The 72,089-nt window shown below is 40.5% G+C and overlaps 2 protein-coding genes across 6 annotated transcripts in view; one reads left to right on the top strand and one right to left on the bottom strand.

Moving 5' to 3' along the window:
- gdpd5a (glycerophosphodiester phosphodiesterase domain containing 5a) overlaps window positions 1–3,746 on the top strand; it is a 101,767-nt gene extending 98,021 nt beyond the window's left edge. For all 4 annotated transcript variants that reach the window (XM_061898169.1, XM_061898171.1, XM_061898168.1 and 1 more), the window contains one exon: window positions 1,599–3,746. In XM_061898169.1, coding sequence (XP_061754153.1) covers window positions 1,599–1,690 — 92 coding nt within the window. In that variant the 3' untranslated portion in view covers window positions 1,691–3,746. The remainder of the gene's footprint in view (window positions 1–1,598) is intronic.
- An 8,898-nt stretch (window positions 3,747–12,644) lies between these two features.
- Window positions 12,645–68,784, bottom strand: samsn1b (SAM domain, SH3 domain and nuclear localisation signals 1b). Of its 2 annotated transcripts, XM_061898166.1 has the most exons (16): window positions 68,642–68,784; window positions 63,903–64,034; window positions 60,215–60,258; window positions 60,089–60,129; window positions 59,893–59,967; window positions 59,677–59,762; window positions 45,180–45,315; window positions 38,965–39,323; window positions 35,400–35,477; window positions 35,233–35,325; window positions 26,997–27,120; window positions 18,979–19,130; window positions 16,864–17,052; window positions 16,642–16,792; window positions 15,217–15,273; window positions 12,645–13,083 (listed from the first exon to the last, which is right to left on the bottom strand). In XM_061898166.1, the coding sequence occupies exons 1-16, from the start codon at window positions 68,663–68,665 to the stop codon at window positions 12,908–12,910; spliced, it is 1,917 nt and encodes a 638-aa protein (XP_061754150.1). In that variant the 5' UTR covers window positions 68,666–68,784; the 3' UTR covers window positions 12,645–12,907. The 2 variants fall into 2 exon arrangements, with proteins under 2 accessions (XP_061754150.1, XP_061754151.1); XM_061898167.1 differs by lacking the exon at window positions 15,217–15,273 and having other exon boundaries at window positions 12,646–13,083.
- Window positions 68,785–72,089: the final 3,305 nt, after the last annotated feature.

The following is a 72,089-nucleotide window of genomic DNA, read 5'->3' as shown; positions in this document are numbered from 1 at the left end:
TGGTTTTGGCTACCGTGTGAATACACACGCTTACATACACCCACATTTTGATTTGGTTCTGTTTGTTAGTTGGCTCTGATTTTTGTTTTGATATCGTTAGTGCGCACCTCACATAACAATGGGGACTGGTGTTGTTGGAGCCATCTGAAGAGAAACTACAAACGTTGCATTTTTGTTGGTTTCAATGCAGGCCCTAGCCTTGATAATCAATCTGACAAAGGAGCACTGGCTGCACACAAGAAACGCCAGCAGAAATTGTTTTCAACCACTCGGTTCCGCTCAGTATTGATATTAGTTTTGAAATAAAAAGAGTACAGAGCGTTTAAGTGATGCTGTTTTTGTTTTGTTTTGTTGTATTGATTTGGGTTCGAGCGAACAGTTTGATGCATGCAACGGCCTTGAGTTTGTTTGTTTACTTTGACATAGCATACACTCGCAACACAGCTATTTCATTAGTTGCTCATTCACACACACACACACAACAACCTGGCGATCTTCAAGTAACACGACAACAAGTACGTGATACTGCAGCGCGTTGAGAATTCCGCCCCTTTAGGCTTATATTTGTTTAAAAGCCGAGACAAATAGTATCGATACCAAAGTGGGTATAGGTATCAGATTGATACTAGCGTGACGTGATCAATATTTTTGTAGCATTTCTTTTTCTTCTTTCTGTATTTAAGTCAAGTCATTTTAGGCCACTGGATTTCTAGCAGCAACACAACAGCGAATTACACAATATCACACAAGCGAGACATAGTAACAAAGGTGTCCGCATTATTCACTGTGCCATGAGCTTGACCCAATTAACAATTTTCGGCGAAAAAGTAATTACAACTGCACTAACATTTAAAGACAGCATAAGCCCATCCATTCATCCATCGATCCATCTATCCATTTTCTACTGCTTGTCCCTTTTGGGGTTGCTGGAGCCTATCTCAGCTGCATTCTGGCGGAAGGCGGCGTACACCCTGGACAAGCCGCCACCTCATTGCAGGGTCAACACAGATAGACAGACAAGAGTCACATTCACACACTAGGGCCAATTTAGTGTTGCCAATCAACCTATCCCCAGGTGCATGTCTTTGGAAGTGGGAGGAAGCCGGAGTACCCGGAGGGAACCCACGCAGTCACGGGAAGAACATGCAAACTTTACACACAAAGATCCAGATCCCGGGATTGAACCCAAGACTACTCAGGACCTTCATATTGTGTGGCACATGCACTAACCCCTTTACCACCGTGCTGCAGTATAAGCCCGTCCCAGATCATTGATAAGTTGGTTAGTGTTTTTCATACTCTACCATTGTTCTCTGTTTGAAAAATTTCCCTTGATCAAACTTTTTCTAACATTCCACTCTACAAAATAATAGAAGTACGTGTTATTCCTGCTGATATTGTATCGGATTAATATCAGTTTGGCAAATACTCAAGGCTCCGATGTCGGTATCGGAAGTGAAAAAGTTGTATCGGAACATCCTTAGCTGTCTGTATTTTTTCAAGTGTTCATTCGTTACACGTCATGTGACCATGTGTTCTCATAAGTGGTCACAGCCGTGATTGCGAGCGTCGTTGTAAAACATGTCCTTTTCTTCCAGAATTCAACAATGGGCTGAGCAGTACAGAGGAGCTGTCTCTTTATCCCGATGACCCTTTTGCAACGTACTCTCACGACGGCCTCAATCGCTGAATCCTTTTACTGAACGAGAGGCAAAAACATAGTGTGTAAAGGTCCAGGACTGTTGATGGCCTTCTTTAAACGATCATGCAGCACGTCTACAAAGAGATCGTGCGGCGAGAGTTGTAGCAAGGCAACTGGTGGCTGCTTCACCATGACATCGTGTCTGTCGACATTCTGGCAGGGCCGGCCCGTCAACCACTCAATGGAAGTTTTTTTTTAGGGCCACTACCAGTAGGGTGGGCACGTGTAAATAATTAAAGATTTTATCCATCCATCCATCCATCTTCTTCCGCTTATCCGAGGTCGGGTCGCGGGGGCAGCAGCCTAAGCAGGGAAGCCCAGACTTCCCTCTCCCCAGCCACTTCGTCTAGCTCTTCCCGGGGGATCCCGAGGCGTTCCCAGGCCAGCCGGGAGACATAGTCTTCCCAACGTGTCCTGGGTCTTCCCCGTGGCCTCCTACCGGTTGGACGTGCCCTAAACACCTCCCTCGGGAGGCGTTCGGGTGGCATCCTGACCAGATGCCCGAACCACCTCATCTGGCTCCTCTCGATGTGAAGGAGCAGCGGCTTTACTTTGAGTTCCTCCCGGATGGCAGAGCTTCTCACCCTATCTCTAAGGGAGAGACCCGCCACACGGCGGAGGAAACTCATTTCCGCCGCTTGTACCCGTGATCTTATCCTTTCGGTCATGACCCAAAGCGCATGACCATAGGTGAGGATGGGAACGTAGATCGACCGGTAAATTGAGAGCTTTGCCCTCCGGCTCAGCTCCTTCTTCACCACACCGGATCGGTACAACGTCCGCATTACTGAAGACGCCGCACCGATCCGCCTGTCGATCTCACGATCCACTCTTCCCCCACTCGTGAACAAGACTCCTAGGTACTTGAACTCCTCCACTTGGGGCAGGGTCTCCTCCCCAACCCGGAGATGGCACCCCACCCTTTTCCGGGCGAGAACCATGGACTCGGATTTGGAGGTGCTGATTCTCATTCCGGCCGCTTCACACTCGGCTGCGAACCGATTCCAGTGAGAGCTGAAGATCCCGGCCAGATGAAGCCAACAGGACCACATCGTCTGCAAAAAGCAGAGACCTAATCCCGCGGCCACCAAACCGGAACCCCTCAATGCCTTGACTGCGCCTAGAAATTCTGTCCATAAAAGTTATGAACAGAATCGGTGACAAAGGGCAACCTTGGCGGAGTCCAACCCTCACTGGAAACGTGTCCGACTTACTTCCAGCAATGCGGACCAAGCTCTGACACTGATCGTACAGGGATCGGAGTGCCATAATAAGACAGTCCGATACCCCATACTCTCTGAGCACTCCCCACAGGACTTCCCGAGGGACACGGTCGAATGCCTTCTCCAAGTCCACAAAGCACATGTAGACTGGTTGGGCAAACTCCCATGCACCCTCAAGAACCCTGCCGAGAGTATAGAGCTGGTCCACAGTTCCACGACCAGGACGAAAACCACACTGTTCCTCCTGAATCCGAGGTTCGACTATCCGGCGTAGTCTCCTCTCCAGTACACCTGAATAAACCTTACCGGGAAGGCTGAGGAGTGTGATCCCACGATAGTTGGAACACACCCTCCGGTCCCCCTTCTTAAAGATTTTATTCCTTCAATAAATCTGTCAGTTATAAAAGACCACGTCAGATGAAATATTTTTTGCTATCCAAGTTCAATAATAGAATCTAATTACGAATGTGTAACACTAACTACACCCCCTTGCAAAAATGCGAAACAAATATTTCACTCTTCAAGTGGTGACTTGAAAGTGACCCCAAAAGGAATATGTGGTAGGAAATGTATGGATGAAAGTGAATAATGACTGGTTGTATGATTATTAAAACTCAAATTCTTGGTACCTTATGTAACATTTTTTGCAACTACTTTCTTCTGAATTTGGAAATGTAGTCCTGGAACTTTTCTGGCAGACTTTGTTCCCCTCGTGAGCTGGTAGAAAGCAAATATATGCTCCAAGGCCTAAAAATGTATATGTCGCATACACAACATTGATGCACCAATAAAATTATATATAAGCTACTCTTTTTATGTAATTGGTTTTATGTTCTGTTTCTCTTTTTGTCTGACTTACGTGTTAGTGTATTGATGAGTATTAAATTCTTATAAAAACATGTGATTTTGCATATTTTTCCTTTTCCTGGAGGTAGAGAGATAGATAGTACTCCTTCAGGAGAGTTCCTACAGGAAAATGAAAAGGTATTCTTGATGAAGATATACAAAACCAAAAACCAGTAAAGTTGGCACGTTGTGTAAATCGTGAATAAAAACAAAATACAATGATTTGTAAATCCTTTTCAACCTATATTCAATTGAATAGATTGCAAAGACGAGATATTTAAAGTTTGAACCGGTAATTTTTGTTACTTTTTGCAAACATTAGCTCATTTGAAATTTGATGCCTGCAACATGTTTCAAAAAAGCTTGCACAAGTGGCAAAAAAGACTGAGAAAGTCGAGGAATGCTCATCGAACACTTATATGGAACATCCCACAGGTGAACAGGCTAATTGGAAACAGTTGGGTGCCATAATTGGGTATAAAAGCAGCTTCCATGAAATGCTCAGTCATTGACAAACAAGGATGGAGTGGGGGTCACCACTTTGTGAAAAAATGCGTGAGAAAATTGTCAAACAGTTTAAGAACAACATTTGATTCAATGATCTATTGCAAGGAATTTAGGGATTTCACCATCTACGGTCCATAATATCCGTAAAAGGTTCAGAGAATCTGAAAAAAATCACTGCACGTAAGCAGCAAGGCTGTGACCTTTGATCGCTCAGGCAGTACTGGATCAAAAACCGATATCAGTGTGTAAGCGATATCACCACATGGGCTCAGGAACACTTAAGAAACCACTGTCAGTAACTACAGTTGGTCGCTACATCTGTTAGTGCAAGTTAAAACTCTACTATGCAAAGCGAAAACCACTTAACAACACCCGGAAACATTGCCAGCTTCGCTGGGCCCGAGCTTGTCTACAAACCCCGTTTCTATATGAGTTGGGAAATTGTGTTAGATGTAAATATAAACGGAATACAATGATTTGCAAATCCTCTTCAACCCATATTCAATTGAATGCACTAAAAAGACAAGATATTTGATGTTCAAACTCATAAACTTTACTTTTTTTTTGCAAATAATAATTAACTTAGAATTTCATGGCTGCAACACGTGCCAAAGTAGTTGGGAAAGGACATGTTCACCACTGTGTTAAATCACGTTTTCTTTTAACAAAACTCAATAAACTTTCGGGAACTGAGGAAACTAATTGTTGAAACGTTAAAAGTGGAATTCTTTCCCATTCTTTTTTTATGTAGAGCTTCAGTCGTTCAACAGCCCGGGGTCTCCGCTGTCGTATTTTACGCTTCATAATGCGCCACACATGTTCCATGGGAGACAGGTCTGGACTGCAGGCGGGCCAGGAAAGTACCCGCACTCTTTTTTACAAAGCCACGCTGTTGTAACACTTGTCTTGCTGAAATAAGCAGGGGTGTCCATGATTGCTTGGATGACAACATATGTTGTTCCAAAGCCTGTATGGACCTTTCAGCATGTATGGTGCCTTCACAGATGTGTAAGTTACCCATGCTTTGGGCACTACTAATACACCCCCATACCATCACAGATGCTGGATTTTGAACTTCACGCGTATAACAATCCGAATGTTTATGTTCTTCTTTGTTCTGGAGGACACCACGTTCTTTGTTTCCAAAAATAATCTGAAATGTGGACTCGTCAGACCACAGAACTCCGTTCCACTTTGCATCAGTCCATCTTAGGTGATTTTGGGCCCAGCCAAGCCGGCGGCGTTTCAGGATATTGTGGATAAATGGGTTTGGCTTTGCATAGTAGAGTTTTAACTTGCACTTACAGATGTTAATGAAAGTGGTTTTCTGAAGTGTTCCTGAGCCCATGTGGTGATATCCTTTACACACTGATGTCGGTTTTTGATGCAGTACCGCCTGAGGAATAAAAAGTCTGTAATATCATCGCATACGTTCAGTGATTTCTCCAGATTCTCTAAACTTGTTGATGATTTTACGGACCATAGATGGTAAAATCCCTAAATTCCTTGCAATAGCTCGTTGAGAAATGTTGTTCTAAAACTGTTCGACAATTTGCTTACAAATTGGTGACCCTCACCCCATCCTTGTTTGTGAATTACTTAATTAATTAGCATTTCAAGGAAGCTGCTTTTATACCCTGTTCCCAATTAGCCTGCACACCAGTGGGAAGTTCCATGTAAGTGTTTGATGAGCATTCCTCAACTTTATCAGTATTTATTGCCACCTTTCCCAACTTCTTTGTCACGTGTTGCTGGCATAGAATTCTAAAGTTAGTGATTATTTACAAAAAAAAAATGTTTATCAGTTTGAACATCAAATATGTTGTCTTTGTAGCATATTCAATTGAATATGGGTTGAAAATGATTTGCAAATCATTGTATTCTGTTTATATTTACATCTAACACAATTTCCTAACTCATATGGAAACAGGGTTTGTGAGATGGACTGACGCAAAGTAGAAAAGTGTTCTGTGGTTTGAAGAGTCGACATTTCAAATTGTTTTTGGAAACTGTGGACGTTGTGTCCTCCGGCCAAAGAGGAAAAGGACCATCCGGACTGTTCAAAGTTCAAAAGCCAGTCTCTGTGATGGTACCATGGTACCCAAGGCATGTCTGTCAAGGCACCATTAATGCTGAGGTACATACAGGTTTTGGAACAACATATGTTGCCGTCCAAGCAACATCTTTTTCATGAACGCCCCTGCTTATTTCAGCAAAACAATGCCAAGCCACATTGTGCACGTGTTACAACAGCGTGGCTTTGTAGTAAAAGAGTGCGGGTACTTTCCTGGCCCGCCTGCAGTCCAGACCTGTCTCCAATTGAACATATGTGGCGCATTATGAAGCATAAAAAACAACAACGAAGACCTGGGATTGTTGAACAACTTAGGCTGTACATCAAGCAAGAATGGGAAAGAATTCCACCTGAAAAGCTTCAAAAATTGGTCTCCTCAGTTCCCAAACGTTTAGGAAAGGCTATGTAACACAGTGGTAAAAATGCCCCTGTGCCAACTTTTTTGCAATGGGTTTCTGCCATTAAACTCTAAGTTATTGATTATTTGCCAAAAAAAAAAAGTTTATCAGTTCGAGCATTAAGTAGCTTGTCTTTGCAGTCTGTTCAATTAAATATACGTTGAAAAGGATTTTTAAATCATTGTATTCTGTTTTTATTTACGATTTACACAATGTGCCAACTTCACTGGTTTGGGGTTTTGGAGAAAAACTGAGGATAAGTTAATCAAATGATGTGGTCAGCTAATATTGCAGAATCTATTCTGCCATTTTGTGATGTCCGGGTGTTGTTTTCGTATTGCAACATATTTCACGTGTTTGCCTTTTTGTTTTATCATTTAGAACAATGTTTTTTAGGCACTGGAAATACAAATAAATTATAAAGAAAACTTGATGGTTGGTCTTTTGCGCACAAATGTGATCGAAAGTTAAAAACCAAAATGTAATTATGTCCATAAAAATATTTCTAATTGACTTCCCCGAGGAGCTTCTTAACTACCTCGGCAACCTCGGCCCCAGAAATAGGAGAGCCCACTACAGAGTCCCCAGGCCCTGCTTCTTCACAGGAAGACGTGTAGGTGGGAATTAGGAGGTCTTCGAAGTGTTCCTTTCACCAATCCACAACATCCACAGTCGACGTCAACAGCACACCTGTGACGATCTGTCACATTCACGTCTGGTTGTGTTTCCTCAGTTGGTGTTTATTTCCTGTCAGTGCTCTTATTTTGGTTCAATTTCCTGCTTGTCTCCCTGAGCGCTGTTTCCCTACACCTGGTGTTAATCAGCTGGCTGCTAGTTATGCCTGCCTCGCCTGTTCCTCAGGGCTCGAGGATTGATTATGTTGAGAACCTTTTACATGCAAGATCGCTTTCTTCTCTGGTTAAATATTTTAAAATCTTCTTACCTGCGCATCCATCTCCTATTTCCTGCATCTTGGGGTCACAAATACTGCAGCTATGCGGGTTCACGACAACACCATCCCTGCCGTACACAGTCTTGATAATGCACTGCTTCCCCCTCCTGAAGCGGCGGTGGTGGTCCAGAATCAAATCCACAAGCTTCTGGTAAGTTTCTGTTTGAATTTTTGACCACTCCTCCTGACAAAATTGGTGCAGTTCAGCTAAATTTGTAGGTTTTCTGACATGGACTTGTTTCTTCAGCATTGTCCACACGTTTAAGTCAGGATTTTGGGAAGGCCATTCTAAAACCTTAATTCTAGCCGGTTTTAGCTGTTCCTTTACCACTTTTGACGTGTTTTTGGGGTCACTGTCCTCTTGAAACACCCAAGTGCACCCAAGATCCAACCTCCAGGCTGATGATTTAAGGTTGTCCTGAAGAATTTGGAGGTAATTCTCCTTTTTCATTGTCCAATTTACTCTCTGTAAAGCACCAGTTCCTTTGGCAGCAAAACAGGCCCAGAGCACAATACTACCACCACCATGCTTGACTATAGGTATTGTGTTCCTGAGATTAAAGGCCTCACCTTTTCTCCTCCAAACATCTTGCTGGGTATTGCGCCCAAACAGCTCAATTTGTGTTTCATCTGACCACATAGCTCTCCTCCAGAAGGCCTTATCATTGTCCGTGTGATGTCTGATGGGATGGGAATCAGCACCTCCAAGTAAGAGTCCATGGTTCTCGCCCGGAAAAGGGTGGAGTGCCATCTCCGGGTTAGGGAGGAGATCTTGCCCCAGGTGGAGGAGTTCAAGGAGTGGGTAGAGTGGATCGTGAGATCGACAGGCGGATTGGTGCGACGTCTTCAGTAATGCGGACACTGTATCGAACCGTTGTGGTGAAGAAGGAGCTGAGCCGGAAGGCGAAGCTCTCAATTTACCGGTCGATCTACGTTCCTATCCTCACCTATGGTCATGAGCTTTGGGTTATGACCGAGAGGAGCCAGATGAAATGGTTCTGACCAGTAGGAGGCAACGGGGGAAGACCCAGGACACGTTGGGAAGACTGTCTCTCCCGGCTGGCCTGGGAACGTCGCAGGTTCCCCGGGAGGCGCTGGACAAAGTGGCTGGGGAGAGGGAAGTTTGGGCTTTCCTGCTTAGGCTGCTGCCCCCGTGACCCGACCTCGGATAAGCGGAAGAAGATGGATTGATGGATACATATATATATATATATATATATATATATATATATATGATATCTATTAAAATATTTAATTGGGATTAATCGCATTGTTCATAGTTCCCTCAAGATTAATCACAGATAGATATCATTTGTCATCAATAATAAGTGTTAGATCAGTGGTCCCCAACCTTTTTGTGGCTGCGGACCGGTCAACGCTTGATAATTTGTCCCGCGGCCCGGGGGGAGAATTCTTTTTTTTTATGTATTTATTTTTTTATTTGTCATGAAAAAGGTAGGTTTTTTGGGTTGGTGCACTAATTGTAAGTGTATCTTGTGTAATTTATGTTGAGTTAATAAAAGAAAAAAATGAAAAGAAAAAATTACATTTAAAAAAATAAATAAAAAAAGTATTCTTCTGCGGCCCGTTACCAACCAGGCTGCGGGCCGGTGGTTGGGGACCACTGCTATAGATGGATAATTTTGATGTTTTAAAACCATGAATGAACAATTAATCTGCTTTAATGAAATGCATTTGAAAAAGGATGGTTTATTAAACAGCTCAACACACAAAGGACAACCACGCTTTTAATGTAAAAAATGCTTGCAGAGCATTGGTGTTTTGGCTTATTTCTTATTTTGTAGAAAAACGGAATGTGTATTTCTACTTTTGGATTACTTGCATTCAGAAGAGAAGCCACACTTCCATGTTTATAGAGCAGTTTCATAGATTAATTACACAAAATGTGGATTGTTACGATCATCATGCTTTGTTTGTCAAAGATGTTTGGTAATGTAAAATGTGATATTTATACCTGAAAAATTGCTTCTTATATTTTGTACATTACATGTTGCCCATATATATATATATATATATATATATATATATATATATATATCCCAAAAAGATTCGTAACCAAAACAGTTTTTGCAGCTAAAACATTGTCAAAAAAAAGTTTGAGCTCGCAAAAACATTTTTTTTTTTTTTTTTTTGGTCAGTTTTTAGTGTTTTCCCTCCAAATGTCATGATCCGGGGTCCGGATCATGTTTTGGTTAGTTATGTTCTGTTAGTTTTGGACTCCTTTAATTCCGTTGTGTGCACTACTGGGTTTGTTTTGGTTATGAAGGGGATTAATTGGGTTCACCTGCCTCTGGTTAGTGGTCCCACGCTCAGCTGCTGTCAACCACTAATCAGAGAGCTATTTTATTCCCTTTTTCCAAACTCGGTCTGGCTACATTGTTTGCAAATGCAACAGTTATGCTGGGTATTCCTTGTTTTCTTGACTAATGATTCCTGTGCGAAGTTTTGGTTATTTAGCTTCTCGTGCAAAGGGCACGCGTTCCTTTTGTCTGGTTCCTGTGTTTTTGTAATGTGTAGGATTTATGGATTAAATCATGTTCCTACCTCACGCTTTGTCCGGAGTTGTCCGTTCTGCATCTGGGAGGATCGCCCCCGCAGTGAGCTGCGACCCCACACGTGAAACCAAATATCACGCCCATATCATATATCAACCGCAATCAACTAATAAAAAGGTTTAAAAACAATTTGTTCAGAAGAGGCTCAGCCCACAAGAATGAAGTTGAGTTGTAGACCAAAAAATATGTATTTTTTACCTAAATAAATGTTTTGCAACTAATTTGTGTTGGGTTTTTTTCATTTAATAACATTTTTGGATTTGAAAATAATATTTGGGGGTTACAAATCATTGTTTTGGTTACATTCATTTTTTTATTTGTTACATATAAAGACACATAATTCTCTCATAAAACAGGGTTCCCAGCTGACCGTAAAGAACATCGGGTGCAGTGGAGGATGTAATCCTGTTTAGGTTTGCTGATAATATCATGTATTGAAGGTGTTAACTTGTCTAAAATTAGTTTGAATATATATATATATATATATATATTGATCACACAGCAGATGAAATGACTGTTCAGTTATTGTTCCTCTAGCACAGACCTGGGCAAATTAAGGCCTGGGGGCCACATGCGGCCCATTGAGTTTTTCAATCTGGCCCGCCGGACATTCCCAAACAAATGATTTAGATGTTTAAGATGGAATGTGTAGCTGCCATTATGATGTGCAGTGATGTTTTCTAATGACCTAATGAACTATACTAAGTCCTTTCAATGGTTGGAATCTGCGTCATATACTAGTTAACTATGGTCATCTAATTAGTTACTATGGTCAATATGAGGTATCTCAGATTGTAAGTGGGGTTTTTTTTTCACTGTGTTTGTTGCATTTTGGTTGCGTTTCGGTTCATTGTAAAATATGTTGTCAATATTCAGTGTTTTATCATTCATAGCTAATATTGTAAATCCCACATTCTTTTATTTTCTCATGTCTTGTGATCACGTTTTGTTTAGTTATGTTCTGTTTTGCTTAAGACTCCATTGTTTCCTGTTTTTGCACTTCCTTGTTTGCTTTGTTTCCATGCCAACCCCTTAGTTTTCACCTGTCCCCATGTCACGCACCTGTTTTCACTAATCACCACAGCAATTTTTAAACCTGTAGTTTCCAGGTATTCAGCGTGGCGACATCACCTCCTACACACCATCTATCACCCACGACAAACCCATGATATCCATCCATCCCATCCATTTTCTACCACTTATTCCCTTTCGGGCTCACGGGGGCGCTGGCGCCTATCTCAGCTACAATCGGGCAGAAGGCAGGGTATACCCTGGACAAGTCGCCACCTCATCGCAGGGCCAACACAGATAGACAGACAACATTCACACTCAAATTCACACACTAGGGCCAATTTTTTAGTGTTGCCAATCAACCTATCCCCAGGTGCATACTCCGGCTTCCTCCCATGATATCCATACTGCTTTTTTTCATACCCTTTTCTTGGTCACAGTAAGTGTTTTTGTTTTAGTTGTTCATAGTTCTGCCTTTGTGCAAGTTTTAGTTTAAGTCCATAGTTTTGCCTTATGTTTTTACAGGCAAGTTTTTGTACCTCCTTGTGAGCGCCTTTTGTTTGTTCCTGTGTTGACTTAAGATTAAATAATGTTCGTACCTTCGACCGTTGTCCGATCCAGTCGCTTTGCACCTCGGGAAAACAATCCAAGTCCTAGTCATGACAATTTTCATGTACATTCTGGGTGTCTCATTCAGTAAAAAAAAGTTAAAATTCCATTCCGTTTTTTAAGGCGGTCTGTCAGAACGTTTTTAGCTTCCAATCATTATTGTCCATCCATCCATTTTCTACCGCTTATTCCCTTTTGGGGTCGCGGGGGGCGCTGGCGCCTATCTCAGCTACAATCGGGCGGAAGGCGGGGTACACCCTGGACAAGTCGCCACCTAATCGCAGGGCCAACACAGATAGACAGACAACATTCACACTCACATTCACACACTAGGGCCCATTTAGTGTTGCCAATCAATCTATCCCCAGGTGCATGTCTTTGGAAGTGGGAGGAAGCCGGAGTACCCGGAGGCAACCCACGCATTCACGGGTAGAACATGCAAACTCCACACAGAAAGATCCCGAGCCTGGGATTGAACCCAGGACTGCAGGACCTTCGTATTGTGAGGCAGACGCACTAACCCTCTTCCACCGTGAAGCCCAATCATTATTGTGAGGTTTATTATTAGTATTCCTAAAAATAGATATACTGGCCCCCAGACACACTTTTTTTTAATCTAAATCTGGCCCCCCGAGTAAAATAGTTGCCCAGGACTGGTCTAGCAGCACTGGCTGCATTGTTTATTCACACTGGTCACCTCTCCCCCAGGAACTCCTAATATGGGCATTAAGAGAGAAAACACTCAAGAGAAAATCATGACACACATTTAGCTAATTTTTATATTTTTTTTCAACATGATATATTGCAAGTTAGACTCATTATTCGTTCAGAACATCAAAAACACATTTGTAAATATTATAATCATTAGATTTTTCAAACTACTGCTTAGAAATCCCTTATTTACATTTTACCAACACCGAATGTTGAGTTCCACGGAGATGCTGATATGTTAGAAGCTCAATAACGTCGTGTCTTTCCAAAAGTCACGTAACCTGACGATGACGTCTTGTCATGACGCTGTCATCTCATCAGCTCCAAGGTCGTCATGAAAATTATGTTCCGTGACCTCGCCGTCAGACGACATGTGGCAGCCGGAGTCTCTCGGGCAGGTCTTCATGTCTCCCTTCATGTGCTCGCTGGGGGTCTCGGCCTCTTTGCTGGACTCCTTCTCCATGTGACAATCATCTGAAAAGAGAAAAAGGTTGTGTTGCATTCCGTGTGACTTTTTTTTTTTTTTTAGCTTTCTTTACTGCTCATTAAAAATAAATCCGTCTTCTTGTCTATTCTCACACAGTCGTAACAATCAGCCTCTTTGGGGATGAGGTGGAGTACACTCATGCACGTCAGCTGTCTAATCAATTATGCTTGTTTCTTGTGTAGACGAAGCAGGAACAGCAACAATTAACAATATATCACCGCACAATTGTCTTCAGACCTACTTCCTGTTCCTATCTAGAGCGCTAAAACCTTTCTCGGAAATTTTGTATATGAACATTTACCTCCTAGTTGACATGTACTATTTATATAACATTAATCTATTCAGGGTAAGACAATTAAGAACATATTTTAATTTGCAATGCTGACCGGGTAAAGAGGCATTTACATGTTAGAGATATTAAAGTGTAATGATAATCTTGAATCATCTCTCACTTATCAACAAAAAAAACAGTGCTGTACTGTAAACCACTCTCAATGGTAAACAAATGCCCTTAACGTGCGGGGGTAAATGTGTTGGAATATTAATAAATGTTTAAGATTCAACAAAGATATTTAAAGTGTAAAACATACACAGAGAATGTCTGCAATTTGGGGAAGATAGAACAGACAATAAGGAAGTTTTTGGTGGTGTTTGTTTTTGCAATTATAATTACATTTTACTATTATTACCATATTTTTCGGACTATAAGTCATAGTTTACGTCTTATTTAGCTCATTCACGTAAGAGACTAGACGTATAAGATTTCATGGGATTTAGCAATTAGGAGTGACAGATTGTTTGGTAAACGTATAGCGTGTTCTATATGTTATAGTTATTTCAATGACTCTTACCATAATATTTTACGTTAACATACCAGGCACCTTCTCAGTTGGTTATTTATGCGTCATATAACGTACACTTATTCAGCCTGTTGTTCACTATTCTTTTTTTCTTTTCATAAATTGCCTTTCAAATGTCTATTCTTCGTATTGGGTTTTATCAAATAAATTTCCCCAAAATGTGCGACTATTCAGGGCAACTGTATATATGTTTTTCCCCTTCTTTATTATGGATTTTCGACAGGTGCGACTTATACTCCGGAGCGACTTATACTCCGAAAAATACAGTAATAAAGCATATTTTTTGGACAATGTGTTTTTAAAATGTGTGGTATAAAACGATTAAAACATCAATACGGTATTTGTTTTTCAATGGTTGTTGAAATCCTGTGTTTTTGGGGTTAAGGCTACATGGAACACCTAAAACATTGTTAACAAGTCCTTAGCATCATTAGTTGATTATGTTGTTGGAATAAAAAAATATACATATTTTCTTGCTTTCTTAAAAAGTTACCACCACAACAGTCATTTTAGGCCACCACAATTACAAAAAATCCTGGAGCGACTGATTCATGTCCATCTATCCATCCATCCATTCTCTACCGCTTGTCCCTTTGGGGGCCATGGGCCCATCAAAAAAATGTAAGCATGAACACTGGGATGGAACATCCATCCAAATTTGTAATGACATAAGTAATTATTACATTTGAATTGAAATGTAGCTAGAACCATGATGCAAAAGAAAATAACTAGATTCGAACAGAAAACTAACAGTTAGACCAATAATACAACTGGAAATGATGCAATGTTATCGCATGTGTCAGCAGTCAAACTACAAGCATTTGTAACCCATCCATCCATCTATCCATTTTCTACGGCTTATTCCCCTCGGGGTCACGGGAGGCGCTGGCGCCTATCTCAGCTACAATTGGGCGGACAAGTCGCCACCTCATCGCATTTGTAACCCATTTTGAAATATTTACATTATCATTTATATACCACACAATATAGTGAGGTATTGTGACGCTTGGCTGGCATTATGGTGCGGGTTTGTTCTCTCGAGGGAGCAGTCGGATATGGACACAGCGTAAAGGTAAGGAATGATGATTTATTTAACACTACAAAAGCAGACTACGAACAGAAAACACTTGCACAAGGCACTTAAGACAAAACAAACAGAACTAGCATGGGAGCTAGACAGAACTGAAAGCGCTAGCATATAAGCTAGGGAAACAAACAGAGGAATAGCGTGAAAGCTAATGAATACAAAAAGTATTTTACCACAATCAGGGATAGCAACGTCACCTGTTGCATCGCACAGCAAACTAGACTGCGAGACTGAATGAACAAAAAGGGCAGGCTTAAATAAAGGAGATAATCACAGAGCAGGTGCGCGTGAAAAACAAGATGCAGGTAACACTAGTGTGTGGCTATGGCAACAAAAACAAACAGGAAGTGCCACCAGGAACAAAGGAAGACAAAAAACAAACAGGATGTGATACACAAACAGAACAAAACCAGAATATGACATGATCCGAGCCGCGGATCATGACAGGTATAAGGTTTTTCACAAAGGGTTGCAATATATATGGATTTTAGCCCTATATAGGCCATCTCTAACCAAATTCTGACTCAAATGTAACCAGATGCTAACTAGAAAGAAACCACATGCTAAGCAGATGCTAACTATAACATAACTACATGCTAACAACATGATATCATTACTTGCTAGCATAATACCAACCCCAACATAACTATATGGATAGTTTTTTGGACAGTACACATAGGATTAAGAGTAGATATACAAAGGAGCGAGAAGCTTGTTAAGTTTCATTATTGTGTGCTTTCATGTCATTCTCACAATGACCTGTCTGTAAATGTATCTGTAAATAAAGGAAAAGAGTGTGTTCCTGTTAAGACAACAGATGCCTCAGAGGGTTTATAATTAAACCAACGGGCTGACTCCACCAAGAACTCTCCTGTCCATAGGCAAAACCTAGTAACTCACTTTTAGCTGATTTTGAGAAAACAAAGGAAAACCAATCTATCTTGATGCTGTCTAACAAAGATCTACAAAGTCATCAAACGTGTAGATGTTTTCTTGAGCTTTCATTATCTTACCGATTGAGCCATGGATTGAATCTGCTCTCATGAACGTGTGCCCTTTCTCCAGATATTTTATCACAATCTCGGGTGGGCCCCATTCTGCGTTTGCACATTGGGCAAGAGCCGTGTACAGCATCCAGTTTTTATTTTGACCTCCACAGTTATCTGCCCAAAAGAGTATGCAAGGGGAAGAATCAAGAACAATACATTTAATGAAGGTGCTTGCAACGTCCTGGGCCAATCTTCCAAGTATCCCCTCGTGCCATGATATCACATAATCAGGTTGCAAATGTCTCACTAAAGACAATAAGGCGACTGACAAAGAAGCTCCGATTGGTCCCTTAAGATATTAGGTTTTTCTGTTGTATCTACGCGGTTATGTGGTAGTTGCTAGGTCCTGCCATGCGCGTAACAGCTTACTTACGGAACAAATTACAATATCGCATACACTAATGTAAAGCATATCACCTAGGAACTCCAAAATTATTATCAGCTCAGTTTTGACCAAAATTGAGTTACTGGGTTTTGCCTTTGGACGGGAGAACTGCTGTAAATACATCTCTGCTAGCAAAGCTCCACACAGAAAGAAGCAACACTCACAGCACAGTTGTTTTAAAGACTCCACAGCAGCGAGCAGACTACGTCCGTGTTCCGGATCGGACACTTTCAGTTTAGGCAGGTGATGCTCCCTCAGCCTCATCAAGTCATCAACGGTCTGGTAACCGTTCTGCTGAAGAGACGTGGAATATTCCTAGGACACAGGTGCAGAATTTCATGCTTGGTAACAGTTTAGGATGTTACGTTCAAAACAATATACTGCACCTCCAAGCTGAAGTGCTTCAGCACTTCATTGATTGTGGATCGACATTGCGGTCTTGAAATGCGATTTTCAGAGGGACCCGTCTCTGTTAGGTCCACGTAGATGAACTTGAAGTTTCCAATGTTATTGTTCAACATCCCGGTCCATATTCCCATGGCGGGCTTGTGGATAATGTCAATCACGTCTCCAACCTGAATAGCAACGTATCTTATAGGAATATACTTTCTATACTGTCATGTCTTTGTGATCATGTTTTGTTTAGTTGTGTTATGTTACTTCAAGACTCCATTAGTTCCTGTTTTTTCACTCCATTGTTTTGTGACCATGACAACTCATTAGTTTCACCTGTTATGTGTTCACGACTCACGCACCTGATTTGTTTGGACTCACGCACCTGTCAATCACTGCACCACTATTTAAAGGCCTACTGAAACCCACTACTACCGACCACGCAGTCTGATAGTTTATATATCAATGATGAAATATTAACATTGCAACACATGCCAATACGGCCTTTTTAGTTGACTAAATTGCAATTTTAAATTTCCCGCTAAGTGTCGTGTTGAAAACGTCGCAGTACGACGACGTGTATGATGACGAGTGTTTGACGTCTCGGGTTGTAGTAAACATTATTTTCCGGCCCCATCCAAGCTATAAGTAGTCTGCTTTAATTGCATGATTACACTGTATTCTGGACATCTGTGTTGCTAAATCTTTTGCAATTTGTTCAATTAATAATGGAGAAGTCAAAGAATTAAGATGGAGGTGGGAAGCTTTCAGCCTTTAGCCACACAAACACAGCCGGTTTTTCCATGTTTAAAATTCCCGAAGATGAAGCTTTACTATGGATCAGAGCGGTCAAGCGAACATGGATCCCGACTCCATGTCAACCGGCAGTTTTCCGTGAGAAAATTGTGGTAATAAGTCGTCTCCTACTGGAGACATCAGCGGAGCTTCCGTCCTGCTGCAGCTGCCGTGACTTCCCTCAGAAACTCTGGCGTCAACACACCCGTGGCCACACCCTTCTGACTTTCAGGTATTATTTAATCACTAAAACACTAGCAACACAATAGGCAGATAAGGGATTTTCCAGAATTATCCTAGTAAATGTGTCTAATAACATTAATAACATCTAAATCGCTCCCACTACAATCGCCTTTTTTTTTTTTTTTTTTACTTTTTTTTACTTTTTTGTAGTCCTTCACTCTAAATTTCCTCATTCACGAATGTTTCATCCTTGCTCAAATTAATGGGAAAATCGTCGCTTTCTCGATCTGAATAGCTCTAGCTACTGCTGGCCATGATTGTAAACAACGTGAGGATGTGAGGAGCCAAACAACCCGTGACGTCACGCGCACATCGTCTGCTACTTCCGGTAAAGGCAAGGCTTTTTTATTAGCGACCAAAAGTTGCAAACTTTATCGTCGATGTTCTCTACTAAATCCTTTCAGCAAAAATATGGCTATATCGCAAAATTATCAAGTATGAAACATAAAATGGACCTGCTATCCCCGTTTAAATAAGAAACTCTCATTTCAGTAGGCCTTTAAGCCTGTAGTTGCCAGGCAGTCAACCTGACGACATCACCCTCTACACACCCTTGGTACCCGATTGATTACGCGGTCCATGCTATAGTGCTCATGCCATTGCTCTGTTGTTTTTGACTTCTTCACGCCACAGTAAGTGTTTCGTTTTTATGTCCACAGTTTAGTGAGTTTTTTTTTAGTTCATGTTTCATGTCCTAAGTTGTTTTTGTCACAGTCTTGTGCGTGCCTTTTGTTTGGTACTTTTTGAATGATTAATTAAAAGATGTCAGTACCTTCACGCCATGTCCGGTCCAGTCGATTTGCACCATGGGAAAACAAACCACACCACAGTCCAAGTCTTGACGTACACATTAGAATTGCTAGAAAGCTAGCATGTTAATGTTGGCAGCAGCTACTATTGACAAACACTGTCAAATAGCATTTTGACTTTGGAACAGGTTGACTCGAAGAAATGTGGAAATAGTAACACCATTTTTTAGAGAACAAGTGTTATGGAAAAGGGGGACATCCGGGAAAACCTAGGATAGCTGTTTTTATTCATCAAAGATCTTGCTGCCAATGCTTGTTTACCTGAAGTTTGAGGGATTCCGTGTCGTACGGACTTGGCACAAACTCTGTGTGGACCCTCGCTCGACCACAGAACTGTCTTGTGGACAAAACGTCGTCCTCCAGCCTCAGGCTGTCTCTGTTACTGGAACAGTCCGACCAGCTGGTAACTCCACCTGCAAAAGTAGGCATAACATTGAAATATTAAAAAAACCCGACCATCTCTATTTGTCAATGAATGAATGATCGGGCACTTCATATAACATTTATTGCAAACGTTTTTCTAGTCTCTTCCTGCTGCGTCACTTAAATATAACTGTACAGTATACCGGTATTAGTATAGTACCGCATTGCTAATAAATCATATTCGGTACTATACCACCTTTAAAAAGTATGGGTCCCCCATCCCCCGCCATCCCCTCTGTTGTCGTCAAGTCGTGACATTGCTGGTTTACGAGCAGACAGGCATGTGTTGTGGGACATGCGCATTCTGCGTCTCTCTCCGCTGCGAGTCCAACCAGAGGACCCGCCGACAGCGCACTCCAGACACGCCCCCGCATTCATCAAGCGGACCGCGCCCACTCTCCGCCGCAGCCGGCTGCAGGACACACCTGTGACTGACGATGAGCAGCATAAAAGACCAGTGGACACAGGGATCCGGGCGGGAACTTAGTTCCAAATGCGTACCGTAAGCAATCACCCTGCGTTATGCAAACCTGCTCTCCCTGTGCCCTGTACCTCTACGTGTTCTCAGTGTCTTTTCCCGTGTCCCCACAGAATTCTCCGTCGCCCGCAAGGTGAGCTGTGCGTCTCACTCTTTTCCCTGGATCTCCCTCTGGATTCTGACTGCCTCCTTTGTACCTCGACTCCTCGCTCGTTTGACCTGAACCCTCTGCCTGCCCCACGGACTTCCGCGTTCTCTTTTGTCAACACTTGGGTAAAACACACTTCAGTTAATTTACACACTTAGAGTAACACCATACACTCTATAGTTTTTGCCACGCTCCATTTACTTAGTATGTTTTCTGTTGATTTATTATTACATATATATTAATAAATATTTGGACATACTGCCACCTGGTGTCCGTTTGCCGTCACGTCCTCCTTAGTAAACCATAACAGTAAGTTCCCGCCAGGAAAATTAAATAGTAGGACCTGACGGCACAGTATTTTTGTTGTTGTTGTTGTTTTCATAGCCCCCAGTGACTTTAGCTCTGTCCCAGTGACTTTTTGTTTGTTTTTTTTGGTTTTCTCAACTTTCCTCCTTCCTTTTTGCCCCTGTCACGATGTCTTTTTCCTCCACCATGGACAATTTTTATAGCCCTCAACACTCCGTCAAGGGACTGTTTAATTTCAATACGGGGAGGGATGAATTTGCCCGGCGCCTGGCCACCCACCTCCCACCCTTAGTGACAATTCCTCAGTCAGCTGGAGGCGTTTGGCATCCGCGTTCGGAAGGGGGGGATAGTGCTGGTGACTGTGCTGATGTGGTGGCGCATCTACACCCAGCCAGGCAAACCCCTGCCATACCTATACCATCTGTTTTTCATTTTTGTACTGGTGGCTGTGCTAATGTGGTAGCACAGCTGCAACCAGACAGACTTCCCCCTGCCCGAGATATCCCACCTATCTTCCGTTTTTCCCAGCCGCAGCCACCAGTCCCCTGGCTAGCCTCCGAGCTAGTACCTGTCCCGAAGCTAGCGCCTGAGCTAGCACCAGCCCCTCGACTAGCCCCCGAGCTAGCACAAGACCCACAGCTAGTCTCCGAGCTAGCGGCAGTCCCCGAGCTAGCCTCCGAGCTAGCGCCAGTCCCCGAGCTAGCCCCCGAGCTAGCGCCAGTCCCCGAGCTAGCCCCCGAGCTAGCGCCAGTCCCCGAGCTAGCCCCCGAGCTAGCCCCCGAGCTAGCCCCCGAGCTAGCGTCAGTCCCCGAGGCAGCCCCCGAGCTAGCCCCCGAGCTAGCGTCAGTCCCCGAGCCAGCCCCCGAGCTAGCGTCAGTCCCCGAGCCAGCCCCCGAGCTAGCGTCAGTTCCCGAGCCAGCCCCCGAGCTAGCCCCAGTCCCCGAGCTAGCCCCCGAGCCAGCGGCAGTCCCCGAGCTAGCCCCCGAGCTAGCACTAGCCCCTTGGCAAGCCCCTGAGCTAGCACCTGTCCCCAGGCTAGCCTGTGAGCTAGCACCCATACCTAGGCTGGCCCTGACCCCCGCCCCTCAGCCAGTAGCACTGGCTTCAGCTCCTCAGCCATCTCCTCGTGTCCGGCGGGCTGCAGCACGGCGCCGCCCACCTCCTTGTGTCCGGCGGTCCTCACTACAGTGCCGTCCACCTCCTCGTGTCCGGCGCCCCGCACCAGGGAACCATTCGCGCCCGCCTTACCGACGGCCAAGACGTCGACCGTTCTTTGGTCGTCCACTTCGCCGGCCGCAGCGGCGGTCCACCCGACGCCGCCACCAGACTTGTCCCCGATGGCTTCTGAGACACTTGGGCTGGCGACCCACCACCAGTTCACCCCTCCACCCTCCCTTGATTTTTGTTCCTGCTTTTGGGGGTGTTCAGATTCTAGGACATCTGGAATCTGTCCATAGGGGGGGGATACTGTTGTGGGACATGCGCATTCTGCGTCTCTCTCCGCTGCGAGTCCAACCAGAGGACCCGCCGACAGCGCACTCCAGACACGCCCCCGCATTCATCAAGCGGACCGCGCCCACTCTCCGCCGCAGCCGGCTGCAGGACACACCTGTGACTGACGATGAGCAGCATAAAAGACCAGTGGACACAGGGATCCGGGCGGGAACTTAGTTCCAAATGCGTACCGTAAGCAATCACCCTGCGTTATGCAAACCTGCTCTCCCTGTGCCCTGTACCTCTACGTGTTCTCAGTGTCTTTTCCCGTGTCCCCACAGAATTCTCCGTCGCCCGCAAGGTGAGCTGTGCGTCTCACTCTTTTCCCTGGATCTCCCTCTGGATTCTGACTGCCTCCTTTGTACCTCGACTCCTCGCTCGTTTGACCTGAACCCTCTGCCTGCCCCACGGACTTCCGCGTTCTCTTTTGTCAACACTTGGGTAAAACACACTTCAGTTAATTTACACACTTAGAGTAACACCATACACTCTATAGTTTTTGCCACGCTCCATTTACTTAGTATGTTTTCTGTTGATTTATTATTACATATATATTAATAAATATTTGGACATACTGCCACCTGGTGTCCGTTTGCCGTCACGTCCTCCTTAGTAAACCATAACAGCATGTTTGGCAATGCACAATCACTGAGACAGAAAAGGGAGAACGGACGCATTTTGGCTTAAAAACTGCGATAAAGGTGGCATTACAACACTGAGGTGCTTTAAGACATGGCTAGATAGCTAGCGCCTAAAGTCCATCCGCAGTTTGCAGTATTGTAGATACTTCTAAATCACTAATCCTTGTCTCCATGGCGACAAATAAAGTAAGTTTCTTACAAATATCATCCCTGCAGGACAAGGAATAGCTAAACTTGCTTCACTACACACTGTAGCTCACCTGAATATAAACAAACGCCATTGCTGGATCTACACCTAACATCCACTGTAATGATACCAAGTACAAGTGCATATCTAGTCGATACTACTATGATTACATCAATATTTTTTAGCGTCACAATTTTTTTTTCCTTTTTTTTCAAGTTCGTTTTATGTTTATAAACTCTGGAAATACGTTCCTGGACACATGTGTACTTTGAATATGACCAATGTATGATACTATAACTACTTGGTAGTGGATTGATACCCAAATTTGTGGTATCATTCAAAATTAATGTAAACTATAAAACAATAGAAGAATAAGTGTTTATTACATTTTAACAGAAGTGTAAATAAAACATGTTAAAAGAGAAAGCAAGCAGATATTAACAGTAAATGAACAAGTAGATTAATAATACATTTTCTACCACTTGTCCTTAATATTTTTGACAAAATAATAGAATGATAAATGACACAATATGTGACTGCATATATCAGCAGACTAATTAGGAGTCTTTGTTTGTGTTTGTTTACTCACTAGTAAAAGACAAGCTGTCTTGTAGGTTCACAATTTAATTTAAAGTCAAAATTGCAAAAGTACACACATGTTTAATGTACTCTAATATTTTTTGTTGAAAATAAAGCCAATAATGCAATTTTCTGTGGTCACCTTTATTTACATTATGGTACCGGTACCAACATTTTGTATCAGTACTGGTACCAAAATATTGGTATCGAGACAACACACCCATATATATATATATATATATATATATATATATATATATATTTATATATATATATATATATATATATATATATATATATATATATATATATATATATATATATATATATATATATATATATATATATATATATTGGCCATAGTGTGTGAATGTGAGTGTGAATGTTGTCTGTCTATCTGTACTGGCTGGCCCTGTGATGAGGTGGCGACTTGTCCAGGGTGTACAACGCCTTTCACCCGAATGCAGCTGATATAGACTTCAGCAACTCCCGCGACCCCAAAAGGGACAAGTGGTAGAAAATAGATGGATGAATGGTGATATATATATATATATATATATACAAACCCTATTTCCAAGTGAGTTGGGAAATTGTGTTAGATGTAACTATAAACGGAATACAATGATTTGCAAATCCTTTTTAACCCATATTCAATTGAATGCACTACAAAGACAAGATATTTGATGTTCAAACTCATAAACCTTTTTTTTTTTTTGCAAATAATAATTAACTTAGAATTTCATGGCTGCAACACGTGCCAAAGTAGTTGGGAAAGGACATGTTCACCACTGTGTTACATCACCTTTTCTTTTAACAACACTCAATAAACATTTGGGAACTGAGGAAACTAATTGTTGAAGCTTTGAAAGTGGAATTCTTTCCCATTCTTGTTTTATGTAGCGCCTGAGTGTTTCAACAGTCCGGAGTCTCCGTTGTCGTATTTTACGCTTCATAATGCGCCACACATTTTCGATGGGAGACAGGTCTGGACTGCAGGCGGGACACGAAAGTACCCCCACTCTTTTTTTATGAAGCCACGCTGTTGTAACAAGTGCTGAATGTGGCTTGGAATTGTCTTGCTGAAATAAGCAGGGGCGTCCATGAAAAAGACGGCGCAATAATGGCAGAATATGTTGTTCCAAAACCTGTATGTACCTTTCAGCATTAATGGTGCCTTCACAGATGTGTAAGTTACCCATGCCTTGGGCACTAATGCACCCCCATACCATCACAGATGCTGGATTTTCTACTTTGCATCGATAAAAGTCTGGATGGTTCGGTTCCCCTTTGGTCTGGATGACACAATGTCGAATATTTCCAAAACAAATTTGAAATGTGGACTCGTCAGACCACGGATTGCTTTCCCACTTTGCATCAGTCCATCTTAGATGATCTTGGGCCCAGAGAAGCCGACGGCGTTTCTGGATGATGAATGGCTTTCGCTTTGCATGGTAGAGCTTTAACTTGCGACAAACCGTATTTAGTGACAGTGGTTTTCTGAAGTGTTCCTGAGCCCATGTGGTGATATCCTTTTGAGTTTTCTGTCGGTTTTTGATACAGTGCTGTCTGAGGGATCGAAGGTCACGGTCATTCAATGTTGGTTTGCGGCCATGCCGCTTACGTGGAGTGATTTCTCCAGATTCTTTGAACCTTTTAATGATATTATGGACCGTAGATGTTGAAATCCCTAAATTTCTTGCAATTGCACTTTGAGAAACTTTTTTTTTAAACTGTTTGACTATTTGCTCACGCAGTTGTGGACAAAGGGGTGTACCTCGCCCCATCCTTTCTTGTGACGGACTGAGCATTTTTTGGGAAGCCGTTTTTCTACCCAATCATGGCACCCACCTGTTCCCAATTAGCCTGCCCACCTGTGAGATGTTCCAAATAAGTGTTTGATGAGCTTTCATCAACTTTATCAGAATTTATTGCCACCTTTCCCAACTTCTTTGTCACGTGTTGCTGGCATCAAATTCTAAAGTTAATGATTATTTGCAAAAAAAACATTTTTATCAGTTTGAACATCAAATATGTTGTCTTTGTAGCATATTCAACTGAATATGGGTTGAAAATGATTTGCAAATCATTGTATTCCGTTTATATTTACATCTAACACAATTTCCCAACCCATATGGAAACGGGGTTTGTATAGAAATAAATGTAACCTAGAAAGTAAATGTCTACATACAACATTAAAGGCCTACTGAAATGAGATCTATTTATTCAAACGGGGATAGCAGGTCCATTCTATGTGTCATACTTAATCCTTTTGCAATTTTGCGATATAGCCATATTTTTGCTGAAAGGATTTAGGAGAGAACATCGACGATAAAGTTTGCAACTTTTTGTCGCTAATAAAAAAGCCTTGCCTTTAACGGAAGTAACAGACGATGTGCGCGTGACGTCACGGGTTGTAGGGCTCCTCACATCCGCACATTGTTTACAATCATGGCCACCAGCAGCGAAAGTTATTCGGACCGAGAAAGCGACGATTTCCCCATTAATTTGAGCGAGGATGAAAGATTTGTTGATGAGGAAAGTGAGGGCGAAGGACTACAAAAAAACAAAAAACTAGACGGCAGAGCGATTCAGATGTTATTAGACAAATTTACTAGGATAATTCTGGAAAATTCCTTATCTGCTTATTGTGTTACTAGTGTTTTAGCGAGATTATATGGTCGTACCTGTACAACCTGAAAGTCGGAGGGGTGTGGCCACGGGTGTGGTGACCGCCAGTGTCTCCGAAGGAAGCCACGCGGGCGGTTTAGCTCGGTTGGTAGAGTGGCCGTGCCAGCAACTTGAGGGTTGCAGGTTCGCATCCTAGTCACTGCCGTTGTGTCCTTGGGCAGGACACTTTACCCACCTGCTCCCAGTGCCACCCACACTGGTTTAAATGTAACTTAGATAATGGGTTTCTCTATGTAAAGCGCTTTGAGTCACTTGAGAAAAAGCGCTATATAAATATAATTCACTTCACTTCACGTTTCTCGAAGAGGCGGAGGCAGCCGATGCTTCCTCCATGGTGGAAGCATCCATTGGTCGGGGGTGGCCGGTGGGAGGAGGCAAGAGAGTCCACAACTGCCTCCTTGACAGATGCAGGAGGAACGACACAAGCTCTCCGCTCATGTCAACGGTAAGAGCTGACTTATTACCACCATTTTCTCACCGAAACCTGCCGGTTGACATGTGGTAGGGATCCATGTTCGCTTGACCGCTTTGTTCCATAGTAAAGCTTCACTGTCTTCTTTCGGGAATGTAAACAAGGAAACAAGGAAACACCGGCTGTGTTTGTGTTGCTAAAGGCGGCCGCAACACACCGCTTTCCACCTACATCTTTCTTTTTTGAAAAAAATTGCAAAATATTCAGCAACACAGAAGTCCAGAATACTGTGGAATTATGCGATGAAAAGAAAATGTCCTCTACAATGCGTGACGTCATCATACCGCAACGTTTTAGCATGATACTTACGCGAAATTTAAAATTGCAATTTAGTAAACTAAACCGGCCGTATTGCAATGTTAATATTTCATCATTGATATATAAACTATCAGACTGCGTGGTGGGTAGTAGTGGCTTTCAGTAGGCCTTTAACCAGAAGGTGTAGCACAGTAGACAGGAACAAGAAGTAGACCAGGGCTACGTGGGAGGACGGATCGTTAGATCGATGTCGTTAGATCAATGAGTTGATATGTCGTTAAATGTTATTGTTCCTTAAGAAACAAAAAGGAAAAACAATTGCAATAGTTGGTTGAATATGCGTAAATGTGCGCAAATTCCTGGAGAAAATGTTATCAATAGCAGCAGTTTTGTGTGGGTTTTGTTGGAGAGACAACTCCATGGCATCACCTCTTTTGTTGTATTAGGTGGTGTTCTCTACAGAGACTGTATGCTGGCAACATTATATTATGTTTTAATGCAAATGCCAATGTGTGTTCATTAGACCCAGTGTACAAATGTGTGTGTGTGTGTGTGTGTGTGTGTGCACAACAGTATTGTTGACAAAATGTAATGAAGGTTGTTACTTGACGAGCTCTGTCTGCTGTAGACGCTTTCCAGTGATGTGCTGGACAGCTTGTGTCCTTTCACCACTTTCCTTCTGACACTGAAGTCTTTCTTCTCTGCGTCTGTTGCTTTGTTGTCTCCATTCTGCAATGCAAACAAGGATCAAAATTGGCTGATACTGATACATCACGATATCAGCAGGAGTCATCCATAAATTAAATATTTTTTTGTGTGGAATGTAAGTAAATGTTTGATCTAGTGAATTCAGTTAAATAGAGAGCAATGGTATAAACACTGTATAAACCGTGTGTCTGCAACCTGCAGCTCTTTAGCGCCGCCCTAGTGGCTCCCTGGAGCTTTTCCAAAAATGTATGAAAATAGAAAAAGATAAGGGGGAAAATATATGTTTTGTTTAGATATGGTTTCTTTAGGACAAACACCTTCCTCATTGTTAGCAATCCCACTGTTTATATTAAACATGCTTCACTGATGAGAGTATTTAGCGAGCGCCATTTTGTCCTATTAATTTTGGAGGTCCTAGAACTCAACAAGTATAACTCTCTCTGACACTGCCACAGAAATACGTGTTTTATACCACTCCTTTGTCTCATTATGTCCACCAAACTTGTTATGCTGTGAGTGAATACACAAAGGTGAGCTTTGTTGATGTCATTGACTTGTGTGGTTTGCTAATCAGGCATATTTGGTCAGTGCATGACTGCAAGCTAATCAATGCTAACATGCTATTTAGGCTAGCTGTATGTACATATTGCATCATTATGCCTTGTTTGTAGGTATATTTCAGCTCATTTAATTGCCTTTACTTATGTCGTCTCTGTATTGAATTTATATTTGTATGATATTTGTTAGTGTGCCATGTTGTTCCAGACCACAGCAAACGTTATTCGGCTTGCAAAGATTGTAATAAATCAACTAGAAAAAGACAGCCCGCTGTTTTCTTGGACACACACATCTATTCCTTCAGCCAATCTAAGCCAGTAATTTCCAGGAGTTATCTCATCCTCTGAGAAGTTTTACTAATGCTTTCCAATTTTGTAAAAATGTGTATAATAAATATTAGATTTCACCATTTCTGTTAACGAAGATTCGTGTCAGCCTGCGACTCATAGTCTTTTCGGTAGTAGGCTAATATAGGGACTTATATAATACATTTCCTCCATTATAGCACTTTTATAAGAGTTTTAACTTTTGGCGGCTCCTGACAGATTTTTATTTAAATTTTTGGTCCAATATGGCTCCTTCAACGTTTTGGGTTGCCAAACCCTGGTATAAACTGTCTGGTATGGACTTGTGCTGTCTTTAAGTTGAAGCGGAGTGCCGATTGTTTTTTGGCCACAATAGTTCATTAAGTTAAGCTAATGATGCAGTGCATTAAATGATGCAGACACGTTTGTTACTCGATACTTTCTGCCATGGAGACTTTGTATGTGTAATATGCAACTATAATTATTGGATACTCGTTCATATTGACAAATGTGCTGGGTTAAACTGCAATACTGTTGAATAAAGTACACTAGGATCCTGGTCTACTAAGATCCAAATACCACATGCTAAACAACGTGTGCAAACTTTAAAATTGTGTGTACTGTGAGTGGGTGTTGTGTGTGATCTACTAAGACTGCATGTAGAACTGAAAACAAATGCAAAAGTAGCGTAGACCACCTTATTTAAGTGAGGTTTTTGCGTGTACACCATAGAGACAGTCATTTACTTTACATTCATGTTATTGTCACACTCAGTTCACTAAATTTCACTGTTTTTATATTTCACTTGGTGTGTTTATATATATATATATATATATATATATATATATATATATATATATATATATATATATATACATATATATATATATATATATATATATATATATATATATATATATATATATATATATATATATATATTTATGTATATATGCAAACCCTTTTCCGAATGAGTTGGGAAATTGTGTTAGATGTAAATATAAATGCAATACAATGATTTGCAAATCATTTTCAGTTGAATATGCTACAAAGACAACATATTTGATGTTCAAACCGATAAACATTTTTTTTTTTGCAAATAATCATTAACTTTAGAATTTGATGCCAACAACATGTGACAAAGAAGTTGGGAAAGGTGGCAATAAATACTGATACATTTGAGGAATGCTCATCAAAAACGTATTTATACCCACAGGGTATAAAAACATCCATCCATCCATCCATTTTCTACCGACAGCTTTCCAAAAATGCTCAGTTTTTTCACAAGAAAAGATGGGGCGAGATACACCCCTTTGTCCACAACTGCGTGAGCAAATAGTCAAACAGTTTAAGAACAACGTTTTTTCAAAGTGCAATTGCATGATATTTAGGGATTTCAACATCTACGGTCCATAATATCATCAAAAGGTTCAGAAAATCTGGAGAAATCACTCCACGTAAGCGGCATGGCGGAAAACCAACATTGAATGACCGTGACCTTCGATCCCTCAGAGGCACTGTATCAAAAACCGACATCAATCTCTACACTTCAGAAAACCACTGTAACTAAATAGTTTGTCGCTACATCTGTAAGTGCAAGTTAAAGCTCTACTATGCAAAGCGAAAGCCATTTAAAGCCATTTAGGGGACGGCGTGGCCTAGTAGGAGAGTGGCCGTGCGCAACCCGAGGGTCCCTGGATCAAACTCCAACTAGTACAAACCTCGCCACGTCCTTTGTGTCCTGAGCAAGACACTTCACCCTTGCTCCTGATGGGATCTGGTTAACGCCTTGCATGGCAGCTCCCTCCATCAGTGTGTGAATGTATGTGTGAATGGGTAAATGTGGAAGTAGTGTCGAAGCGCTTTGAGTACCTTGAAGGCAGAAAAGCGCTATACAAGTACAACCCATTTATCATTTATCATTTATTATCAACAACATCTAGAAACACCACCGGCTTCTCTGGGCCCGAGAACATCTAAGCTGGACTGATGCAAAGTGGAAAAGTGTTCTGTGGTCTGACGAGTCCACATTTCGTTTTTGGAAATATTCGACATCGTGTCATCCGGAGCAAAGGGGAAGCGAACCATCCAGACAGTTATCGATGCAAAGTTGAAAAGCCAGCATCTGTGATGGTATGGGGGTGCATTAGTGCCCAAGGCATGGGTAACTTACACATCTGTAAAGGCACCATTAATGCTGAAAGGTACATACAGGTTTTTGAACAACATATGCTGGCATCTAAGTGTCGTCTTTTTCATGGACGCCCCTGAATATTTCAGCAAGACAATGCCAAGCCACATTCAGCACGTGTTACAACAGCGTGGCTTCGTAAAAAAAGAGTTCGGGTCCAAACCTGTCTCCCATCAAAAATGTGTAGCGCATTATGAAGTGTAAAATAGGACAGCAGAGACCCCGGACTGTTGAAGGACTAAAGCTCTACATAAAACCAGAATGGGAAAGAATTCCACTTTCAAAGCTTCAACAATTAGTTTCCTCAGTTCCCAAGCGGTGTGGCGTCTACAGTAATGCGGACGTTGTATCGATCCGTTGTGGTGAAGAAGGAGCTGAGCCAGAAGGCAAAGCTCTCAATTTACCGGTCGATCTACGTTCCCATCCTCACCTATGGTCATGAGCTCTGGGTCATGACCGAAAGGATAAGATCACGGGTACAAGCGGCCGAAATGAGTTTCCTCCGCCGGGTGGCGGGGCTCTCCCTCAGAGATAGGGTGAGAAGCTCTGCCATCCGGGAGGAGCTCAACGTAAAGCCGCTGCTCCTCCACATCGAGAGGAGCCAGATGAGGTGGTTCGGGCATCTGGTCAGGATGCCACCCGAACGCCTCCCTAGGGAGGTGTTTAGGGCACGTCCAGCTGGTAGGAGGCCACGGGGAAGACCCAGGACACGTTGGGAAGACTATGTCTCCCGGCTGGCCTGGGAACGCCTCGGGATCCCCCCGGAAGAGCTAGACGAAGTGGCTGGAGAGAGGGAAGTCTGGGCTTCCCTGCTTAGGCTGCTGCCCCCGCGACCCGACCTCGGATAAGCGGAAGATGATGGATGGATGGATGGATGGAGTTCCCAAGCGCTTATTTAATGTTGTTAAAAGAAAAGGTGACGTAACACAGTGGTGAACATGCTATTTCCCAACTACTTTGGCACGTGTTGCAGCCATGAAATTCTAAGTAAATTATTAGTTGCAAAAAAAATAAAATAAAGTTTATGAATTTGAACATCAAATATGTTGTCTTTGTAGCATATACAACTGAATATGGGTTGAATTGAGTTTTGCAAATCATTGTATTCTGTTTATATTTACATCTAACACAATTTCCCAACTCATATGGAAACGGGGTTTGTATATATTTTATAAATAATTGTGTGCTTTTCTTGTTGAGCAGTTTTAACCATAGTGTGGTGTTTGTAGATTTGTAGCTTGTCAAAGTGCATGTTGCTGTCATCCTCCCTAAACTGTTAGGTGGACTGATTGGAGACAGCTGTGACAATTAACAATGAAGCGATGTGATTGGAGAAAAGGACTGGGAGTTGTTATTTAAATACCAGCAGGAGGCACAGGGGGAAGGCAGAAAAGGGTGTTGCTATGGAGGAAAATGGACATGTAGCTCGAGAGGACTGGACAATGTTGAGAACTGTTTTAGTTGACTTTTGTCTTTTTAATCTTTATACTTTTTAAACTGGAATAAAAACATTTAGACAGCTGTTTTGTATAATTTTCATAACAGTAAAACTTTGCCTTTTAACTGCTGGTTGAAAGAACTATTATCATGCTCCTCCTACCTGTGGCATTTTGAAACATGCAGAAGACTTGTACCAATTTTTATGGGCATTTTAGAAACAGTCATGCAGTGCATCTATAATGGAACCCACTTTTTAGGGAGCTGAAGCTACTCCCTGCGAGATGCTGGCATTAACTGTGAGCGTCTGTTGGAATGTGTCAGACGCAAGAAATTGCATATTGCAGGAAGTTTTTTTAAAGATGGACAAAACAAAAGTCATTAAAAGATACCAAAACGTATCAACTGAATTTAAATTATCGAGCTGCTATAAAATTATAAAATGGTATTGCTGAAATAACAATGCATCTAATATTTTCATTTTTGACAGCCCATATATTTTTACAAACATGCGTCGGATGAAGCTGTGATCACTTCCTTTCTCACAATTATTTCTGCGCTATTGCCAGTTTGCACATTCTTTAAAGTTAAAGTTAAAGTACCAATGATAGTCACACACACACACACACACACACGCACACACACACACACACACACACACACACGCACACACACAAGGTGTGGTGAAATTTGTCCTCTGCATTTGACCTGCCCCCTTGTTCACTCCACTGGGAGGTGAGGGGAGCAGTGAGCAGGAGCGGTGGCCGCGCTCGGGAATCATTTTGGTGATTTAACCCCCAATTCCAACCCTTGATGCTGAGTGCTAAGCAGGGAGGTAATGGGTTCCATTTTTATAGTCTTTGGTATGACTCGGCAGGGTTTTGAACTCATAACCTACCGATCTCAGGGCGGACACTCTCACCACAGGGCCACTGAGCAAGGCAGACGTACTAAATATAGACGTACTTTCTAGATGTACTAAATATAGACGCAAAACAGCTCCCACAGTTGCATTTTAGTCTTGATAAATCACACTGCGTGTGCTAAATGATTGTCTGCATATTGATGTAGAGCAGGGGTCGGCAACCTTTATCACTCAAAGAGCCATTTTGACCCATTTCACTAAATAAAGAAAACTATCGGAGCCACAAAACTATTTTGAAATGTATAATGAAATAACACTGCATAAAGATGGTGGAAAACATACGACTGGCAGCCATTTTAAGTCCTCAAAAAATCCATTGAAACAGTGCACAAAAATCGTTTTTCAATAAACATCTTAGTATCAAACTTAACCACTTTCCACCTTAATATTGAGTCACATAAACAAGTTTACTTACATACTTAGCTTTTACAAGCCTTGGAAAAGATAACACAACTTGTCTACTTCTCAATTGTCTCAACCCGGAAGTACCCAAACTAATGACGCGTAGTATTTTCATATCGCCACAAGGTGTCAGTAAGAGTCTACAATTAAATGGGCGTAACACTACAGGTCCCACAGGGCATTTACCTCAGGAAGGGATTCGTTCACAGGGATTCGAATAAAGAACCAACTCTTTTTCTTAACTATAGTGGCCTCGATAACGGGAACCGGTTCTCAAAAGGGATTCGAGTCCATAGAATCGGTTCTTTTCTTATCGAACAACCGGGAGAACCGATTTCGAACATCATCCCTACTTTCCAGTGGCACGCTGTTTTGTATTTACCCTCGTTATTGGAATTACATCATACCTGCAACCTTCCTGCTCTCTCCCGTATATTGGGATCACAACACCTTTACCAAGTCAAAACGCCACAGACAGTCACGCTAAATGGATTGCGCTCCTTATTTTGTTTCACTAAAGAGATGCAATCTTCCACACACAAGTTTAGTAGATTGGCTTTGCGTGTGCTATCAAGTTTGCACGTGTTTTGACACACACACACAAACTATTAGTAGATCAGGCCTTTAATACATACAGTATGTCTAACTTGTGTGCTTAACTGTTGTGTAGCTGCTAGCTCCTAGTAGATTATTTCCTACCATTTGGTAAATGACTTGACCAGCACACAAGAAAATAACAACTTTGTGTGCTTATTGGAGGACAGTTGGATGTTAACTGGCCTTCCAGCTTTGAAAAAGTAAACACACTGCAGGACTGCTTCTATCAGATTATAAATCGGACATTTTACATGCGAGCCCGTACAATCTGAAACTTATTTTTGTTTTGCTGATATCCGACCGATATCTACTATGGATATGGGATGCGGACACTCATATTTTTTTAGTTAAAACTGGGAACCCATAATTTATTCAGTAACATTCACAAAAGATGGTGGTAAGCTACATTTGTTGCCACATCTGACCTGGAGTAGACTGACCGAACTGCAATTTCCGTACTAGGAACCCTCAAGCCACACTGAGCCGAGCATCCCACACATCGCCCATGCACATAATTTTGATTGTAATATTGCAATTATTACTTATTCTTGTGAAATGATTCCCTCCTTCCAAAAGTAATACCTTTGTTTTTTTGTTACTAATCCGTTCCAAAAGGTCAGAATAAAAATGGAATCATATGATAACTGAAGCAGTATTCTAGAACAGTGGTTCTTAACGTTGTTTCAGTGATGTAAAGAGATAAAGAAGTAAAATACAGCACAATGTCATCAGTTTCTGATTTATTAAATTGTATAACAGTGCAAAATATTGCTCATTTGTAGTGGTCTTTCTTGAACTATTTGGAAAATAAAATATAAAAATAACTAAAAACTTGTTGAAAAATGAACAAGTGATTCAATTATAAAAAAAAAGATTTCTACACATAGGAGTAATCATCAACTTAAAGTGCCCTTTTTGGGGATTGTAATAGAGATCCATCTGGATTCATGAACTTCATTCTAAACAATTATTCACAAGAAAATAAATCTTTAACATCAATATTTATGGAACATGTCCACAAATAAATCTAGCTGTCAACACTGAATATTTCATTGTTGCATTTCTTTTCACAGTTTATGAACTTACATTCATATTTTATTAAAGTAGTATTCAATAAATATATTTATTATTTATTTTTGAATGGTCGCTATTTTTAGAATATTTTTGAAAACTCTCACGTACCCGTTGGCATACCTTAAAGTACCCCCTGGGGTACGCGTACCCCCATTTGAGAACCTCTGTTCTAGAAAATAGAGAATAATTATAGCTTAAATTAACATTTAACATGACTTTTATCTTATTGAAGACTCTTGTCAGCAAAAAGGGAGAGGACAGGGGGCTCATTGCCATAGGAGTTCTTTCTTAAATTCATTGGTGTTTCTCACCTTCTTTATCAAAGTGTTTTGATCCTACTATAGATTATTTTTCAGTTGTACTTAATACAAAGAAGTACAGAGACATGTAAATTAGATTACTCCTCGGACACTCAATTCCACGGAATGATACGCAGAAAAACTGCCTAGTTTGGTACAAGCAATGTTTGGTGTATGAAACCAAAATATTGGCAATCTTTTATGAATTTTTTTACTGAAAAACAAATAGTCTACTATAAAAAAGTGGTGTGTGTGAAAACCAAGGTACCGTTATACTCATAAAGGAGTGTAGTAATATGATATAAATGACAAGATATTATCTGTTTTATGTCGGAAAGCTGTTACTTTTCGGCCTGCTGTGCTCTCAGTCGGCGTTATGTCAGCGTCCGGTAAGTCCTCCCTCTGTCTCGGTTTTGAAGCTTGACCATTCTGTTCCAGCTATGAACACAAAACACACAATCAGGACAACATGAACATGTACAGTACACCTCCATTCCCAGATGTTCTCTCACCAAAGAGCCTGTTTTATGTGCAAGCTTCACGGACGGCGACATCTCCACGGAGGTGCTTGAAGCTCCAAATCTGCTACACTGTTGCGAAACAGGGAGGTTAAAAGGAATGTTTTCTGATGAATTTATGTTTTAGGTGTTATTATTTGTCAGTCCTTCCAGGAATTTTGCAATCTCGCCAAGACACACAAAGTCAACCAATCCCCATGAATTATGTGCGACCTTTGCTTTGTTAATTGTAATAATGGATTTCATTTATGTTGCACTTTTCTAGACACCCAAAGTGCTTCACAGAGATCTGAGAACCCACCATTCATTCATTGCACCTTCACACATTGATTGTTGCAAGCTACATTTGTAGCCACAGCTGCGGAGCAACTTAATAGTCATACACGTCCATTAAGGCTGGGCAATATATTGATATAAACAATATATCGATATAAACGATATATCGCGGGTTTGTCTCTGTGCGATATAGAAAATGACTATATCGTGATATTCGAGTATACGTTCTCACGCAGTTGCTTTTAGCTGCGGGCATTACACTACAGGCTCTTCCCACTTTTTCCTCTCTCTCCTTCTCACAGACAGCAAGCGCACAAACTTACACACGTCACATACTGTCACGTCATACGTCACATACGTATACGCCCTCGCCCAGCAAAGAGGTAGCAGACTGGGTAATGTTAGCTGTGATGCAAGCAGAGCCGTGCGAGTGGTAATACGAGAGAAAGAAGGTGCGACTGAAGGACAAATTTATTCCTAAGAAAAAACGCACGGGGTGGTGGTTCGGCTTCAGGCGGGAAAATGTCGAATAGACAACTTTAATTTGTCAAGTGTGGGGTACAAGCGTGGCTACCAAATGTAGCATTACTGCTAATATGTAGCGTCATTTGAAAAGTCTCCTGCTAATAACTTTAAATAAATACAGTTTTTGTCAATTGACTTAGTTGTGACTACCCTCTCTGCATGAAAGTTTAAAATGAGCATATATTAATGCAATATGAACAAGAATGTTTTAATGTAGACACATAGAATCATCTTATTGCTGTGATCATATGTATCAAGTGTTCATTCAAGGCTAAGGCAAAATATCGAGATATATATTGTGTATCGCGATATGGCCTAAAAATATCGGGATATTAAAAAAAGGCCATATCGCCCAGCTCTAACGTCCATGCACAAGTGTGAGTGACACTGGTAACAAGGTGGGCGAAGTGACTTGCCCAAGGACACAACGGATGGCGGAAGCTTGAATAAAACCTGGAAAACTCAAATTGCTGGTAACGGAGCTCTACCATCAGAGCCACGCCAAACTGCCGTTGTTAAATTCCCGCAACGTGCTGTATGTTGGCAATCTCCGTCATTTTTGACAATTTGTCTCTGAGCGCCTCATAAACGCGCAGGTCGATTAAAACATACTTTTGTTCCTTGTGTAGACAAAGCAGAATACAAAGACGTGTAACTATATATCAACTTATTGTCGTACAAACAACACAATCACTGACTGGTTTGTCACACTTAGACCTACTTCATGTTACTGTCTACAGCGCTAAGGTTTTTGGGTTATGTGGTCTATAAACACTTTAAATTCTTAGTGCACATGTATTATAATCAATCCGTCAAAGACCAAGGAGCTGGTCATTGACTTTGGGAGGTCGAATCCAAGGTCACAACCTATTGTGATCAAGGGAGTCGAGGTACAGACCGTTGACTCATTCAAGTACCTCAGGGTTTGGGTGGACAATAAGCTGGACTGGACTGTTAACACGGACCACTTGTACAGGAAAGGACAGAGCAGGCTGTACTTCCTCAGGAGACTGCACTCCTTCAACATTTGTAGAAAACTCCTGTGGATGTACTACCAATCAGTGGTTGCCAGTGTTCTGTTCTAAGAAGGACAGCTCCAGACTAGAGAAACTGATCAGGTGGGCCGGTTCTACGATCGGAATGAAACTGGACTCACTGGTGACGGTCTCAGAGAAGAGGACAGTTGACAAATTAGTGAGCATCCTGGATGATGCCAGTCACCCTCTGCATAGCGTTATCAGGAGCCAGAGGAGTCTGTTCAGTGCTAGACTGCTTCACCCCAAGTGCAGGACTAATAGACTCAAAAACTCCTTTGTCCCACACGCCATTAGACTGTACAACTCCTCTCTGGGGCGGGGGGCGGGGGGTATTAGGATGACAGGGGATGCAAAACATTAACAGTGCAATACGTTTTCATAACATGGTCACTACTGCCTAGTTTCTCTTCTTATATTCTTATTTTACTGTTATATTTTTATTCCTATTGTTGCTTTTTATTTTTATTCTTATTGTTATATTTTTTTATTTTGTTTCCATTTATACACCCATTATTTGCTTTTTAATTTCAAAATTGATCTCAACTCTGTACACTGCTGCTGGAATTTTAATTTTCCTGAAGGAATCAATAACTATCTATCTATCTATCTATCTATCTATCTATCTATCTATCTATCTATCTATCTATCTATCTATCTATCTATCTATCTATCTATCTATCTATCTATCTATCTAACTATCTATCTATCTATCTATCTATTTATCTATCTATCTATCTATCTATCCATTCATTTAACATTTATTTATCCAAAGGAAGGCAATCGAGCACATATTTTCATTTGCAATGCTAACCTAGCAAAAATAATAACAAATATGTGCTCTATAGATGGCTTTCAACAGTTCAAACATGCTCTGAATGTGCGATGGTAATTGTGTTGGAACATAAATTAATTATTAAGATGGACAAACCCTTTTTAAACATGAAACATACACGGAGAATGTCTGCAGCGAGCGGGACAAAAGGAAGCCTTATTTATGATTATATTATTATATTCATGCATCCAACAATTTTCTACTGCTTGTCCCTTTTTTGGGGTCGCGGGGGGTGCTGGAGCCTATCTCAGCTGCATTCGGGCGGAAGGCGGGGTACACCCTGGTCAAGTCGCCACCTCATCACAGTATTATTATACTATACTATTAACATCCATCCATCAATTTCCTACCGCTTTTCCCTTTTGCGGTCACGGGGGTGCTGGAGCCTATCTCAACTGCATTCGGGCTGAAGGTGGTGTACACCCTGGACAAGTCGCCACCTCATCGCAGTATTATTATACTATACTATTATTAGTTATAGCTAATTAAAACAGGAGAGTAATTTGACAATGAGTATATGCTTTTACTGCTATACATTTAGTTTCTACTTTTAAGTCTGGGTGGTATAAAACGAGTAAAACATCATTACATTACTAGTTTCACACTTTTTCTTGGAATCTTGTGCTTTATCCTGTGCTTTAAGGGCCTAAAGTTGCAAGGAACACTTAAAACGTTGATAAGAAGTGTTTCATAGGTTGTTCACAAGTTGATTAGATATTATTCAAAATGAAAAAAGTTCTGAAACGCTTCAGGTGTTTTAACAAAACAAGCCTGCAAAATCCTGAAGGGACTGATGAGTGTTTAGTCTCTTTATTTCTTAAAGAATCTGTCATACAGTTCTTACATTCGGTATAGTTAATTAGGGATATTTTTAAAAAAAAGATCCTACTTTGTCTTCTGTGGTTCGGTCGTTCACATCGGGAGAAAGATGATGAGATTCTTTTCTGTCCAGTTCCTGAATCAAGCTCTCAAAACGATCCCATTCTGTCGCCCGAGGAAGGAGCAAGTTTCCGTCACAGACCCACAAGTCATGACCAGGCTGGTGGCAAGTGTGGTAGAGCGGCGGCCAAGGCTGAGAACAGTTAGTAGGGCTCCAAACGCCATCCTTCTTTACGTCTTCTTGGAGACTTTTGACTTCTTGTTGCTGCATCCGCTGATCACTTTCACAGGAGGTCTTCTCTGCTCGCTTGCCAAGGCCGACACAGGTCAACACTGGCTTGCTGGCACTTAACACATCTGTCACATGACCTGGCAATGACAACATTTCAACAACAACCATCATATTGAGAATAGTACTGTGCGAAGATTTGTTCCTGTGAGTAATTAAAATACATCCATCCATCCATCCATTTTCTACCGCTTGTCCCTAATTTTTTCTTTTAAAATCCTTTGTGTCATGTTTTGTGGTCACGTTCTGTTTGGTTTTGGACTCATTGTGCTGTTTGGTTTTGGACTCATTGTGCACTCTTGTTTGTTTTGTCACCATGTCAACCCATTAGTTTTCACCTGTTAAGTGTTCATGACTCACGCACCTGATTTGTTTGGACTCACGCACCTGTCAATCACTGCACCTATTTAAGCCTGTAGTTGCCAGGCAGTCAGCTTGGCGACATCACCCTCTACACACCCTTGATACCCGATTGATTACGTTGTACATGCCATAGTGCTCATGCCATTGCTCTGTTGTTTTTGACTTATTCACGCCACAGTAAGTGTTTCGTTTGTATGTCCACAGTTTAGGGAGTTTTTTTAGTTCATGTTTCATGTCCTAGGTTGTTTTTGCCTCCACCTTGTGCGCGTTTTGTTTGTTCCTTTTTTGAGTGATTAATTAAAAGATGTCAGTACCTTCACGCCATGTCCGGTCCGGTCAATTTGCACCACGGGAAAACAAACCACACCATAGTCCACGCCATGACACTTAGATCATCTGTGTGTGGTTTATTGGCTCATAGAGCGCAAACAGAATGACAAATAATTCTGTATTTTCCTTATATCCTAGCAGGATCAATCAAGCAATGTTCACGCAAAATAAACCACCAGGGGCCAAAGAAAGTTAGTAGTGCCAGCACGTTCATAAGGAAGAGGAAAAACTACTCAGTGGCCTAGTGGTTAGAGCACATCTGGGCAAATTAAGGCCCGGGGGCCACATGCGGGTCGTTACGCTTTTCAATCTGGCCCGCCGGACATTCACAAATATTTTGTTTGTAGATCTTTAAGATGGAAAGTTTAGCTGCCTTTGTGTGCAGTGATGTTTTCTAATGACCGTAAGTCTTCAACTATACAAAGTATTTCAATGGTTGGAATCTGTGGTTTTGGATGACATACCAGTTATTATGGTAATCTAATTAGTTACTATGGTCATCTAATTAGTTACTATGGTAATCTACGTCACAGCAGCTCAGACGAGCCACCAAGCAGTGTGGGTGGGGAGCGTTTCCACAGTTGCGGTAGGAGATTTTCACATCAAAGTTCTAAAGTTTAGTGTTTTATCAGATATATCAGATTGTAGGTGGGTTTATTTGTACCCTTCACGTTCATATTTCACTGTGTGTTGCATTTTTGTTGCGTTTCACTTGATTGTTAAATATGTCGATCGAAAGGGGGTGTGACATTCATATTTTGTCAATATTCAGTGTTCATAGAAACATTTAAAATTCCATTACCTTTTTTAAGGCGGTCTGTCATAACATTGTTAGCATTCAACGAGACAATATTGTGAGGTTTTGTATTAGTGTTCCTAAAAATAGATGTACCGCCTCCCAGACACATTTTTGTCTCTAAATGTGGCCCTCGAGTCCAAATAATAGCCTAGGCCTGTGTTATAGTGTCCGCCCTGAGATCGGTAGGTTGTGAGTTCAAACCCTGGCCGAGTCATACCAAAGACTAGACTCAGCATCAAGGGTTGGAATTGGGGGTTAAATCACTAAAAATGATTCACGGGCGCGGCCACCGCTGCTGCCCACTGCTCCCCTCACCTCCCAAGGGGTGATCAAGGGTGATGGGTCAAATGCACAGAATAATTTCACCACACCTAGTGTGTGTGTGACAATCATTGGTACTCAAACTTTAACTATTGAATTCAAGGAGAAGAACTCCTACTATCGCCAACAACAGTATTCCAAAACAAATGTAAGAGTGATGTTAAATATGCATTTAGATATATTATTTATTTACATTTGACATTGTTTTTTGCATGTAAAACTATAATTATTCCCAATATAATGTGTTTTGGGTAGGTATGCGCCAATCCCAAATTGATATTGGTCCGATATCAGCAAAACAACAAGAAACGGATTATATCTGTGTGGAGGGGGCGTGGTCTAGGCGTCACCTGTGGGCGGAGCATGTGTGGAAGCCAGCTACGAAGCAGCTGCAGGTGAGTGGATAACCCAGCTGGAACAGGTTGTCTAATCACCTGTCCCTCTATTTAAAGCAGCGTGAGGAGCCCGGAAGGGGGAGGGACCCCAGAGAGACTGAGGGGGACGAAGAGTGAAGGAGAGGGACTCGACAGAGTAGAAAGTAAAATAAAATAAAAGTCTGTAAACGTCTGCTAATCCAGCCTGACTATTCCCTGACACAGAGATCCCGCGACCAAAGAGTGGTACAATCTGTTTGCATCTAAAATGACCGAAACAAGCTACTTGCGGGGCATTTACTTAGTCGAAGCTAGAAAGCCTCCGGTAAGCACACAATCTTGTTTTTTTTTCTTGTAATTTAGTCAATTCATAATAGGCTATAGCAGGCCTAGGCAATTATTTTGACCCCGGAGCCAAATTTAGAGAAAAAAATGTGTCCGTCCGTCTGTTTTTAGGAAAACTAATACAAAACCTCACAACAAAGTCTGATTGAATGCTAAAAATGTTATGACAGACCGCCTTAAAAACAGGATGGAATTTAATTTTTTTCTATGAATGATGAAACCCTCAATCGACATATTTGCGGTCCTTTTTTTTTTTTCTTTGTCATGAAAAAGGGAGGTTTTTTGTCATGAAATAGGGAGAGTTTTTGGGTTGGTGCACTAATTGTAAGTGCATATTGTGTTTTTTACGTTGTTTAATAAAAAATAATAATAATAATAATAATTTTGATTTTAAAAATATAAAAATTAATAAAAAAATATTCTGCGGCCACTGATGTAGACCTTAGGGCAGTGTTTTGAATGTAGAAAAAAAAATCATAATTTAACCCCTTTAATGTATTATTGTAACCACTACAGTATGTCCTTCCATCCATCCATTTTCTCCCGCTTGTCCCTTTTGGGGTTCGCGGGGAGTGCTGGAGCCTATCTCAGCTGCATTCGGGCGGAAGGCGGGGTACACCCTGGACAAGTCACAATCTCATCACAGGGCCAACATGACCACTATGTGTCACCAAAAAAATCTATTTCCACTGCACTTCAACTTAAAGACAGCATAATAAGTCCATCAGATAATAATAAATAAGTAAGTCTTTTTCATACCTATCATTGGTCTTTGTTTGACTAATTTCACTTGATCAAACCTTTTTTATCATTCCACACTCCATGCTGATATTGTGTCGGATCATTATCTATATCGGCTCATAATAAAGGGTGCAATATCAGGATTGTATCTGAAGTCAACAAGTTGTATTTTATTAGTTGTATGTTAATATTTTTGGGTGTTTAGACAGATTCATTGGATTTTACATGATTTTCTATGGGAGAATTTGGTTCAAGTTGGTCTTCATAGAATCTTTAGGAAGGGGTTACAATAAAAACCGAGGGACCAATGTAAACACAGAAAGGAACTCATTAAAGCCCTCTAACACACTCATCTTTAGCAGGTTACTTCCTGGTTTATGGAGACAAACACAAACTGCAGCCATGGCAACATCAAGGGTTGGAATTGGGAGTTAAAGCACCAAAAATGATTCCCGGGCGTGGCCACCGCTGCTGCTCACTGCTCCCCTCACCTCCCAGGGGGTGATCAAGGTGATGGGTCAAATGCAGAGATTAATTTCGCCACACCTAGTGTGTGTGTGACAATCATTGGTACCTTAACTTTTATTAAAGGGGCCCTATTATGCAAAACCAAATTTTCTAACCGGATGGTACCTGCTTATGTGTATATTAGAATTGTATAAGTCCAGAAAATTTTGAAATCAGCCATGGTTGCATTGCAGAGATATTTGTAAAATAATTTGGCCCTCCTTCATGCCTCCACCAAACGAGCCACTTGGAATTTGCTATGTCCTGGGACTTCGTAAGACCTGTGACGTTTGTCGATATCTCCATATATGGTAAAGACTTATCCAAAGGAAATTGCACGAGACCGCCATTTTTCATTCATGTACGAGAGTTTGTAGTCCGCACAACATAATGGCCAAGTTATGACACAAAGAACATAAATGCTCTGATTTTGGTTAAATTAACCAACACAGGTCAATACCTAAACTTTCAGCCTCATCTGAAGAAGTAAGAAGTGCCTGGATAACTTCTATGTTTTGTGGCAATGTACGCTCAACTGGGAAATAAATATATCTTTGTGTGTGAGGATTCCTGCTTCACAAGTCTGCGCCAGGATAAAGATGTATTTTTCGAAAAACTACTTTTAATGGTCCGGCAACACCGATACATCGGCGCATGCATCGAGCTCATAGAGCGAAACCCTGTGTCGGTGCACGTACCGCTCTTAGAAAGTCACGTGACCGATCATGAGCTGTTTTGGTCACGTGACCGATACACGAACTGTGTCGCACTGGCACCTGCGCGCCAAACTGTGTTTATAAGGAAGCGCGACTGTCAACGAGATGCTGCTGCCAACAGAATCGCCACACTTCTGTCGTTGGTCATTTGTCATTTATCGTCGTCGGAGATCATTTCCGCCGTGTGGGAATATTTTAATCATATATCGTAAAAAAAGGTATTTGTGTTCATTTCTCTGTCGTTTCATCGTGTTCTCATAAAGTTTCTAGCAGTGTCCCACCCACACAAACATTTTATTGGCTATATTAAAAATCGGTAACAAACAATCTCTTTGATAGCTCAGTTGGTAGAGTGGAGGACTGTAGTTGTTCATGCTGGGTTCCTTAGGGCACTTGTTCAAACCCAGCTTTAGCCCATTACCTTTTTACCATGAATTGATTAACGTGGACTCCGATTTAAAAAAGTTGAAAAACTTATTGGGGTGTTACCATTTAGTGGTCAATTGTACGGAATATGTACTGTACTGTGCAATCTACTAATAAAAGTTTCAATCAATCAATCAATCATGTTCACATTATTTATTGACTGTATCTAAAAAAGATAAAAATATATTTTTATTTAAATTAAAATATGAAATAATCCTAAATTAAATACAATGACTTGGTTTATATTATTGTATATACTAGGTCATAAAATCAGTGTCAGTTGAGTCGGTCCATAGGTTACCTGTAGGGATTTTTAATGTCCAGCAGATGTCAGTATTTAGTGACACAGTATCAATACAATTTTGCAATGTGTCAAAATTGTACATGACGCCTCATCAACCCATCATTAGTACATATGTGTTAAAAAAACAAAACAAAAACGTGTTATATCGCTGGATAGTTCTCAATGTGGGGAAGGGTCCTCTTTGTATTTGGTAATTACTGTGTAACCATGGCAACGTAAAGTGAATTATATTGTTATAAAGCGCTTTTCTCTAGTGACTCAAAGCACTTCTACATTGCGTAACCCAAAATCTAAGTTACATTTAAACCAGTGTGGGTGGCACTGGGGGCAGGTGGCTGAAGTGTCTTGCCCAAGGACACAACGGCAGTTACTAGCATGGCGGAAGTGGGGATCGAACCATTGATTGATGCTTTTATTAGTAGATTGCACGGTTCAGTACATATTCCGTACGATTGACCACTAAATGGTAACACCCCAATAAGTACCAGGAACCCTCAAGTTGCTGGCACGGCCACTCTACCATCCAAGCTATACCGCTTTTACCATCAAAGCTAAAAACATGTCAGTGTATTAGGAACCAACCCCTTCAAGTCACACCGTGTGAAAGTAAAAAAACATACCTATATGACAGGGTAGCTGTTAGCATTCGGTAACAGGCAACATTTCCACTGGAATTTGTCAAGTAATTTAATAATATTCAAAATACTCACTCCTATCAATCCCGTTCTTTCCTTTTCCAGAAACATTCTGATGTCCCTTTTTGGCTTGCAGAAAAGTGTGAAACAAGTTTAGTCTTCCTGCTGTTGAAGGCATCTGTTCTTCTTTGCCGTCTGCACTTTGACCACCCTGCAATAGCAACATTTGAATACGGTTAAATAATCATTGAAGGAGATGCTATTTTGGTACTGTCAAAAAAATAATTTTTAGTGTTGATACATTTTTTTTTAAGAGAAAGTCTTTTAAAGGCCAATTGTATTAATTTCAGCAAAGATACAACCAGAATTGGATAGTAATTAGAGATGTCCGATAATAAAATATTGGAAATTCGCGGCATCGGTTTCAAAAAGTTAAATTTATGAGTTTTTAAAACGCCGCTGTGTACACGGACGTTGGGCGAAGTACAGAGCGTCAATAAACCTTAAAGGCACTTTATATCTACGGCTTTTCAAAAAAGGCATACTTGGTCAACAACCATACACTGAGGGTGGCCGCATAAGCAACTTTAACACTGTTACAAATATACGCCACACTGTGAACCCACACCAAACAAGAAGGACAAACACATCCGCACCGTAACACAACATAAACACAACATAACTAATACCCAGAAACCCTTGTAGCATTAACTTTTCCGGGACGCTACAATACTGAACCAAAAGTCGCTTTATTACAAGCGAGCGTCATTACACAGGACTGCAGTTCCTGGGAGGATGTCTGGTCAAATATGAAGGACTCCTATCCCACCTTATCCCACCCTGCAATAGCAACATTTGAAAACACTTAAATAATCATTGAAGGAGATGCTATTTTGGTACTTTCAAAAAAATACTTTTTAGTGTTTTTTTTTTTTTTTAAGAGAAAGTATTTTAAAGGCCAATGGTTTTAATTTCAGCAAAGATACAACCAGAATTGGGTAGTAATTAGAGATGTTCGATAATGCAATATTGTAAATTAGCGGTATCGGTTTAAAAAAGTAAAATTTATGAGTTTTTAAAACGCCGCTGTGTACACGGACGTAGGGTGAAGCACAGAACGGCAATAAACCTTAAAGGCACATTATATCTACGGCTTTTCAAAAAAGGCATACTTGGTCAACAGCCATACACTGAGGGTGGCCATATAAACAACTTTAACACTGTTACAAATATGTGCCACACTGTGAACCCGCACCAAACAAGAAGGACAAACACATCCGCACCGTAACACAACATAAACACAACAGAACTAACACCCAGGAACCCTTGTAGCACTAACTTTTACGGGAGGCTACAATATACCCCCCCAGGCCCAACCTCAACCCCGCACCCACGTCGCACCAACCCCGCCCACCTCAACCTCCTCATGCTCTCTCAGGGAGAGCATGTCCCAAATTCCGAGCTGCTGTTTTGAGACATGTTAAAACAAATAATGCACTTTGTGACTTCAATAATAAATATGGCAGTGCCATGTTGGCATTTTTTTCCATAACTTGAGTTGATTTATTCTGGGAAAACCTTGTTACATTGTTTAATGCATCCAGGGGTGCATCACAACAAAATTAGGCAAAATAATGTGTTAATCCCATGACTGCATATATCGGTATCGGTAATTAAGAGTTGGACAATATCGGAATATTGGATATCAGCAAAAAAAGCCATTATCGGACATCCCTAGTAGTGATGTTACATTTAGTTATGTAATGAAGTGTATTTATGTCCTTGTTGCCCTTCTGCCTGGGCAAAAGGGCATCAAGGCTGTGCAGCTGGATCAAAACAGACATCGGAGACGCTGTACTGAACAAAGTCGCTTTATTACAAGCGAGCGTCATTACACAGGACTGCAGTTCCTGAGAGGATGTCAGTCAGGTCAAATATGAAGGACTCCTGCCCCCCGGAGAAGCCAAACCATGAGTTATATATATTCCTTCTTTCTCTGTCTGAGTGTGTGCTAAGTCAGAACAGCACAACCTGACCATGTGAGGAGGTGTCCGTGGGTGGCGACTAGAAAAAAACAGATGTATACCATAACTTGTAGGTTTGACGTTTAAGATAAACATGGAATCTCCTCGCCAGGATAGAGCAATAACTATTGCCTGGTTTAATGATCCTTCTTGTGAGAGAGCTAATTCCAATCCACATGCATTTGCATGTGGATTGGAATTAGCTATGTTTATTTAAGGCTCTTTCTCAACCATTATTAACTCAAACCTGGTGGGTTTGTCTTCTCCAAGTTAAATATAAACATTCACCATCGGTTGAACATAATATGAGTCAATTCATTCACTTCAGTAACTTTTTGGATAAATGGTGCTTGTCAGAGTAGTTTTAATGCAACATCCTGTTTACTTTTACTTGACTATATTTGTGAAGAAGAAACACTACTTTTGCTATGTTACATGTTTAGTTAGAAAAGCATGTTCGGTCAAAAAACTGTGTGATTAGTCTCTGTTCATGCATGATTAATGCATTTTTTTTTTTTTTTTGAGAACAATTGCATGTCTATTGGCTTATAGTGCAGGGGTCAGCAACCCAACATGTTGAAAGAGCCATATTAAACCAAAAATACAAAAAAAAAAAAATCTGTCTGGAGCTGCAAAAAATTAAAAGCCTTATATAAGTGTTATAATGAAAGCAATACATTATGTAATTGCCTATTTTAGCTATATTAGCCTACTATCAAAGGCTGGCGCAAATCTTCGTTGACAGTAATGTTGTATTTAAATTTTTATTCTACACATTTTTGCAACATTGGAGACCATTAGTGAAATGGAAGCTTCTCACAGGATGATTCTGGAAATTACTGGCTCAGAAATGGCTAAAGTTTTAGGTGTGTGAGTCCAAGTTTAAGGAAACGGCAGGCTGTCTTCTTCTAATGGATTTATTACAAACTTTGCAAGCTGGGTAATGTTTGCTGTGGTCTGGAACAACATGGCACCCAAACAACTATCAGAAATGCAGCCAATATTACATAGATTTGTGTCATGAGACATGCAAATATATATTAAATACGTAGAAGACATAAGTAAAGGAAATTAAATGAGCTCAAATATCCTACAAACGAGGCATAATGATTCAATATGTACATACAGCTAGCCTAAATAGCATGTTAGCATCGATCAGCTTGCAGTCGTGGATTGACCAAATATGCCTGATAAGCACTACAGCAAGTCAACAGCATCAACAAAGCTCACCTTTGAGCATTCACGCACAGCATAAAAGGTTCGGTGGACAAAATGAGACAAAGGAGTAGACTAAAACACGTCTTTCTGTGGCAGCATCGGAGAAAGTTGTGCATGTAAATAAACTACGATGAGTTCAAGGATAGCTGAAATCAGTTGGACAAAACGGTGCCTGCAAAATACTCTCATCAGTGAAGCATGTTTAATATACAATTAGGAAGATTTGTGTCATTTTTGTTCTCTTACAGCAGGGGTCACCAACGCGGTGCCCACGGGCGCCAGATAGCCCGTAAGGACCAGATGAGTAGCCCGCTGGCCTGTTCTTAAAATAGCTCAAATAGCAGCACTTACCAGTGAACTGCTTCTATTTTTTTAATTGTATTTATTTACTAGCAAGCTGGTCTCGCTTTGCTATTCATTTTTAATTTAAAGAGAGACAAAACTCAAATAGAATTTGAAAATCCCAAAAAATATTTTAAAGACTTGGTCTTCACTTGTCTAAATAAATTCATTAGTTTTTTTATTTTGCTTCCCTATAACTTTCAGAAAGACAATTTTAGAGAAAAAATACAACCTTAAAAATGATTTTAGGATTTTTAAACACATATACCTTTTTACCCTTTAAATTCCTTCCTCTTCTTTCCTCACAATTTAAATCAATGTTCAAGAATATGTATTTTTTTATTGTAAAGAATAATAAATACATTTTAATTTAATTCTTTATTTTAGCTTCTGTTTTTTTTTAAATATTTCTTCAAACTTATAATGATTACAATTCAAAAAAATTATTCCGGTAAATCTAGAAAATCTTTACAATCAAATTTTAATCTCATTTCAAAGTCTTTTGAATTTCTTTTAAAATTTTTGTTCTGGAAAATCTAGAAAAAATAATGATTTGTCTTTGTTAGAAATATAGCTTGGTCCAATTTGTTATACATTCTAACGAAGTGCAGATTGGATTTTAACCTATTTATATAACATGTCATCAGAATTCTGAAATTAATCTTAATCAGGAAAAATTACTAATGATGTTCCATAATTTTTTTTTTTTTAATTTTTCAAAAAGATTCGAATTAGCTATTTTTTTTCTTGTTTTTTTCGGTTAAACTTTGAATTTTAAAGAGTCGAAATTGAAGATAAACTATGTTTCAAAATTTAATTTTCATTTTTTTCCTATTTTCTCCTCTTTTAAACCGTTCAATTAAGTGTTTTTTTCATCATTTATTCTCTACAAAAAACATTCCATAAAAGGAAAAAAAATGTACGACGGAATGACAGACAGAAATACCCATTTATATATATATATATATATATATATATATATATATATATATATATATATATATATATATATATTAAAGGTAAATTGAGAAAATTGGCTATTTCTGGCAATTTATTTAAGTGTGGATCAAACTGGTAGCCCTTCGCATTAATCAGTACCCAAGAAGTAGCTCTTGGTTTCAAAAAGGTTGGTGACCCCTGTCCTACAGGAACCATACTAAAACAAAAAATATACTTTTTTCTTAATTTTTTATTTGAATTTTCACACATCTTTAGCGCGGCGCTAAAGATGGGGCTCTGACGCCAGGCTTCGTAGCTATTGAAGGAACACTGTAGCTACAGTCCGTTACAATACTATTTTTCAACATTATTTTAGTGAGTAATTTATTGTGAAGTTTTCTTTGACTGTGGGAAATAGTGCAGAGTCAGGCTTTATTAAGGAGATCAGATTAAAAGGTTATAAAGAAGATTAAAGTTTCTTGGACCTCGCTCAGAGTTGACCTCGCTCACATTTTCTCGCGTGTTGCCATTACCTTGTCTAATCACAATTTTGTATAAAAACAAAACAAAAAAAAACTCATAAAGGCTCCAAATTGTTGTTGCACATTTCCAATATTTGCTCACAGCAGATAGGCGACGACCGAAAAACTGCTGTCATGGCTGCTCACGTGCACAGACACATGCACCTACACGTGCAGCGACATCAACGTATGGCTGTTATGTGCGTACTTGGGACACACGGGTCATGTGACCACAGGATTACACAAGACTAAAGGAACTAAGTGTGTTTCCTAAGAGATGGACCTTAACAAAATATGACTTTTAGATGCTGGCATACAATGCAAAAAGTTTGAGCCTCGTTCTCGACATAATTCAGTCTGAACTGCAAGTGTGAAATAAACTAAAACTGAACTGAACTGAACAGGTACCGATTCACGTAAATTCAGATAGTGTAGACAGGTGTATTTGTAGTAGATTACCTCTAAGTAATGTTGTAATTTTCCATGACAACACAGCAAGCAGGCCTGATAGAAAACGCTCAAAACTAAAGCTCCACTTTTAAAAGGTTGCTAGCTCGATGCTAACGTACATGTACAAACCCCGTTTCCATATGAGTTGGGAAATTGTGTTAGATGTAAATATAAACGGAATACAATGATTTGCATATCCTTTTCAACCCATATTCAGTTGAATGCACTACAAATACAAGATATTTGATGTTCAAATTCATAAACTTTATTCTTTTTGGGGAAATAATAATCAACTTAGAATTTCATGGCTGCAACATGTGTGTGCCAAAGTAGTTGGGAAAGGACATGTTCTCCACTGTGTTACATCACCTTTTCTTTGAACAACACTCAATAAATGTTTGGGAACTGAGGAAATTAATTGTTGAAGCTTTGAAAGTGGAATTCTTTCCCATTCTTGTTTTATGTAGAGCTTCAGTCGTTCAACATTCCGGGGGTCTCCGCTGTCGTATTTTAGGCTTTATAATGTGCCACACATTTCCGATGGGAGACAGGTCTGGACTGCATGTGGGCCAGGAAAGTACCCGCACTCTTTTTATACGAAGCCACGCTGTTGTAACACTTGTCCTGCTGAAATAAGCAGGGGCGTCCATGATAACGTTGCTTGGATGACAACATAGGTTGCTCCAAAACCTGTATGGACCTTTCAGCATTAATGGTGCCTTCACAGATGTGTAAGTTACCCATGCCGTGGGCACTAATACACCCCCATACCATCACAGATGCTGTTTTTTGAACTTTGGGCCTATAACAATCCGAATGGTTATGTTCCTCTTTGTTCTGGAGGACACCACGTCCTCTGTTTCCAAATATAATTTGAAATGTGGACTCGTCAGACCACAGAACACCTTTCCACTTTGCATCAGTCCATCTTAGGTGAGCTCGGGCCCAGAGAAGCCGGCAGCGTTTCAGGATATTGTTGATAAATGGGTTTGGCTTTGCATAGTAGAGTTTTAACTTGCACTTAAAGATGTAGCGACCAACTGTAGTTACTGACAGTGGTTTAATGAAGTGTTCCAGAGCCCATGTGGTGATATCCTTTAGACACTGATGTCTGTTTTTGATGCAGTACCGCCTGAGGGATCAAACGTCCGTAATATCATTGCTTACGTGCAGTGATTTCTTCAGATTCTTTGAACTTTTTGATGATTTTACGGACCGTAGATGGTAAAATCCCTAAATTCCTTGCAATAATAGCTCGTTGAGAAATTTTGTTCCAAAACTGTTTGACAATTTGCTTACAAAGTGGTGACCCTCACCCCATCCTTGTTTGTGAATTACTTAGCATTTAATGGAAGCTGCTTTTATATCCAATCATGGCACCCAACTGTTCCCAATTAGCCTGCACACCTGTGGGATTTTCCATATAAGTGTTTGATGAGCATTCCTCAACTTTCTTAGTATTTATTGCCACCTTTCCCAACTTCTTTGTCACGTGTTGCTGGCATCAAACTCTAAAATTAATGATTATTTGCAACAACAAAAAAACGTTTATCAGTTTCAACATCAAATATGTTGTCTTTGTAGCATATTCAACTGAATATGGGTTGAAAATGATTTGCAAATCATTGTATTTAATTTATATTTACATCTAACACAATTTCCCAACTCGTATGGAAACGGGGTTTGTACATTGGATATGCCATATGCATGTTACTAATTAGCATTAGTGATTTTACAGGATGATTTTAACACCTCCAAATTTAATAATGAAAACCACGGCTCAGATGGACGTTATAAACAAACAGCTGGTTTGTAATGAGTACCATACTTACATTATGAACACATTGTAGGATTTGACAAAAGACAAGGCTAGCACATTCAACTTATTGGCAAATACTATTCTCTGACTACAGCAACACACCTAGAACAAACTGAAATGAATACATACTTGCAAATTAAGATACACTATATTGCCAAAATATTTGGCCACCTGCCTTTACTCACATATGAACTTGAAGTGCCATCCCATGGAATTGTCCAAAATGTTTTGGTATCCTGGAGCACTCAAAGTTCCTTTCACTGGAAATAAAGGGCCAAGCCCAACTACTGAAAAACCAACCCCACACCATAATTCCTCCTCCACCAAATTTCACACTCGGCACAATGCAGTGCGAAATGTAGCCTTCCCCTGGAAACCTCCAAACCCAGACTCCTTCATCAGATTGCCAGACGGAAAAGCGTGATTCATCACTCTAGAGTCCAGTGGCGACATGCTTTACACCACTGCATCCGACGCTCTGCATTGGTCTTGGTGATGTATGGCTTAGATGCAGCTGCTCGGCCATGGAAACCCATTCCATGAAGCTCTCTGCGTACTGTACGTGGGCTAATTGGAAGGTCTCATGAAGTTTGGAGCTCTGTAGCAACTGACTGTGCAGAATGTCTTTGCACTATGCGCTGCAGCATTCGCTGACAACTCTCTGTCAGTATATGTGGCCTACAACTTGGGGGGCTGAGTTGCTGTTGTTCCCAAACTCTTCATTTTTCTTATAATAAAGTTGACTTTGGAATATTTAGGAGCGAGGAAATTTTACGACTGGATTTGTTGCACAGGTGGCATCCTATGACAGCTCCACGCTGGAAATCACTGTGAGCGGCCCATTCTTTCACAAATGTTTGTAGAAACAGTCTCCATGCCTAAGTGCTTGATTTTTTTTACACTGGGCCAAGTGATTAGGACACCTGACTCTCATCATTTTGATGGGTGGCCAAATACTTGACAGCAAAGTTATTAACATCAGCGTACTGTCACATTTTTTGTTTCCATTATTAAATAAATTAACATTTATCACCACATGAACACACAGAAAAGTACCGTAGTGGTTCATACATGAAAAATACCCAGGTGTATATTTTGTTATTCTTACAATTTTCTTGGTTACAAACGCGCGCCCATAAATTAAGTTAACACTTTAGCGCATGTGATTAGTAACAAAAAAATACCCAGTTTTTCATATGGAAACTCAAGTTAATGATGTATTACAGAACAGTTCAAAATGTGGACTTCCTACAATACTGTAATTAAGTTTTGAGCTTATAAATTATGTACATTCAAGTAAAACAATTAAAAAATTGTTCCTGAAAGACATTCTGACGATAAAATGTAATTGTGTTAAAATGTTGTAGTCTTTTTTTAAGTTGATAACTGTCATTGAAGGCCTACTGAAACCCACTACTACTCACCACGCAGTCTGATAGTTTATATATCAATGATGAAATATTAACATTGTAACACATGCCAATACGGCCTTTTTAGTTTACTAAATTGCAATTTTAAATTTCCCGGGACTTTTTTTTTTAAAACGTCGCGTAATGACGTGTACGCGTGACGTCACGGGCTGTTATGAATATGAGCACTGCGTAGACACAGCTAAAAGTCGTCTGCTTTAACGGCATAATTACACAGTATTCTGGACATCTGTGTTACTGAATTTTTTGCAATTTGTTCAATTAATATTGGAGAAGTCAAAGTAGAAAGATGGAGTTGGGAAGCTTTAGCCTTTAGCCACACAAACACACTGTGATTCCTTGTTTAAAATTCACAGAGGTGAAACTTTAGTATGGATCAGAGCGAACATGGATCCCGACTACTTGTCAACCAGCAGGTTTCGGTGAGAAAATTGTGGTTAAAAAGTCGCCTCTTACCGGATATCAGCTGAGCTTATGCCGCCCATAAAGCTGCCGTCGACTTCCCCGAGACATTGCGCGTCAACACACGGCCGTGGACGTACACTTCCGACTATCAGGTACTATTAAACTCACTAAAACACTAGCAACACAATAGAAAGATAAGGGATTTCCCAGAATTATCCTTGTAAATGTCTCTAAAAACATATTAATCCATCTCAATGCAACGCGATTGCAATCGCGTTTTGTTATTTTTAACTTTTTTTTTTCTTTCTAGTCCGTCGCTGTCAATATCCTCAAACACGAATCTTTCATCCTCGCTCAAATTAATGGGGAAATTGTCGTTTTCTCGGTCTGAATAGCTGTTTTTGTTGGAGGCTCCCATTAAAATCAATGTGAATACGTGAGGAGCCATCAACATGTGACGTCATCGTCTGCGACTTCCGATAGAGGCAGGGCTTTTTTCCTGTTGCGAATTTTATCGTGGATGTTCTCTACTAAATCCTTTCAGCAAAAATATGGCAATATCGCGAAATGATCAAATATGACACATAGAATGGACCTGCTATCCCGTTTAAATAAGAAAATCTCATTTCGGTAGGCCTTTAATCAATACAATTAGGATAATGTTGCTTAATAGTAGAGATGCCTCAGTCTATTAACTACACTCAGTTGTCTGCTCATCGGCTCATTGCCTCACAACCAATCAGACTCCGCCATTCCACACTCACCTGTGACTCATTAACAAACACACACACACATGTATATATATATATATATATATATATATATATATATATATATATATATATATATATATATATATATATATATATATATATATATGTATATATATATATATATATATATATATATATATATATATATATATATATATATATATATGTATATATATATACCCTCCTCAGCCCGGCTAGCTCAGGCAATATTGTTTGACTTTGAAAAATTTTAGTTGCTAAAAGACTTGAGGGGCAGGTTAAAACAAATACTTTTTTTTGTTAGTGTTTTTTTCACATCATATATGTTATTAAAATATTTATTATATGAAATGCGAAAATAACTTTTTTGCCTTTTCTCCAATGAATGCACCTTTGTTGGTCTCATTGTAGATGCACTGCACGACTGCTTCTAAAATGCCCATAAAAAGTGGTGGATGTCTCCCGCTTGTTTGAAAACCTATCTAACGCCACAGGTAAAGCACATGATAACATGAATGTGCAGGAAGTGTCTCTGTGGTGATGCCCAGTATAATACACGGCTATTTGCCAAATCCCCATTTAAACAAGGCGGTCTTCACCGCTTTACAATGCAGTCTTAGTCGATCACACGCTGTTTCATGTATTGCACACGCTGTTTACGACGTGGTATTTGGATATTTGTAAATCAGGCCCTTGGTTCGAAATCGTGACTATCATTAAGGATGACGATGGTGTCGCTGACACCTTGCCTAAGGTGATTGCTAAGCAGCATAGTGGTGTCAGCTCGTGCTTTAGCTGCTAGGGCAGGTTGTCACGTCAGGGTTGCGTCTTTATATGGGTTCGTTCCTCCCAGTGCAGAATGGACAACTCCGAACGAAAACGTGAAGGTAGGTAGGAGATGATTTATCAATCATAAATCATACACTGTAAATACATATAAGCAGACAAAAACAAGAATACCGTATTTCCTTGAATTGCCGCCGGGGCGCTAATTAAATTAATTTAAAACCTCTTTTCACTCCTGTACTTACCAAGAGCATACGGTAAAAGTAAGCATGCGCTAATTATTTTAAAACCTCTTCTCACTCCGACGCTTACCAAAGGCATGCGGTAAATTTAGGACTGCGCCGATAAATTTGAGTGTGATGTAAGGATACCATCATGAAAAGCACATTTAATAAAAAAAACCTTAATGTACGGGAGCCTGTAAAAGACTGTATTTTACCTTGGGGGGATGCTCCAATTATTCACTATTTACCCAATAAATGTAATCTAAGAGAGAGTGAGAGGAGACGTCTTATTTAGTTGAACAATTTACTATATACACCACATAAACATACAATAACCAGACAATAATAAATACACATTAATTACACTCATACACTCGTCCCCACTCACACGCTACCTCCCCAACTCGCGCTGTCCACTTCCCTCGCAGCAATGTAGCCACGATAGCACACAACTAAACTCTTTATAATTTTCCACACTCGCTCTCCAAATAGTTTACATTCACAGAGGAGAGGGTCTCTTTAACAAACTTAACTAATACGTGACTAAACCTGCCGTTTGTGAAGTCACTGTGCAGCAAACAAACACACGTGCGAGCTGCGGTTCGCACACCCTTCCCATCAACTGGCAACGTGAGTGCCCAAACATCCTAAACTTTAACGAGTGCAATTTATAAACTGTCACTTATAACACACTGAAATGGGAAGCTCACTGCGGTTATTTCTCTGAACTGCAACCGTGGTGAACGCTACGTTGCTTGTTAATGCCGGAGCTCTTTTTTTTTTTTGTCCTGTCCAGCTTCTCAGGCAAACATATAGTTGATGTAGATGCCCATATCAGCTGTTCAGATTTACTATACAGAAGAGAAGTGTAGCATACTTCTCTTGTAGCTTTATTTGAATCTGACTATATTAAATGCATTTATATTATAATTTGGTGCAGCCGGGCTGGAGCAGGAGGGGATAGAAAGAGGAAAAAAAGGAAGACCGAGGGGGAAATTGTGGGGATAAGAGGGGGATTAGACAGAGAGACAAAAACAACAACAGCAAACACAACAATAACAACAAAAACAACAACAACAATAGAACAACACCAGCACATACGATATGTACAAATATGATCGTAAAAGTGATAGCAAATAAGCAGTTAGTGAAATAAATAATAATATAGAAATGACAATGAGCATTTTTACACCAAAACTGGAGCAATACAAATACCAATAGAAAAAGCGCTATTGATTATGAACAATACCAATAGTTTACCTCTATTTTCAACAATACAGTTGTTAAAATGCAACTGTATTGATAATAGACATTATCAATACAGTTGCATTTATTATCTATCTATTGATAGTAGAGAGATAATAAAAATATAAATGAAATAATAAAAATAAAAAAAATTAAAAAAAAGGAATACCGAAAGATGGAGGGGAAGAGAGAGAGGCAACCTATATTAATCTTGTAGATTGTTATAGTAACAATGGGTTAAGCTTTGTCAATATGCCATGTGTTACCCAGTTTACCCTAGGGCAACAACGTTGATATATGTTTGATGAAACATGATTATGTGCATGAGTGTATGTATGTTTATGTACTTGTATATGAACAGAATGTGTATATGAATGTTTGTACAGTGAATGTATATGTACAGTATGTGAATGTTTGTACCGTGAATGTGCGTGTAAATGGACGGACTTGGAGTATGCAGGTATGTAATGTATTTGTGTATGTATGTGGGAGCGTAGGTGCCTATGTATGTACGTGTGTATGTATGAATAATGGTGTGTGTGTGTGTGAGTATATGTGGGTTAGTATGTACAATATATTTGACCCCCAGTGTGCGTGGGAGCCAGAGTGCGGCCCTAGCCGCCCAGAGAGCCCAACCCAAACAGCAGGTGTGGCGCCCAGGGAACCAGGGACCACCAGCCCCACGCAGCCAGGCCGGCCAGCGGCGGGAACCCCAGAGACCCGGAAGAGCCGGCAGCAGGCCGCAGACAGACGCGCCCGGCAGAGGACAGGGCAGGAGAGAAGCAGCGGACGGCCAGACCCCAAGCCAGCAAGAGACAACCCCCCACATGGGCAGAAAGACGGGACGCCCCGCCCGGAGGAACCCAGAGACTTCCCGCAGCCAGAGCTCTTTTGACACTTTGTTTAACTTGCCGGCGGAAACGAAACTGCCCATAACCATAGCAACCGGAAACAATAGCAACCGAAGCCATAGCAACGGTTAAACAACTTAAAGAAACACATTTTACCTTTCCAAACGACACATATGAAATAGAAATAAATAATAATAATCAAACCCTTAACAGAAACAAACTCCTATTTGTAGAACTAAAGGAACAATTACATAAATATGCAAACCTTCAGAACAGTTAATATGTAGCATAAAAAATGCAGATGGCATTAAAACGCCACAACACTCAGTCGCTGTATGTAAATACCCAAAATAAAGACTCGACATAAATATAAATTAAATTGGAGGAAACAGGATTAGAACCCGATGCTAACCGCCCATAGAAAATACATCGGTACAGCTAGTAGCTACTATTAGCAAAGAAATTCACTTACCAACTCGGCTTAATATCTTAACATCGCCACACTCTCTCATCGCAACTCGGCCCTGATGGTCGGCACCTATAAGTTTACAATTAGTTGTAAAATATTGGACGGTTGTTTTTACGATATGCAGGCAAACGACAACTTTAAAACAGACGGGCTTCAGATGTCCCCAGGCTTAGCCACCGCACCTGGCAGCCATCTTGGAACGCTGGATTATATAGAGCGCAATAGGCTGCAGCGGGTCACGTGGGCCCCTGTGTTAAACTCGCGAGATTAAACGTGGAAACGACGCAGGTAATATGAGTGGAATGCCATGACAGAAAACATGGCTTATTTCCCACCCGTGTTACACACTCGTGACGTGACGAGTATGACCTGACGGTAAACCGAGGCATGCGCTAATTATTTTGCTAAACAATTGTGACCCGGCAGTAATTTTAGGCATGCGCTAATTCTAAGAATGCGATAATTATTTTGCAAAACGAGTTTGACCCGGCGGTAAAACGAGGCATGCGGATAACATATACCCGGCGGCAATTCAAGGAAATACGGTAAAAAGAAAAGCGGGCTGATAGCATGGGGAGCTATGGCGAAGATTAGTGCAGGAACAAGAATCAGGAATAACCAACGTAACTTTTTGCGTGGAGCAAACAAGGAAGCCAGACTGAGCGTGGCGAGCAAGGTGAATAAAAAGCTCTCTGATTAGTGGTTGACAGCAGCTGACCGTGCCGACCACTAACCAGAGGCAGGTGAAAACAATAAACAGCCATGGCAACCAAACCAAACTCAGTCCAAAACTAACAGAAAAAAAAAAAAACATGATTCGGACCACGGATCATGACACAGGCGCTATACTGCAGTAAGTCTTATGCTAATTCAGCAGAATATAGAACTGTTCTGTGTACGGTACGAGGTTCTTAAATGGTCATTTAGTGGTCCTGACCTGTAAAACAATCTCATTTTCAATTGTCTTCTTGAAATATATTTTCAATATTGTGTTACTAATTACGATCACTGAAACATTAAAAAAAAACAATGTATTCTTTGTCAAATATCCTTTCTAAGAGTTCAACCTGAAGAGGACAGAGAGCATCGAGGTTTACCTGAGTCGGAAGATTAGTTTTTGTTCTTCCGCAGTTCAACTCGTTGACATGAACTTCGCTTGTCCAAGTGTTTCTTTGGCTGGAAGCTGTGAAAACATGTATTGTATACATTAACTATATATATTGAATATATTTAGCATTCTGACTATTAATTGTGTTGTTTCATTTGTTTTAGTTCCGTAAATCAAGGCTTGCGCAGTTATTTGTGTTGTTTACCCGTCTTCTGCTCTGTCTCCTGGTCATGTCCGCCTCTCCTGACACCGGATGCTGTACCGCACGAAGAATCGGTTCCTACAAAAATGTTTTAGCAGCAAACTTTTCACAAAACGTTTGATTGAGAGGAAAAATCCAAATCTTATACTTGGATTGATTTAAAAAATATTTCAAACAACTACGATCATTTCACACCAACCTGATGAGTCAATGTCCAACGCTGAAGTTGGGATACAAGAACTATGTGGAAAATACATCATAATATTACATTCATATCTGTATTCATAGTTTTAATTGAAAATTTGTGTGACTATATTGTACGCACCTTCTATTGTTTCTTTTTAACCTGACATTATTTGGGCGTTGCACCTTGTGGAATCAAAGACACATAAGGCTGACGTTAGACCAAAACAGGAAAGAAACATTATAAAATGGTGGAAAAACATCACTGCATTTTTGAAAATTACATGAAAGGAACATGATGTGGTGCAAAAAGTGAGTACACCTCTCACATTTCAGCCAGCATTTTGGGACTTCTCACCACGTGGCCCCAAAAAGCAGAGAAGGCAGGCGGTGTGCGGGTACACCCTCCTTTTATTAGGAACACCGAAGGGAGCACCAGTGGACCAAGGGTGAAATACAGCAAGACACAGTAAGGCAAGCGAGAACACTGACGCATGGTATGTGACAATACACTAGCATGAACTTGCAGCAAAGTGTGACCCGCCTGGTTCAGACCCTGCTTTCTATTCAACCCAGGACTCAAACCAGAGTTGTTTTGGCAATGAGAGACAAGAGTGCTAGCTTCCAAAAAAAATCCCCGAGCTATCAACCCATTAACCAGCTTGCTCTTACGATTGCCAGTGTCTGAGGTCTACCCAACACATTGGCTGGCCTCCGTTACCCTCAACCCGCAATACCTCTCTCTCATTTATGGTTACGGCACCAGTGTAACAAGTCTGGTTCAGTCTCTGCTTATTGTTCCGCCTGTGACTCGGACCTCGGTCCCCCAGCATGCTAGCTATCGAGCTAAAAGCCCGAACATACAACCCGGGAACCAGCACTCCTCTTAACGTTGTTAGGGAGTGAGGTTTACCAACGTACACATAGTCTCCCACACTGGCTGGCCTCTGTCACACAACCACAGTATCGTCAAATGGACGGCACACCTGTCCCAGGCTTCTTATGCCAAGCGCCATCCATCTAGCGTTGTTGGGCATAAGAAGCCTGATTGAGAATCAGGAGACACTCCTGTCTCGAGCGCCCTCTCTAACATACCATGGGGAGAACCCAAGGTGTGTTGGAAGGCTGTTCAGAGCTTGGGGAAAGGCCAAAGCCTGCCATTGTCCCCGGTGGAACTCACTGGAAATCAGACCCCGCGTGAGCCGCTGGGGTGTTGCTTTACCAGATTGCTAAGGCAGGAAGTCTCCCTCATTGCTCCCCTCTGGCAACGACAATGGTCCCTCCGCAGGTTCAACCTTCTTACCATGTTCACTTCCTCTCGATCAGTGGTTCCCAAAGTGGCTCTTAAGCCCTCGTGGGGGGTACGGCCAATGACGGTAGGGGGCCCAAGCATTTTGGTGGGGACTGACTACAAAGAGAACATTTAAACAGACAAAAGAAAAAGGTATACCGTATTTTTCGGACCATAAGTCGTAGTTTTTTTCATAGTTTATGTTTACTTATACTCCGGATCGACTTATGTGTAAATGTATTAACACATTACCGTAAAATATCAAAAAATATTATTTATCTCTTTCGCGTAAGAGATGAAGAAAATGTCAGCAATCGTCACACACACGTCAACCAATAAGAATTCGGCGGGGGAGGGTCATGGCAGAAGTGTATTGTGGGTCATGGGATGCTAACTGCTATATGCTATATGCTACTGCCGTAGATATTAAAATGGATCAGTTCATCGTTGGCGGTAACTTATAAAAACTGAGAAGGGCTAAACAAAAATTGGACCAAAAAGGAAATCATGTACTCCAGATTACAAGCTGGACGTAGTGAAATATGCAGCAGAAAACGACAAGAGGAAGCGGCGCATACCTTTGAAATTGGCAGAGTTGTTCAGAAGCGTCATCAAAGAAGAAGATTTAATCGGATTTATCGATTAGGAGTGACAGATTGTTTGGTAAAAGTATAGCATGTTCCGTATGTTAGTTATTTGAATGAGTCTTACCATAATATGTTACGTAAACATACCAGGCACGTTCTCAGTTTGTTATTTATGAGTCATATAACGTACACTTATTCAGCCGGTTGTTCACTATTCTTTATTCATTCTAAATTGCTTTTCAAATTTGTATTCTTGGTGTTGGATTTTTATCAAATAAATTTCCCCCAAAAATGCGACTCATATATGTTTTTTTCCTTCTTTATTATGCATTTTCGACCGGTGCGACGTATATTCCGAAAAAAACGGTACAAAGAAAAGGCTGAAATGATATTAATACCAATAACTAACAATGTAATAATGTTTTGCCTTTAAATGTATATTACTTTTTAAATCTTAAGACCGAGGATCTTGGATCCAAAAATGTTGGTAATCAGTGAGTTTTGTTTAAGGTTAACCTCCATGTATATATGCTGCCATTTTCCTTCTGTTTTTCAAAATATCAGTTAGATTCTAAAAATACATGTATTTGACTGCAAACGATTATTTTTGTATACACACTTTTTTGGTGGGTTGGGGTCAAAGCCATTTTATATGTGCCAAAGGGTGGAACAGCAACAAAACGTTTTGGAACCACTGCTTGAGTCTAGATCCCAGGTGTCAAACTCCCGCTCCATTGGAAAACCACTTGCAAATCACAATGCATCTGGCTCATGTGGAAATTATCAGCAAATAAGAACTCCGAACTAACTTTAGCAACACAAATTTGAATGTTTTTTTCAAAATGCACCTTTCCTTCAGACCAGTACCATATTTTTCGGAGTATAACTCGCTCCGGAGTATAAGTCGTACCTGCCGGAAATGCATAATAAAGAAGGAAAGAAACATATATAAGTCGCACTGGAATTAAAGTCGCATTTTTGGGGGAATTTATTTGATAAAACCCAACACCAAGAATAGACATTTGAAAGGCAATTTAAAATAAATAAAGAATAGTGAACAACAGGCTGAATAAGTGTACGTTATATGACGCATAAATAACCAACTGAGAAGGTGCCTGGTATGTTAACGTAACATATTATAGTAAGAGTCATTCAAATAACTATAACATATAGAACATGCTATACGTTTACCAAACAATCTGTCACTCCTAATCGTTAAATCCCATTAAATCTTATACGTCCAGTCCCTTACGTGAATGAGCTAAATAATATTATTTAATATTTTAAGGTAATGTGTTAATAATTTCACACATAAGTCGCTCCTGAGTATAAGTCGCACCCCCGGCCAAACTATGAAAAAAACTGCGACCTATAGTCCAAAAAATATGGTAATTAAAAAAAGTCCAACCAAACCAATGGAGTTAAAAGAAAATGTCTGTCCACATAAAAAACGCATTCAGCGGCATGCATGTTTTATACAAGCCACAAAAACATATGATGCATAACATGAGTGACATCCGACTGTAAACCCTTTGTCAAAGGCAGCCATACTTTATTACTAAAAGTATCCGGCAAGCACTGATAGAAAATTTCTTACTCATGATTCATTTCGCATTCTATAACAGACCATAACTACTCCAGTCATGGTGCCGACACAAAAACTACAGGTATTATGACACTTGGAGAAACTACTACAACTATAAGGGGAAAATGAACAACTACTACGTAAACCCTTAACACGTAATTTTAGCAACTATTTACCAAAAAATTGCAGCAAAGCATGCTGGGAAACTGGAAGCACTCCCAGCAACGCTGCAGTATTATTGCTTGAAAATCAAATGCCCGCTGAAATGGTGCGAGTGTACTCACGTCTGTGTGTGTCCTGGTGGTAATGGTTAGAATAGGAAATTGTCAGGTTGAATGCTGTAATAACTGATCACACATGAACCTACACAACTTATGTTTGGATCCGAGCCTGTCCACTGAGGTCGACGCCTGAGAAGAGGACTACACTGGCACTTGGGTAACACTTCCTTCAGTGATGGACGCTGGGTTGCTTCATATATGCTCTCCGTGGAACCATCCTGGATCAAAATACAAGAACTTTGATATATGACTATGTTGTGTACTAAGGAAAAATGACTGAAATGCAGTAAAAAGGCTGTTGACGCAAAACAAACCTTTACACGCTGCTATACTTAACAATCAGACAGTTTTTTTCTAATGCTAATTTAGAAAAAATATTATTGTATTAAAGACTAGACAGGACAGTTTTAGTCTGGAATGGGACTGGGTTCAGTAGAGATGGCTAAGAGTTAGTACAGGGGTCAGCAACCCCAAATGTTGAAAGAGACATATTGGACCCCAAATACAAAAAAGTAATCGGTCTGGAGCCTCAAAAAATTTAAATACTTATTTAAGTGTTATAATGATGGCAACACATGATATGAGTGGCTTATTAACTATATTAGCCTACTATCAAAATGACTGTGTTGCAGGCAGACGCAAATCTGCAGAAATGTTGAAATGTAATATCTATTCTACACATTTTTACAACATTGGAAAACATTAGTAAAAGTTCTCAGAGGGTGAGATAACTCCTGGAAATGGCGGTCTTACAATGGCCAAAGGTATAGATGTGTGTATCCAAGTTAAAGGAAACGGCAGGTTGTCTTCTTTTAATGGATTTATTACAATTTTTGCAAGTGTTTGCTGTGGTCTGGAACAGCATGGCACACAAACAACTATCAGAAATGTAGCCAATGTTACATACAGATAATGTGTCATGGGACATGCAAATATAAATTAAATACAGAGAGGACATAGGTAAAGAAAATTAAATGAGCTCAAATCATATTTGCCAATCCTCCTGGTTTTTCCAGGAGACTCACGAAATTCAGCGCCTCTCCCGAAAACCTCCCGGGACAAATTTTCTCACGAAAATGTCCCGAAATTCAGGCGGAGTTGGAGGCCACACCCCCTCCAGCTCCATGAGAACCTGACTCAATGTTGTGACCCTCTTAAACAGGACAATACTGCCATCTACTGTACATAAATTAGAATGTAAGTATATTCTATGTTTAAGTGTAGTCAAGGAACATGCATTAGGGAGTCTGTTCTGAAGTCCACAGTAAAGAGACGTAACTTCATCACGTCGCCTGGTTATTGGCTCCAACACAATATATTACACCGTCGACGAGCAAAATGAAGAAAAACGCTTGCAAGTTCCAGAACGATTTGAAACAAGAATTTCAGTTTATCCAGGAGAGTTCGAAGGGGAAAGGGTATATTGCCTGTAATTTTTTTAGAACAGACTTCTCCATTGAACACAGATAAACTCAGCCATGAACGGTCAGTCAGCGAAGCACAAAACATCCGCAGCGCAGCATCGTTCACAACCCAGTATTATGGCCCACCTCGCAAAATGGAGACCCGATGGTGTATTTTATGCTGAGACAAAGATGGATGGCTATGCTGATAGCTGGAAGCAACATCCCGTTCTCATTTGCGGATGTCTACAACAAATCCGTGAAGGATGTCCCCAGATTCGGAGATCGCTCGCCAATACGCAAATGGCAGAACAAAGGTTACTCAAATAGTGAAAGTTAAGTGTTGTTGTTTTTTTTAGTAACCAGCAAGCACAGTACAGTTAGTAGAACAAATGTGTTTTTATTACTGTGTATTTGATAGGTGCCGTCCGAAATTCAACTATTTCTTTCATTTATATATATAATAATATATATATATAATACATATATATATATATATATATATTGTATGTATATATATATATATATATATATATATATATATATATATATATATATATTGTATATATACAGTATATATATAGCTAATATATATATAGCTAGAATTCACTGAAAGTCAAGTATTACACACACACACACACGCATATATATATATATATATAGCTAGAATTCACTGAAAGTCAAGTATTTCATACACACGCATATATATATATATATATATATATATATATATATATATATATATTTATTTATGAAATACTCGAGTTGGTGAATTATACGCCACCCCTCTTAACCACGCCCCCCGCTCCAACCCTGCCTCAGCCCCACCCCCGACCTCCCGAATTCGAAGGTCTCAAGGTTGGCAAGTATGGCTCAAATATAGCTACAAACGAGGCCTAATAAGGCAATATGTACATACAGCTAGCCTAAATAGCATGTTATCATGGATTAGCTTGCAGTCATGCAGTGACCAAATATTTCTGATTAGCACTCCACAACAAGCCAATAACATCAACAAAGCTCACATGTGTGCATTCACGCACACTATACAACATTTGGTGGACAAAATGAGACAAAGAAGGAGTGGAATAAAACACGTCTTTCTGTGGCAGCGTCGGCGAAAGTTGTGCATGTAAACAAACCGTTGAGTCACAGTCGACTCAACGGTGAGTTCAAGGGCCGCTAGAATTAGTAGGACAAAACGGCGCTCACCATATACTGTCATCAGTGAAGCACAGACGTATTAAACAGTGGGCTTTCCAACAATTAAGAGGGTTTGTGTCATGTTTGTCCTCCTACAGAAACCATAATAAAACAAAAAAAAAATTTCACCCCTTTTTTTTCCCATTTCCATACATTTTTTAAATTTAGAGGCAGTCCACTACAAATATGCCTGCTTCCCCGACAAGTGCTTGAGCTGATGCACAGTCTGCAACTGGACGCCATGTCATGTGCAACAAAGGTATTGAAATGTGGTACCGTTTCAGTTTACATGAATCGGTACCCGGTTGTATCGACACAATTCGGTTGGTACCTTTTAAAAGTAGAAAATTCAGTGTTCATCCCTAATGACAGTTTGAAGTCTCAAGACTAAATGTTTGGTGTTGGGCCTGTAGGTTATATTGTACCTCATACAGTATGGATAATTAATAAATGACCCCTTTTTGATTTTGGAAGTTTAGCTCCTTACAAACTTTAATGGCCTTTTTGTTGCAACAGAGAGAGAAAATATAAAATAAAATCCAGAATAAACATTAGATTAAATTTAGAAATTAATTGGTTGAGTGAAATATAACTTTATAGACATAAGTATATTGCATTGTATAAATAAGCGGTATTTGACAATCCTTCCAGGAATTTGCGATGTCGTGATCGAGCTATTTCAAGGAAATTCAACTGATCCTTTTAATTTTTGTGTGGCCTCGCGACTTTGTCCATTTTGGACAATCTGCTTCATTTTCACCAATCGAATTTGTCTCTGTGAGGCACTCAAACGTGCACAGAAACTGGAACAGGAACAACAACGCACAAAAATATAACAACTTTTAATTGATCAAACAACACAACTGTCGTCTTCCCGCGTAGCTCAGACCTATTTCCTGTTCCTGTCTACAGAGCTAAGCCTTCTGGGTATTGGAGTATATAAAAATTGACTTTCTAGTTTACATGTATTTATATATGTATTTAACATTTATATATCCAAGGTAAAACAATTAAGAACACATTTTCATTTCAAATGCTGAACTTGCAAAGAAGCAGCATTTACTCGTTGGAGATGTTGAAGTGTGATGATAATGTCTCATTGTCTCTCATTTACCAACACAAATGAGTGCTATTGATCGCTCCCAACAGTTCTTTAATTGCGGGTGTAAATGTGTTGAAACAGAAATTAATGTTTAAGACGGACAGACACTTTTCAAGTGTAAAACATAGACAAAGAATGTCTGCAACTTGTGAACAGCCTTTGGTGGTGTTCCTTTCTATACTCATAATCATGTACTACTACCATTAGTTAAAACAATAAAGTAATTTGACAATAAGTATGTACTTTAAATGCGTCTAATGTTTTGGGGAGTATAGCTTGGTTGGTAGAGTGGCCGTGCCAGCAACTTGAGTGTTGCAGATTTGATCCCCGCTTCCGCCATCCTAGTCACTGCCGTTGTCCTTGGGCAAGACACTTTACCCACCTGCTCCCAGTGCCACCCACACTGGTTTAAATGTAAAAAAAAAAATAGATATTGGGGTTCACTATTTAAAGTGTTTTTAGTCACAACAGAAAAAGAGCTATATAAATATAATTCACTTTTAAGTCTGTGTGATATAAAAAAAGTAAAACATCAATACAGTACTTGTATTTGCATTTAAATTCAAATTCTGTGCCGATTGAGGTTCAGGTTAAAAGGAACACCTACATTGATAACAATTCATAAAATCCCAAGTTGATTCAATTATATAAAATAATAGCTTAAAAAATTGCAACTCTTTGAAAAAGTAGCCTTGAATTTAGACTGTTTAGGCCGCAAACAATCACAAAAAAGCCTGTGAAATCCTGGAGGGACGTATTTGATTCCAACACAAAATTTTGCGTAGTACATGGTCAGCACGTTTCTTGTAGTTTTAATACTTGTCATAGTGTGTCATATACAAGAGCTCTGTCACACATCACATTTTTTCAAACATAAACAATATTTTTCATATAACAATGCAGTATGTGTAGTTGGCAGCCAAAAAACTATACTGGACATTGCTGTTGTTATTGTCTCATATATTAGATTTCATTCCAGCATGAAGATGTTTTTGGAAGAATCAAAGTCCACACTGTCAACAACAGTCACAGCAACAATTCCCCTGGAGTAGCAATAACATTTACAATCATTCCAATTTCAACAGATGTACTTCATGGTGATGCAGATGAATCTTACCAGTGTGAAGCAAAAGAAGTTCATGCTTGAAGGGATCAGCTAAAAAAGACCATATTCTAGTGTACGCAAAATAGACGCCGTGACAAACAATGTCACACACACCCTCACACATGTAAAGGCTTACACTTGCAGCCCAATGGCCTAATCCCAGTTTAAAATCCTTCCATAATCCAATAGCTGCAGTGAGCCGCCTCTGTCCAACAAAGCCATTGGTTACTACAAGACAGTAAACAAGGATAGACTTTCACTTTCTTTTCTTCAGACAAGATTTAGGTATAAACATTGAGGACAACGAGGTCATGTCCTTGGTTTTTGTTTTTAGGCGACAATAGGGTGATGATATGACTGACTATAAATGTACTTTGTGTAGGACATTATGTGCGCTGTACATCACCTAGTAGATCATCCTCTCACAATATACGATCTTTGGTCATGCACAGCCCGCTACAACTACAGCAACGTAGCGCAAAGAAGTTCACTTTTACTTGACAAATGTGCTGTCAACATAACATTAACATTCAATTATACTGATGTAAATTATGTTGCTTCACCTGAATTAAATTGATGTGAAACACTCTCGGTATAATGCTGTTGTAATGTAAGTCAAGTGTAGCCCCACCCTGATCGCAGAACACGCGCTCTGAGTATGCGAGCAGAAGCATCATATGTTCGAACCCGAGTCGTGGTTGAAAATTTGGTATGTTTTTTAAATTCATGTTTTAACCGTGTTAAAATGTTTTTATACGCTCAGGATGTTAATAAAAAAGTGGACTATTACAAAATCATGCTGAATATGAAATATGAGTGATGAGTAGTTATAGCTCATTTAAAGCTTTTGTTATTCTGGAAAGTCATTGCCCAAGATAACATGATTTACTGTATATGGTACTGGGATACCCAATGATTTCAGCCTCTAAAAGTTTCTCTTGGACCTCGGACTATGTTAAGGTAACATGTGGAGTTCCCCAGGGTTCGGTCCTTGGCCCTGCACTCTTCAGCATCTATATGCTGCCGCTAGGTAACATCATACGCAAATATGGTGTTAGCGTTCACTGTTATGCTGATGACACCCAACTCTACATGCACCTAAAGCTGACCAACACGCCGGATTGTAGTCAGCTGGAGGTGTGTCTTAATGAAATTAAACAATGGATGTCCGCTAACTTTTTGCAGCTCAACGCCAAAAAAACGGGAATGCTGATTATCGGTCCTGCTAGACACCAACCTCTATTTAATATTACAACTTTAACATTTGACAACCAAACAATTAAACAAGGCGACTCGGTAAAGAATCATCTACGTAATATCGCTAAAATTCGCTCCATTTTGTCCACTAAAGACGCTGAGATCATTATCCATGCGTTTGTTACGTCTCGCCTCGACTACTGTAACGTATTATTTTCGGGTCTCCCCATATCTAGCATTAAAAGATTACAGTTGGTACAAAATGCAGCTGCTAGACTTTTGACAAGAACAAGAAAGTTTGATCACATTACGCCTGTACTGGCTCACCTGCACTGGCTTCCTGTGCACTTAAGATGTGACTTTAAGGTTTCACTACTTACGTATAAAATACTACACGGTCTAGCTCCAGGTTATCTTGCCGATTGTATTGTACCATAAGTCCCGGCAACAAATCTGCCTTCAAAGGACTCCGGGTTATTAGTGATTCCTAAAGCCCAAAAAAAGTCTGTGGGCTATAGAACGTTTTCCGTTCGGGCTCCAGTACGCTGGAATGCCCTCCCGGTAACAGTTCGAGATGCCACCTCAGTAGAAGTATTTAAGTCTCACCTTAAAACTCATTTATATACTCTAGCCTTTAAATAGACCCCCTTTTTAGACCATTTGATCAGCCGTTTCTTTTCTTTTTCTCCTCTGTCCCACTCTCCCTTGTGGAGGGGGTCCGGTCCGATGGCCATGGATGAAGTACTGGCTGTCCAGAGTCGGGACCCAGGATGGATCGCTCGTCCAGAGTCGGGACCCAGGATGGACCGCTGGCTCCACTTTGGATGGGACTCTCGCTGCTGTGTTGGATCCGCTTTGGACTGCACTCTCGCGGTTGTGTTGGATCCACTATGGATTGAACTTTCACAATATCATGTTAGACCCGCTCGACATCCATTGCTTTCGGTGCCCTAGAGGGCACCGACGTCCCACTGGGTGTGATTTTTCCTCGCCCTTTTGTGGGCCCTACCGAGGATGTCGTAGTGGTTTGTGTTGTGGTTTCTGCAGCCATTTGAGACACTAGTTATTTAGGGTTATATAAATAATCATTGATTGCTTGATTGATGGATTGTTCTCCCAGGATGCAAACGGACTATTCCGGCAAAGCGTGCAGGTAGGAACATATTTATTTCTAAAGCAATCTTGGCAGGGCATGGGGTAAACAAACAGTATAAACTATGGCGTGGAACAAACACGACTTACTTGGCAAGGCATGAAGCGATCACTTAGCAAAAACCATGGCATTGCATGAAACAAACATGAAACTACTAATGACGTCAGGCCGACTGATCAGAAAAGGCAGGCTTAAATAGCGCCTGATTAGTGCTCGGGCAGCAGGTGAGCTGGCGAACACCAATCAGAGACAGGTGGAAAAAATACATAACCATGGTAACCAAAACAAACAAGGGTGCACAAAAACAGGAACTAAGGGAGTCCAAAAGTAACAGAACATAACAAAAACATGATCTGGACCACGCATCGTGACAGTTACGACCCTATGTATGATGGAGGGTCAAAAACTGCTTTTAATACACCTAAGACGTGCCTGAATAGAAGAAACTGAAAGTATATTCAATAGGATGACATGATTAATTTTTTGGAACTCGCACACAGGAAGTATTTCATTCTGAAATTCTAACGGTAGAGTGGGAGAAGTAGACGGCACAGAGGCAGGGGCGTCGTTAGCTTTCAGCGTGTTTATTAAAATATATAAATGTGTGACTAATCCAATTGTATACATTGTGAATATGTGTAGCGATTAAATGTGGAGTGTTACCGAGTGGTGTTGAAGGTGCGTGTTGAGATCGGTGCGGAAGTCCACAGACAGCAAGGCAGGAGGTCAGGGGCTGGAGCGAGGCATCGTTGTTCGGGGGAGGCGTGACTTCGGGATCCAGGAAGGCAGCAGGGAGACCAGAGGGGATCCAGGGAGACGAGACACACTTCTCAAAACCAGGGGATGAACAGGGACTGCTGGATGGCGACACACAACATGACACAATGCAAAAGCACAGATTCCAACCATTGAAACACTTTGTATAGTTCAAGACTTAATTTGAAAGCATCACTGGACATCATAGTGGCAGCTACAGATTCCATTTTAAAAATGTAAAAAAAATATTTGGGAATGTCTGGCGGGCCAGATTGAAAAGCTTTAAGGGCCACAAGCAGCCCCCCGGGCCTTCATTTGCCCAGGTCTTATGTGCTTAAGTGTATGCCATTTTTC

Source organism: Nerophis ophidion, linkage group LG04, assembly GCF_033978795.1.
Source record: "Nerophis ophidion isolate RoL-2023_Sa linkage group LG04, RoL_Noph_v1.0, whole genome shotgun sequence".
Lineage (NCBI taxonomy): Eukaryota > Metazoa > Chordata > Actinopteri > Syngnathiformes > Syngnathidae > Nerophis > Nerophis ophidion.
The sequence above is the reverse complement of the archived record's forward strand: the minus strand, read 5'-3'. Positions and strand labels throughout refer to the sequence as shown.

Excerpts from the sequence above, each read along its gene's own strand:
- samsn1b (XM_061898166.1), bottom strand. The coding sequence starts at position 68,665 with ATGAACTTCTTTTGCTTCACACTG. Across the intron at positions 39,324-45,179 it reads AAAGAACGGGATTGATAGGA|GTCATGTGACAGATGTGTTA; the intron begins GTGAGTATTTTG and ends TGTCATTGCCAG. Across the intron at positions 35,478-38,964 it reads ACCGAACCACAGAAGACAAA|TGTAGCAGATTTGGAGCTTC; the intron begins GTAGGATCTTTT and ends GTTTCGCAACAG.